This window comes from Megalobrama amblycephala, linkage group LG10 (assembly GCF_018812025.1).
Source record: "Megalobrama amblycephala isolate DHTTF-2021 linkage group LG10, ASM1881202v1, whole genome shotgun sequence".
NCBI classification, from domain to species: Eukaryota; Metazoa; Chordata; class Actinopteri; order Cypriniformes; family Xenocyprididae; genus Megalobrama; species Megalobrama amblycephala.
The window spans coordinates 19425920-19486867 of NC_063053.1; the positions used below are offsets into that span (position 1 = coordinate 19425920).

Here is a 60948-nt window from a genome sequence, read left to right on the forward strand (position 1 = left end):
TATCTATCTATCTATCTATCTATCTATCTATCTAGTATGGCTTATTCATGATTTATTTGATTCTTTAGCACTCAAAGAGTAATGCAGCATGTCTGCCGGCTCAGGGAGGCGTGATGGCTCATTAATAGTGTTGACACAGTGAATTCTTTCTCATAAAGGGAGACATGATCACAAAGGGGAGGTGGTACACAGGAGAAGAGGGAAACTCAGTGAAAGCATGTTTCCTACTGCAGGAAAAGCCTATAAGCCCATAAGACTATAAAAGTGCCAGAGCTGTACAAGACTATAAAAGTGCCAGAGCTGTATTTAACACACTGATCTGTTAGATGAGAATGATGAAGATGCAACACCTATACAAATGCAGATGCAACACCTATACAAATGCAGATGCAACACCTATACAAATGCTACACTCTCAGAAAAAAGGTACAAAAGCTGTCACTGGGACGGTAGCCCATTTATAAAGGCACTCATATGAACCATTTTGGTACTAACATGCAGGGTGCAATTTGTGAAAAAGCAAGCAGTGAAATGCTTGAAAATCCCCTCTATCCCCCCCAGCAAATCATCACACCCTGCAAAAAATGTTTCACAGTTTAGGGGTAAATAACTTACAAAAGTGTACCTTTTGAAATGGTCCAACATTTGTAACCTTTTTTTTGAGAGTGTATTTAACTCCAAAAAATAAACATTCTGTCATCATTTACTCAAACTCTAGTTGTTGATTGTTAGTGACAATATTTCTTCTGAGTTATTAAAAGCATAATATAAAAGTTACTCTTTTCAACAACATATATATATACATACATTATATATATATATATATATATATATATATATATATATATATATATATATATATATATATACACATATATATACATATATATATATATATATATACATATACATATACATATATATATATATATACATATACATATACATATACATATACATATATATACATATACATATACATATATATATATATATACATTATATATATATACATTATATATATATATATATATATATATATATATATATATATATATATATATATATATATATATATATATATATATATATATACACAAATAGGTTGAACTAATAGATTGAACTATTGCTTTAGAATGCAGCAGTTCCTTTGTTCTTCTTCTAACATGTTCTAAGCCATTGCCTTTACTGAATTATTCATCTGTACCTGTTCAGTGTCGGCGCAAACTCAGACAGCAGATTGGACGGACATGATGTGTTTCGGTTGTATGCTCATTTCTGTGGTTATTAATCTCAGGCCTTCAACTCCTCCAAACTGGAAACTGCAACCACCCGGAGCTCTGCTGGTGCCATTGCTGAAAAGATACAGCATACACAAATGGAATTCCAGGCACACATTCACCAGCGTGATCACATGTCTACTCATCTGGTTAATCATTATTTTGACTACAGCTGCTTTTTCTCATGCTTCACAAATGTTTTTTTCAGCGAACATACCTCTGTGTTACATGACTGAGGCTATGATTTGATAGTGGCTCTAGAAATCGGTTCCAGCAAACTGACACACATGCAGTGGATTAGAGCCCTGTGAGATTGACTCCGGAGAGAGAGAATTGCTGTCTGACACTGACACCTCAACACCAGCGGTCTCCACACCTTCATGCCCTGTCAACACATTTAATGCAAGCATCAGTTCAGAAGAGGATATAATGGACCTTTCAATTGCTAAATCACTTGCAGATGTGTTTTAACTCAATACCGCTTAGCTAATGTATGTGATGCTACCAACTCATCCAAGCTAAATATGAAGCAAAGGCTGAAGTCATTTATCATCATCAAATTGTTCTCTGCAGCCATTCCCTACAAAGACTGAAGACTTTAATTACTACCATACAAGAAGAAAGGACATGAGCCTTAGAGAAGACATGTTATGATGCAATTTCTGAGTAAATTATGTTAATACAAGTACAGTGAAAAGCAGAGTCAGCTGTTGATAAATGTCCAATCAGTAAATGTAATTGTGCAATCAGGAGCAAGTGATTATCCCCAGTGTATAAACAATTAATTCCTGTGAATCAAGACCTTAATATGAAATAGAAAGCTAAATTATTTCACAGGAAGCCCATCCATTTGGTCACATAAACAATTTGTGCATTTGAGTGCATTTGTAACTCAAATATAAACCAGAAATATTAGATCCTGACAGTGTTGTTTAGGGATATGAGAGGGTGAATTATCACAGTGATCTTCTTGCACTCCACCTGTCTGAACTGGAGTTCATGAAGAATGTGATTGAAACAGAAATGTTTTGCTGCATGCCTACAGATGTATGAGTCTCATTTCCTTCCCTAAAACTAATCTTTATACTGTCAGGGTGCCATGGATCCATATAATGACATCTTACAAACTACATAAATCTCACTGGACAGTTCCCCAGCTCTGATTTCATAAATTATTATCTGTACATGATATGGCAGAAGCACTAACACAGCTGGCTTCTCATTAGAGTCCTATAGTGCCTCAATCAAGAGTCTGAAGGTTCAGTACAGCACCTGTGGTTATATATAACGTCTATTATCACAAAAAGAAAAATAATTTTTGACTTGCCCTTCCTTTTCTTTCAAAAAAAGCTAAAACTAAGTTTACATTGAAAAGTGAATGGGACTAACGTTAATTCATAAATGTTAAAATACTCACCGTTTCAACTGTAGGCACATGACGTAAATAATATGTTAACATGATTTCAGTGTCAACAAATCACTTACTAACCTTTTGTGTGTATAGTTACAGCAAAATATACATCTTCTATGACTAAAAACACTATATTATGCTGCCAGGCCAGTAGTTAGTGTCAGAAAGCCTGTCCTCGGAACTAATGTTTTAGTTGTTGTTTCCTGTACGTCCCGTTATTAGCGACGCACACTGGTAGAAGATGCCTGTTAATCCATGTTTATGCTGCTATTATGCTCTGTGTAATGCGTTCATGCAATAACTGTAAGTACTGTTATGCCTTTATCTCTAATTAGTATATGTTGTGCATGTGATTGGTAATTGCTGATGTTTATATTGTTCGAGTTTACCGTTTATTTCGGACGTAATTTGCCGATCTAAATCTGCTGAGTCATCAACATCCGCTCTAGTGTTACGAGCCGATACAGCGAATGTTTGTTTATATAATTGCTTACAGCATAATATTCAGTCTAGTACTGTATTTTTGTTATCTTTATTGTGATTATTAATATAGACATATGTTTAATATATTTTTGGTACTATGTTACTGAGTAATTATCATGCAAGTTATATGAATATTATTGTAAATTTATTTCTCTTTATTTCCTTTGTAGACCATATAATATCACAGCTGCATACCTCAGATGCATATTCAAGACTGTAAATAAATGCCTCATTATCAAGAATCTCTTCTCCACTCCTGATTCTCTGACCGGAATCTGATCCATATTTGGCCGCCTCAATCAGCTAAAAAACTTAATTGTAGTGGGGCTTCGCTACATTATTATGGTCCTTCGAGCCGGAGTTGAGTGCAAGCTCAAACCAGTATGGATCCAGAAGCAAGTGACACATTAGAGACAATGGACAGACCTCGCCGCAGGACTAATCTGCCTTCTCACCTGGACGATTATGAGGTTGGCTACCGACCCGCTGATGACCCTCCTCCTAAAGCTTCTTCCCACTGTCCCAGTCAACCAAGAAGCAGCTCGAGGAAAACGTCTCGAAGTGGTGCTAGCTCTCATTCCAGGACAAGTAGGCGCTCTGTTACGTCCACTGGCGTTTATCTTCCACCTGAACTCTCTAGTGTCCAGACTGCTATTTTGGAGGAGAAGATTAAACAGAGGCAGTTAGACAGTCTCCGTCCAGCAGGTCCAGGAGGACTCACTGGCTGATGTGGAATACCAGCGGCTACAAGCACAAGCTAAAGAAGCCCAGCGTATTCAAGAGGAAGCTCTTACAGCAAAGCAGGCCTTATCCAAGCATCTAGAAAGACAGCGAAAGCTGCAACAAGCAGAGACTGAGCTTGAGGTAGCAAAGCTTGTATCCTCCATGCTTATTAAAGACTCTGGTTCAACGACTCCTGTGCCTCCTGGCTCACCCGACAGCCTTTCGCCTCCGCCTCAGCTCATACATAGTAGTCCAGCCATGAGCCCACCTCAACCATCATGCGCTATCCAGCGGCCCTCTACTCAGTCACCAGCTGTGACCTCAACCATACAGATTTGTCAAGCTGAACAGATTATTCCTGATGACTCTTGGGTGTCTCAGCCATCACTTAGACCACTGCAGTTAACAGCTGAATCTGGGAGTGCACCACCTGCAGCACTCCACCTGTTACCACAAGCAGCAACACCAGTCTCTAATGCATCTCAGACTACCCATATAACTGCACCAGCTCACACTGTGTTATCAACATCTACTGTGGTACCCCAATCTCACTCAGGAGCCACAGTCATGTCCACTGCTGCACATCCCTTGAGTACAAGCACGCCGTCTGTGCCACAGCAACCTACCACAGCAACATTGCCGCCACATACAAGGCTACATGCAGTACTGCAGACAGCACTTCCACCTGTGACAACACACTCACGTCTTCTGCAGCCTCCATTTACCAGCTATCAGGCTTCAGCCATTCCATCTACTGTCCCTAGCCATGCTCAACCACCTTCATTCTTGCCCTTTCCGCAGGATGGTCATCCAGCATACCCTGGTACAGAGCTACTGTTTGCATCAGCCTATGGCATCCCACAACCCAAGTTGCCGGTGTTCGACAGTGGTAAGGAGAGTGACTTTGCCTTGTTAAAGTTGGCACTGGACAATCTGTTGAGCAATCACAACCATCTCAGTGAACAGTACAAATATCATGTCTTGCTAAGCCATTTAAAACTCCCTAGTGCTCAGCAGCTGGCTAAAGCCTATATGTACCATCCGTGTCCTTATTCAGCTGCACTGCAGGCTCTTCAAGACAAGTATGGCCAGCCAAGACAGCTTGTTCAGTCAGAGTTGGGTGCCATCATGAGCACTCCACCAGTCAAAATGGGTGATGCTAATGCTTTTGACTCCTTTGCATTATCCGTTCAATCATTGGTGGGCATGCTAAGGACGCTTGAGGGCCAGAATGGTTATGAGCTCATGTGTGGCTCTCATGTGGATCGTCTGCTAAGTAAGCTACCATCTGCTTATCGTGATGGCTTTGTTGAATACTGCCTAAGCAGGGGTATTCTACAGATGGGTACTGATAAGACCTATACACTTCCTGATCTGGCCACCTGGTTAGAGATCAAGTCTCAAGCGAAACGAATCTCCAGCCGAGCTGCAACCTTGTTCCAGAGTGACTCATCCAAGCTCTATAGTAAAGCTACGACATTCACTCGTCCAAAGGAGAGACCAACACCTGTTCTCATGGCCAATGAGAGCATCACCATGTCCCCTAAATCTGCAGACTCAAAACCCAGCTCAAAGCCAAAGCCATATTGTCCCATTGTGACAACAGGGACCACTACCTCAACTCCTGTGACCAATTCAAGAAATTAACCACTGCTCAAATCGTCACCTGGATTAAAGAGGGAAAACGCTGTTGGAGATGTGGTCGGACACATGCAGTAGAGACCTGCAACCTCAAACGCCCATGTAAGGTCTGTAAAGAACTGCATCTTACAGTTCTACATGAGTCCATTAATGACACTTCTAGGGCTGTACTCATGGTAAGCTTGCCACCTACCAGGATTTACCTTGACAGACCTAACCGTTCTCCAAAGGTCATGTTGAAAGTGGTCAAAGTCCTCCTTCACAATGGTTGTCACACTATGGAAACCCATGCAGTACTTGATGACGGGTCAGAGAGAACACTAGTGCTTCAGCCAGTAGTGCAGCAGCTCAAGTTAACAGGTGCTCCTGAATTGCTTCCCCTACAGACGATTCAACAGTGTCACACTGAACTTGAAGGGTCATCGATATCTTTTGAGGTGTCCTCAGTATCCAAACCCATGACGAAGTTCACTATACGCAACGCATTCACTGCAAACGGTCTGTGTCTAGCGGAGCACAACTACCCAGTGACTGCCCTCCAGAATGCCTATCGACACCTGAAGGATCTACCGCTGCCTCCTGTGGACAGAGTAAAGCCATTACTCCTTATCGGGTCAGATAATCCTCACCTCCTGACACCAATCCAGCCCATACGCAAAGGCCCAATAGGGGGACCTATTGCTGTCTGCACGCAACTCGGATGGTCTCTCCAGGGCCCTATGAGTCCAATGCAACCTTCTCGAGGGAATCAACAGTGTCTTCACATCATGTCAGTTCCAACCCGTGATGATCTTATCCACCATGTAGAAAGGCTCTGGCAAGTCGATACTCTCCCCTACAACGAGAAAACGGTTACCAGGTCCAAACAGGATAGGGAGGCTTATACCCTGCTGCAAAATGCCACAATCCGGGTGAATGTGGACGGTGTTCAACGTTACGCTACACCATTGCTAAGGCGAACACCAGTGAGTTTACTCCATGCAGACAAAGAGACTGTGCTTCCTAGTTTGCGTAGCACTGAACGCAGGCTGGCACGGGATCCTGAGAGGGCTAAAGCCTACTGTACTGAGATCAAGAAGTTGGAGGTGGCAGGTTATGTGGCTAAGATAACTCCAGAGGAGGCCAGCAAAAGTGAAGAATCCTGGTACATCCCGCACCATATGGTGCATCACAATGGTAAGGACAGGATTGTCTTTAACTGTTCCTTTAAACATCAGGGACAGTCCTTAAATGATCAGCTGCTGCCTGGGCCGACATTGGGACCTTCCTTACTGGGTGTCCTCCTGAGATTCCGCCAACACACTGTTGCTATCAGCGGGGACATCAAAGGTATGTTCCACCAGGTACGCTTGCTGCCCAAAGACAAGCCAGTGCTGCGCTTCCTTTGGAGGGATATGTGCAGAGAGGTGGAACCTGATATATATGAATGGCAGGTACTTCCGTTTGGCACTACATGCAGCCCATGTTGTGCCATCTTTGCCCTCCAACACCATGCCCAAGGACACAAAGATGACATGGCTGACCTAGTTGACATAGTAGGGCATTCATTCTATGTAGATAACTGCCTTCACAGCACACCAACTGCAGATGAAGCCAAAGCAACAGTGGATGGACTGCGCCAGCTGCTCTCCGATGGAGGCTTTGAGATCAGGCAATGGGCAAGCAATGTACCATCTGTGATCCAACACCTTCCCACAGATGCTAAGTCTACTAATAGCGAGCGCTGGTTAGCACAAAGCAGCACTGACCTCCAAGAACTCACTCTTGGTCTGCGGTGGAATTGTATCACTGACACCCTGGGCTATAATTTACGCTCTACGGAGACCGCTGCACCTACAATGAGGAACATGTATAGGATCTTGGCGAGTCAGTATGATCCTTTGGGGTTCATCATCCCATTCACTACCAGGGCCAAGGTTCTTATCCAAGACCTCTGGAAGCACAAGCTTGGTTGGGACGACCCCATTGAACCTCTGCATTTGAGAGAAAAGTGGCTTGCCTGGGTAGGAGAACTCCCGACTCTCCTTCAGTTGCAGTTCCCTCGAACATACACCTCGGCCTCCATTGACAACACTTCTGTTACCCATGAGCTTCATGTCTTTAATGATGCATCAGAAAGAGCTTATGGTTCAGTGGCCTACTTGCGTACAACAGATCAAGGACAGGTCACTGTAACCTTTGTCTTGGCCAGGTCTAGAGTAGCACCAAGGAAGTGTCTGTCCATGCCTCGCTTGGAGCTAAGTGCAGCTCTGACTGGTGCCCAGATGGCAAAGGTGATCCAAACAGAGTTGACCATTCCTATTCACAAAGTTACTTTCTGGTCTGACTCCACCACTGTGTTATACTGGCTGACGTCGGAGTCCTGCCGCTACAAGGTGTTCGTGGGTACACGTGTAGCAGAAATACAGACCCTCACCGACATGGCTGAATGGAGGTATGTTGAGTCAGTCCACAATCCTGCTGACCACATCACACGAGGTCTTACACTAAATGAGTTGGCAGGCCCTCATCAGTGGAGCTCAGGGCCAGCCTTCCTGAACCAGCCAGTTGACCAGTGGCCATCCACACCCAAAACTGAAGAAGAGCCAGACTTCAGTGAGTTAAAGAAGGCTGCCTTTATTGGAACCATTTCTGTGTCTAGTAGTTCCCTTCCTGATCCATGCCAGTTCCACACATGGCAAGAGCTTGTCCAGGCCACTGTCAGATCCCTGCATGGGGCGGCTGGAACAGATACTCACTCTCCTGTCGAGGCTTCTGATTATATCGAAGCAGAGAGGCTCCTACTGGCACAGGCTCAAAGTGACTCATTCCCGCTTGAAGTCAGGGCTTTAAAGGCCAGACAGTCAGTTCCAGCTGACAGTCGTCTGGGATCTCTTGCCCCTGAGTATGATGGGGCCACCGGTCTCATTAGAGTGGGTGGAAGACTACGTCGTGCTAGTGACCTTGACCTGGAGACTATACATCCAATTGTATTAGACCCTGGCCATCCCATCACCAAGATGCTAATTAAGGAGGCAGATCAGCGACTCCTTCATCCTGGCTCAGAAAGGGTCCTAGCTGAACTGCGTCGCCAGTATTGGATACTCCGAGGCAGAGAGGCGATACGTAAACAGCAGCGCACCTGTCAAGACTGTCAACGGTGGCGGGCCAAGCCTCAAACCCCGCGATTAGCAGATCTGTCCACCCTGCAGGCTGAATTTGTATAAGCCGCCTTTCCATTCTACTGGTGTAGACTGCTTCGGCCCATTCGCAGTCAAAATTGGTCGCCGTCAAGAGAAAAGATGGGGGATTATCTACAAATGTATGACAACACGGTGTGTGCATCTAGATCTGTTAGAGCATATGGACACTGATGCATTCCTGCTCTCTCTGCGTCGATTCATAGCACGACGGGGCAAGCCTATGGAACTGCTATGCGATAATGGCACTAATTTCATTGGAGGTGATCGAGAACTACGAGAGACCTTCAATGCCATGTCACCGAGACTTCAGGAGCTGCTGGCTGGGCAGAAGATCCGGTTCCGCCATAATCCACCAAGTGCTCCTCACTTCGGGGGAACCTGGGAGCGTGAGGTAAAATCAGTCAAGACAGCGCTGCGTGTAATCCTGCGAGAGCAGTCGGTCCCAGAACCAGTGCTTCAAACTCTTCTAGTGGAAGTTGAGAGCATTTTAAATGCCAAACCACTTGGCTATGTATCTTCAGATGTCGCAGACCTGGATCCAGTGACTCCAAACTTACTTCTTATGGGTCGCCGTGATGCCTCTCTACCACAGGTCCTATATGACTCTAACAACTTGCTCGGAAGACGGAAGTGGAGACATAGTCAGGTGCTGGCTGACTGTTTCTGGACTGCCTTTATTCGACATTACCTCCCAGGCTTGCATGGTCGTCATAAGTGGAGGACGGATGTCAAGGAACTGACAGTAGGTCAAGTAGTACTTATTGTCGATCCCCAACTTCCCCGGGCACTCTGGCCTGTCGGCACAGTGACGGAAATCCTGGCTGGGGCTGATGGTAGAATTCGGATCGCCAGAGTCAGGGTTAAGGAGAAAACCTATACCCGTCCAGTTGTCCGGTTGATCCCACTTCCTCACCTTGAGGACGATGACACAGGCACTTCAGACAGACTTTCTTAGGGTATTCAATTATCTTACCAGATAATTGGGGGCGGCTGTGTCAGAAAGCCTGTCCTCGGAACTAATGTTTTAGTTGTTGTTTCCTGTACGTCCCGTTATTAGCGACGCACACTGGTAGAAGATGCCTGTTAATCCATGTTTATGCTGCTATTATGCTCTGTGTAATGCGTTCATGCAATAACTGTAAGTACTGTTATGCCTTTATCTCTAATTAGTATATGTTGTGCATGTGATTGGTAATTGCTGATGTTTATATTGTTCGAGTTTACCGTTTATTTCGCATACCTCAGAGTCATCAACATCCGCTCTAGTGTTACGAGCCGATACAGCGAATGTTTGTTTATATAATTGCTTACAGCATAATATTCAGTCTAGTACTGTATTTTTGTTATCTTTATTGTGATTATTAATATAGACATATGTTTAATATATTTTTGGTACTATGTTACTGAGTAATTAGTCAAGAATCTCTTCCTTTGTAGACCATATAATATCACAGCTGCATACCTCAGATGCATATTCAAGATCCTCATTATCAAGAATCTCTTCTCCACTCCTGATTCTCTGACCGGAATCTGATCCATATTTGGCCGCCTCAATCAGCTAAAAAACTTAATTGTAGTGGGGCTTCGCTACAGTTAGCGATGTCACTATGTAAAGAAAGACGACGCGCATGCGCACATACGCACAGAGCACTCGCGCCAAATGCGCATGCATTATGTTCTGCTATCCACCCAGTCACCGTTTTCACAGATTCGCGTTTTTGTAGTTTACATTGTAATAAATAACGGTATCGTTTTCAAAAGTTTGCCTCTTCAGGCCCTCAAAAAAGACGTGATCGTGTACATGAATGGCCAAAACGCATAAAAAGTTTTCCGTTTTAGTTGAAAATGGTGTAAACAGCCCCAAGAAATTATTTAAACAGCTTTACAGCTCAAATACGAAGAAGTGATAAGAAGTGATGCAAGTGCATTTGTAAAATTATAAGCTTCACATTTATGCTTTTAAAGATACATTTACACAACAACGATATGCATAAAACGCAGAAGTTTTTCCTTTTCGCACAGACAACACCATTGTCAAAACCAGCGGTTCCCAAACTGGGATACATGGCGACTGAAGGGGTACACGAACAAAATGCTTAGTTTTGCCATTCATTTAATTCTTCGCCACCTTAAAATGACATTAAAACCGTGCATGTATTTCTAACAGGCACAATGCCAGTATTTTCTCTATTTTGCAACGCGAAAGCCACAGCAGAACTACGACACACAGTAGGCCTAGTGTTTCGTGAACGAATCTGCTTTGAACGAATCGTTCGTGAAAGTCATTGGCTGCGTCCGAAAACCTAGGTAGCTGTCTTGCTGCCTTGCTGTCTTATAAGAGAATGACTTGTACGGCAGCGTTTGTACATGAAGGCACCTCACGAAACTGATTTCGGACAGACTTTTTCTCGATAGAAGTGATATCAAAATTGAAATTTGTTGGTCAAAATCGTACATTTATACACAAACTGAGCAGCAAACGCAACTTTCGGACGCCATCTTTATTTTTCTAGCTCAACTGTGGCTGCGTCCGAAAACCTAGGTAGCTGTCTTGCTGCCTTGCTGTCTTATAAGAGAATGACTTGTACGGCAGCGTTTGTACATGAAGGTACCTCACGAAACTGATTTCGGACAGACTTTTTCTCGATAGAAGTGATATCAAAATTGAAATTTGTTGGTCAAAATCGTACATTTATACACAAACTGAGCAGCAAACGCAACTTTCGGACGCCATCTTTATTTTTCTAGCTCAACTGTGGCTGCGTCCGAAAACCTAGGTAGCTGTCTTGCTGCCTCGCTGTCTTATAAGAGAATGACTTGTACGGCAGCGTTTGTACATGAAGGCACCTCACGAAATTGATTTCGGACAGATTTCTGAGGCAGCGTAACAGTTTAATGATCTACAGCAATATAGCGCGAGCTTTGGTAAGAACTAAACAAATATTTAATTATTACAGTAGTAATTTCTCGATATAAATGATATCAAAATTGAAATATGTTGGTCAAAATCGTACATTTATACACTGAGCAAACGCAACTTTCGGACGCCATCTTTATTTTTCTAGCTCAACTGTCACAGAATGGAAAGCACAGGATTGTGGGATATCAAAGGCAGCTAAGGATACATCCATGCTTCCTTCAAAAATCGATCTGAGGAAGGTATCTCATGAGACAGGAAGTGAAGCTAACATTGGATTCGGACGTGCCTTGATGCCTTCCTATCTTGAAATGTGTCCTCAGAAGGCAGCATTTTCCAGTTTTCGGACGCAGCCTGTCACAGAATGGAAAGCACAGGATTGTGGGATATCAAAGGCAGCTAAGGATACATCCATGCTTCCTTCAAAAATCGATCTGAGGAAGGTATCTCATGAGACAGGAAGTGAAGCTAACATTGGATTCGGACGTGCCTTGATGCCTTACTTCCTTGAAATGTGTCCTCAGAAGGCAGCATTTTCCAGTTTCCGGACGCAGCCATTGAGTCAACGATTCATTCATAAATACAGCCAGTTGCTTCATTACTAATGAATGAATGACTCACGCATTAAGACAGTGACTTACCGCTACCTACTGGCGGTTTTTTATTTAAAACATTTTTTTAATTGAACTTTTTTTATTTAAAACATTATTATTGTTGTAAATGTATTTATAAAGATGAAGGGAGGCAATGCCTCCTCAAAAATTAGGATGAGAAAATAATCCATATTACAAAAACAAAACAACGCAAATATTTCAAAATGTGACAATACAAAGTGTGCAAGTACTCATTTTTCTAAAGTAACACTCCAACAGCGACACCTGCAGGTGAAATTACAACAAGTGTCTGTGCCTCCCTTGCCGGTCATAGAAAATCAATAGACCCCCTAATGTGTGTGGTGGGTTTTGTGGGGGGTAATAGAGAATGAATTATAGAGAAGGAAATCACGTGAGAGGAGGCCTCCATCGCGCTATGACTGGATATGATCGGTTACGATTGGATATGATTGGTTTGTGCAATAAATCCCGCCTCTTGTTTACATGCGTGTACATTCCACGCATCAGTCTGAATGAACAAAATGATGGAGTCAATTAATTAAAAAGTAAACAGCTCATACTTACATATCACCGCTTTATGTCACGTCAGATTCAAACTTGAAAAGACCTGAAAACATGTTGACTGCGGGGGTTTTAGTGAGCAATCAGCTTTTTGAAATTAAAGATACATCTTCATGTCTTGACTATTAAAAAGAACAGCTGAAAATCAATACAAAAATATATTGTTTAACCCTTGTTACGGTGTTGCCTCCAGGCAACAGTCTATTTTAGTTTGTCTTTAATAAAATTAGACTTTTAAATGAACTTTTAAAAAGATAAAATGCTTAAAAAAACACTAACTTGATGAGATTAATGTTCTATTTATTAAAACCAAAAGTCAATTGCAGTATTAATGTAAAAATACAAAATATAATTGTATTTGGTTTCTTTTTTGAGTAATGTAAAGTAATGTTCATTTAACAAGGTAACAACATTATGACAACATTAAGAGTAACGGACATGAATTTACATTTGATTTATAAAAAATAAAAAATAAATATACAGTGAGGACATTGTTTGCAGCCTCATTTCAGAACATCACTGCACTGTACCTAACCTACCCAAGTCGAAATTATTATTATTACTGCTGATACTTTTTGACCACTTGAACTTATACCAGTAAAAACTCTCTTAAACCTATAGTGAAAACAATTAACTAAACAACAAACAAGCCATGCATTCAAGTATAAGGAGATTTCTGACCCCATGAACTCAAAATCAAAAAGTAGTTTTGTGGCATTTATTTTATGTATTAGCTCTGGTGCCATCTGCTTGTGTAATCTTAAAGGTTGCTCCTGCACAACTGAAACTGCAACTAAGATCTTACATTTAAATATCTGATTAAAAGCCCCAGTTGATCCTTGTGTCAGGGGTGTAGGCAGGATTTTCTATTCGGATTGGTTTCCAAAATTGTGCTTTGTGGCTGGGTGGGCACGAATGCAGGTCCATGCTAGCCCACCCGTAGTTACGTGCCTGCTTTGTACGCACAGTTGTGGGTAACTGCTCAATGCATCTGTGATGTGGTGGCAAAGATCTTCAGGAACTTTTGGGTCTCCACACACATTATGTTCCCATGGTGACGATGGCAAGCAAAAAGGTGAAAAAAAGACTTTCGGTTCACTTCATTTGCTTCAAAGAAATCACATATTAGTCTTCCATCTCCCCTACTGTTGTGGGAATTTTGCCAAGACTTAGTAGTGCTCAACTAAGAGGGCAGGGTGTTGGGAGCAGATGCTATCTCCAGCTCTAATATTAGCGTCATGTCGTGCGACAGTGATGCACAGCGCACACACACACACACACACATACACCCCTAGTAAATATTAATGATAATATTTCTTAATTTTTATTTGTTATAAATTTAAAATAACTTTTATATTTTATAATGTCATTTATTCCTGTGATGGCAAAGCTGAATTTTCAGCATCATTACTCCAGTCTTCAGAGTCACATGCTCTTTCAGAAATCATTCTAACATGCTGTTTATAGGGGCTTAAGAAACATTTCTTATTATTATCAATGTTGAAAACATTTGCGCTGCTTAATATGTCTGTCGAAACTGAATTTCTTTGAAATAGAAATCTTTTGTATTATAAATGACTTCACTGTCACAGTGTCACTTTTGATCAATTCAATCCATTTTTGCTAAATTAAGGCATTAATTTCTTTCTTAAAAAAAAATATATATATATATATATATATATATATATATATATATATATATATATATATATATATATATATATATATATATATATATATATATATATATACTGGCCGGGTAGTGTATATGGTTAATAATATATTATTCTCAAATAATATTTACAATTAATTGCATTAAATATTTCAATTATAAAATAAAAAATATATAATTTATTTAAAATAGAAATAAAATGTATTTCTTAAATTGATAAAGCAATATTTATCGTTTTTAACATGCCCGCATAGTACATAAAAAAAAATACAAGATGTACATACACTGCACTTTAATCTACCAGCACCTGCAGGTTTCTGAGGACATACGTACAGCCATTACATCTACGTCTTCAGGTAGTTAGTTGCCCAATGCATTGGCAACCACCTTAAAAGATTCAATACCTGCTCAGAAATGCAGGCAAGTCAGATCAGGGAAGATCACGGAGCAAGTTTACATTCCTCTTAACAGGTCATCCTTTGATTCCAAACAGCATTAAGAGCATATCGCTTGCTGAGGTAATTCATTTGTGGCTCCATGGTTTATTTGAGCAAGTTTTCTCCACCTGCCTACACACTAGACACTCCCCTGGAGCAACATGTACAGACTTGTGCTGGGAGCAATTTAAACATCAATTTCTATTTCCCTCCTCTGAGCTTTTCAGGCACTGTACATGCTGAGTAAATATTTTAATTGCCCATCCACCTTCAAAAGAATTCACACAGATGGCAGAAAGAAGTAAAGCAGTGATTAAGTGATTTCGTCATACTTACACATTTGTTCATGATGGCAGGAGGTTTGTAGTGTCAAACATTTTCAGTGGATTCTGATAAACAAAAAAGTTAAGGGAGAAAAAATATTAAGAGAATGATAAAAGTACTCATGCCACATTATTGCACTATATTTCAAGTTTTTTTTTTTTTTACCTATGTCAATTTCAGGTTGATTCAATGAATCAATTAGTTCACAAAACCAGTCTGATTCGTTTGTGAGTCAGTTCGTGACAAACTCACTGACAAGATGATGAAGCCACAGTGATTCTTTAGGTTCACCAGAGAGGAACAGTGAATATTGTTTATTATATTGTTTAAAATATAATGAAATTCTAATTAAAATAGAATGAAAATAGAACATAAAGTTGTTTTTTTTTGCAACAATACAGATGTGTTTACAGCAATAGCAAAATTTTAAACTTGTTGCTTAAACTTTGTTATTTAGTTTTAGAGTTTTAGCATTAACTCCTCATGGATATGCAATAAAAGTTATTTTGTTTCTGCTCAGTGGGCCTACGTGACTTTTAAAAAGTCCATTCACAATGTACAAACAAAATAAAATCCCTAACACGATGTGTATATTTGAACAATTTCAATGTTTGGTTAAGATTCCTCTGCATTTGTGAATGGCTGAGTGAAACGTGATTTTAATTAAATCCTCTGTTTATTTTGAAATGCACTGTAAATAAATGCTTTGTACGTAGATCATCGGCTTTGCATTAGTTTCTGTTCATAATATAGAAAACTAAGCCAAAAAATAAACAGAAAAATCATACCAAGACATTAGGAATAAATTTTGTAAAACATACAGAGCTGATGTACGTTAAGTTCCTGATGGATTCGGTGAAAAGAAAAAGTTCATTTGAGGTTTATCCAATGCACTACACTTGCCCACCAATCAATAATCATCTGAAGCTCCACCAAGAAGTAACATTATCCCTCATATTCCACAAAGATCTAACTTCAGAGGTCAGAAACTACAAAGTAAGGGAAAGAAGTGACAGTTTAATTTATAGCATCATCAGAAGAATGGCCTTTCATACACACAAAACGCTCAGGGTGATCCACTGAAACCTTCCAGGTGGTGCACAATATGTAGTATTTTACAATATGAAGTATGCTATTCATCACTAAAGCCATAGATTCATGTTTCTTACACATGTCGGAAAGGGATTTTTTGTAATATTAATATACAGTTCAGTTAATTCTGAATGAAGATTACTTAGAAGTCTGGGGCCAGTTGTTCTAAAGTAATCTGATTGGATTTCGGCTATCGGATTGGATCAAATCTTGAAAATCGGTAGTTCAAAAGGAAAAAAGATTAGATCACAAAATCCAATCTTGGTTTTGATCTGGATAAAATCATCAGTTTGTGTTGTTCAAAACTTTTTAGTAAGATTGGGATACCTTTGATCCAAGAAATCTGGATTATACTGATCCCATCAGAAGGGTGGATTTCAAGAACAAAAATGTAATAAAACTGGTCAAAAAATACAACATTTGTATCATGTAATATGCATACACACATATTCGTTATTTTGCTCTTGATTAATTAACTTTTAATGTAATAAATTAGAAGTAAACATATTTAGCCTTTTGGTAACCTACTGTAAAGTAAAAAAAGAGAATTTGGTGCAATAAAATAATCCTCAAACAGCTGTAAATATCGAACAAAAATATTATTTTTAATTCAAAGTGTTTTTTTAATCATTGTTTGTAAACTACATTGGCACAATCATAAGAGACGAACCAGTCAAAAGTTCTTCGCGGGCAAACGCAAAGTTTCTCGGGTGAATGCTACATGGAAGAATGCAAAAGCATTGAATTTTTTTTTTTTCCCCCCATCTCATATTCTTTCTATCACCATGTCCTTTTAGGGCCACCATAGAGCACAAGTAATCCAGATTTGGTCATCTGAAAAATGTGTATCTGGATCAGGGTGATCCAATCCAATTTTGCTTTGAAAAACCAGCACAAATGTAAAATGCATTACCTGATCCTGAATAGCAAAACATGGGATTTCCAACTCCAGATAATTCTGATCCAGATTAAACTTTTTGAACAACTGGCCCCTGAATTTTAAAAGTTTAACCGTTAAATGATCCTTGGGGTCAATCTTGTAAAACAGGGGAAATGAATGGGAAAGGTGGGGAAATATATATATATTTTTTTATTTGTCAATAAATAGATAAATAAATAAAATCATGCATTAATCGGAAAATATCCACAGAGAAATAAAGGCTGGAATTTGAGCATAAATGCAATGTGGAACGAACATGAGCGATCACTCACACACATACACTACTGTGTGACTACAACAGAGATAATTTTTATAGAAAATGGCAAATAAAATCAACAAATACAGCATAAATCCAAAAGTTTCCACACATAAACGAAGGCCTGGTACTAGGGAACAAATGCAATGTGGAACGAATATGTTCACTCACACACACACACTGATTTTTGGTGTTGGTTTGATTTACAATTTTATTATTAGTAATTTCTTATTCTATTTTTCTTTCTTTTTTTTACATTTTACATTTGAAATGAATTATGTGTACAACCAAGTCTTGTCTTTTACTGGCAATTTATATAGAATTTCAGCAAATTTATGAGGCATTATTGCAAAAACATACTTAAAAAGACCTCAAACTGTTGCAATCAATTACCTAATCAAACACACGTTTCAAAAGAAACACAATGAGCTTTTTATTAAAGTCATGTGATACATTGTTGAAATCAACTTCAGATAGCAAAGTAAAGGCAAGTAAAGCAGAGAGAAAGGAATTCAATTTCATGATAAAACACTTAGAAGAGGATATTAATAAAATACTGGATATATCAGTTAGTACCTCAGAAATCCCAGGTCGACAAAACGCCATAAATATAATACGATTTCCTTCAGGCTTTTGGAAGGAAACATAAAGGAATGGGAAAACCTGCCATATGGATGAAAACCTCTGGCAGCAAACTCAAGGACTAAGAACAATTGGATTTGGCTGGCATGATATCATCAGGAAAATTAGTAATAAAGTGTCAAAGTTGTGCACACCATGCACAGGGTACTATGGAATGGTTGTTTTCCTGATCGCCTGCTTTGATGTGTCACAAACACTGTATCCATTCTTTAATGGGGCCATTGAGGAGAAAGAGAAAAACGCACTGGAAAACAGAATATAAAATTATGATACTTGCGGGTTTTACTGGTTGGTTTCACACGTCCCCATTTTTCCTTTGTCTTTAAATATGACAGGACCTCACAGATGATTGCGGCCTTTGCAGCTAGAAGTTCATGAACTGAAGTCAATATCAAGCAGTTCTCTTCCGCCATCTACAGTTCATTCACCAGTAATACATTGATTCTAAAGCAAGCATCCTTATCCGAATCAGCGCTAAACAAGAGAGAAATTGTTTTTTGATATCAACCACTTAATAAATTTTAATGTTGCTACTGTGAAAATCGAAATGTAGGCTACTAATAGGGTTTCTAGGGTGAATTCATGGAAGGGATTGTAAAAATTCTGATCTCAAGAGGGCGCTGTGTGATCAGAAACGTTGCGCCTTAGAATTTATTTTCATAGCATATTCTCAATTTACGACAACTAACTCGATCAATTGAAATAAATTTTATAATAAAATAAACTCTTCTGGCTTCAATTATAGCTTTTTAATTTTAAATAAAATTAATGTCAAATTCAAAAGTAGATGTAAATATTGCACAAATTATGATTACACACTAAAAGCTCTAATACAATCTAAATAATCTGGAGTGCTTTATGTTCAGCGTTTTCATAATTCATTCATTCATTCATTCATTCATTCATTCAAGAAAAACACTTTCTACACATTTAAAGAAAAATGCCTCAGAGTTTCTTCATTAGCCCACAGGCTTAGGAAAAATTAACTGAATATATAGTTTTTAAATAACAAATTTAAGCAGAGGAACTTTTTGCAATGATTAATTTCTGCACAAAATAAAATATTAGGTTAATCTATTTATATATAGTCTTTTTTGGTTCCTCCCACTTTCACTTTAAGACCTTTCCGGACTTTTATTTTGACATGTGTCCTCAGCCGATGACATTTACTGTGCCTTAAACTCTCTCCCTTCACAGTTTATTATGCATTGATTGTATAACAAGTTCACATGCTAGATAGTAGTACACAACTAAACGACTTAAACCGAGATCTTGATGGATTTCACGTTAAACGAATAAATAATTTGAAAGAGTCGGGTCGTTGTGAAGGTTTGTTATTGGTCTTTTTTAAAGTATGAGTTGAGCTGAGGGCAAACAACAATAATAAAATGCTAGCAGTTAGCATTTAGCACACAAGCCTGTACTATTGAATAAAACACTCTTTAAATGTTTTTTTTTTTTAAGAATATAATCAAATATAACCACATTTTTTCTTCAAATTAATCCATTGGTCGCGTTGTTATTGTATTACTGTTACTATTATAGTATTCAGTTATTGTGTATGTCTTTTGTTATGTGAAGTTACTGTATTTGCTCAACACAGATGTTTTTACCATTTTATAGAGGTAATTACGACAAAAATACACTTTATGATTTTATATATATATATATATATATATATATATATATATATAGCCGTTATCAATTACTGTAGAGTTTCTGTAGATTATTATAATATTCTTACTGTGGTGTCTTAGATGAAACATATCCAAAATTACAGTCTTAGATCATCCTTATCCACAGTTACTTAACAATGCCAGTAGAAGGTAACAAGGACCAGGCCCTGCCTCCCCTGTCCAGCCCTGTCAGTGCCCTTACTCCTGGAGTCCAAGAAGACAATGGCCTTTCCATCCCAGGAAGCAGTAAGGAAGAGCCGGCAGCTACATGTCCAGAGAATGTTGGGTCACAGAATCCTAGAAAATCGCAGCCCTTACTCCACATCAACCGTCAGGAGATCCGAACTGTGGACCACAACTCTCAGGCTGCCGAGCTGCAGGGTTTGGGAGTGGATGTGTATGACCAAGATGTTCTCGAGCAAGGTGTGTTGCAGCAGGTGGACAGGGCCATTCAGGAGGCCAACCAGGCTGCGGCCAAAGCAGAGGCCGAGAAAGAATATGAGTCCGTACTGGATGATGTCAGGTGAATTTATGCTTCCTTTATTGATCTTGAAACATTGTACATTATGTAAATCAGTCAAAGAATGAGAAATCAGTGTGAATGCTGGAATGTGATGTCATCTTTTGTAATTGGTTTGTAATGTGTTTCAGGTCATGTACAAGTGCTTTGAAGCACATCAACAAAATTTTAGAGCAGCTAGCCCCTCATGCTGCCTCTAGCAAGGACATCAGTCGGAAAATTGAGTCTGTCAAACGGCAAAAAGATAACAAGGTGAGCATATGCTGGATTGTTCATTTTTTGCTTGGTTTAGCTTATATCACTTAAGATTTTATGTATCTGAGATTTCAGTTTTAAAGCTTAATCCATTTTATTTTATATAATTTTACTTTATATTCATAACAAAAACAAGCTTGTAATATTTCAGTAGTGCATTGCTCTTTTTTTGAAACCCTTACAACACAATACTTCAGAAGTCTGTTATCTTTTACAGGAGAAACAGTTAAAAAAGATTAGAGCCAAGCAGAAGAGACTGCAGGCTGTTCTTGATGGAGAGGATATCCAGAAGCTTGAGGCCGAATTATTGATTGAGGATGACGAAGGTAAGTTTGAAGCACAGTCCTTTGCAGAAGCTTTACATACATTATTAGCCTTAGCAATGATATGTATTAGAACATCATATACTCTTGATCTTGCTGAACAATCACTTTGCATATATGTCATAAATTATACATGTTCAAAACGTCTGTATATTGGATGTTTGTTTTAATATGCTATTATGGGACCAATAGTGGTACTTAGTAGTGGTTCTGCTCAGAAACCTTTTAAGGGGCAACGTTGGTGCCTTTTTCTAAAGATATTTTGTCTTTTCACCTTATTTGCACTATATATTGTTTTTTAAACATAAAACTGCACAGCATTTCGTCAATTTTGACTCGATCAGTTGAAATGAATTCTAATATTGACAGTTATGGCTTTTAAATATTACATAAAATTAATGTAAAATTCAAAAGTGGATGTAAATAATAATGTATAGTAACACAATAAATTTTCTAATGCAATTTAAATATTGGGGAGTGCTTTATGTTTGGTGTTTTCAGAGGTTATTTATTTGTTCATGCATTCATGAAAAACACCTTTTAAACAAAATGTTACTGAATGGCTGTATCATGGAAAGTGTGGCTCAGATGAGTTAATTTCTCTCATTATGTTCCTTTAAATGTTTGCTTTAATATGCTTTTATTACAATAGTGGTACTAATCTATGCTCTGTTTGTCTCTGTTAGAACCAGGCCCATCCACTCTGGGCAGCATGCTTATGCCAGCTCAGGAGTCCAAATGGGAAGAGCTCATCCGCACAGGTCACATGACCCCCTTCGGTTCACAGATCCCTCAGAAGCAAGAGAAGAAAGAGCCTCGGAAGGTTATGCTCAGTGAGAGCTCCGGATTTGACAAGTACCTCACTGACCAAGCCATGTTAGCGGATAGCAGAAAGAGACCCATGAAGAAGAAGATCACCAAGAAGCACTCAGGAGAGACAACGCATGGCAAAAAGCAAAAGAACGGATCAATCTCCAGCAAGGATAAGAAGCTCCAAAAGCGGATGCGTAAACTCCAGAGGACCGCCTTGAGGGCTCACCCCAAAGCCAGGCCCAAGGTGGAGAAGGAGCTGTCCCGAGCCAGGAGGAGGAAAGGCGATGGGGAACAGACGTCAGATAGCGAGGGTTCGGAGTATGTCCCGAGTGATGAGCTGATGGATCCTGAGGAGCCAGATAGAGATGATGACGATGATGAGTTCTGGGTGGATAAAGATGAAGAATATGAACTTAAACCGTATAAGAAGAAGAACCAGGCCAAAACCAGGAAACCCAAAAAGGAGGACGAGAGCGACGAGTACATTCCTAGCAGCTCGGAGGATGAAGACTCTCAGAAAGGCGGAAAAGTCAAGAAATGTAAAGATGATGGAGATATCGAGTGTTACAGGCAAAGGATTAGGTAAGTTTAGTCTGAATCCATCATTTCCTAAACTGTCACAATCATTACAGTCAAAGGCCATTCATATGTTTAGTTACTTTGCCTAGCATGTATGCTAGAACAGATAGCTTAATCCACTGATGAGATTGGCTGCTGTTCCTTGACTAAGCAAATTCTATGCCTATTCATATTTTCTCATTATGGTATGCATGTATTTATTCCAGTGTTAACGTGCAAATAGATGGAAGCAAACCTAACAAGATTTATGCATTTGTATTTATAGTAAGCAAATTGAGTTGGCATGCACTCTCTCTCCATAGTTTCCCTGCTCCGGTTGGTTTAAATGTGAATGGTGGAGCGCAGCAATGCTGAGTGGTGGAGGATAGGGGGGAAAAAAACATAATTAACTGAACCAATGCTTAGTCTTGACTTAATTACAAGTGCAGTCTCGGAAGCCCCAGATAAAGGGAACAGTTTCATTGCGGAGTGACAGGACCAACCCCAAATGAAGATGGATTTTTTTCCCCCTACACTCCTCTCTCTTGCACCTTTCTTGGGGAGCTCAAACTCCTAATTGTCTGTATCAATCTTAATTTGCTTTTCTGACGACACTGCCACTAACTGCTGTAGCTTTCCCTGAAGCCAGAAGTGGGTCAATTAAATCTGGCCTGCTGGAGTGAGGGGCAGAGGAAGGGAAAGGTCTCTCGCTCGCTCTCTCTCTTTTTCTCTTCTGTTTCTGTCTTTGTCTGTCTGTAGTTCTTTGGCTAAGGAAATTAAAAACCGAGGCCGGGGACTTTTGGTACCTGACTGTTCCTTGCAGATTTTCCCATAGGAGGCATCTTTAACAGAGTCAAATTTTAAATGTCAACAGTAGACTTGTTTTAGTTTGAGAAGATTGTTAATCAAATACGTTATGTGAAGTCTTCAGCGTGGGAAATGTCTCTGTGGGGTCTGCCTTTCAGCGTGACACTGTGTCCACACCGGTTTGTGGCCCGTTTCTATTTTTGACATGATTCTGCATGGCTACTCAAGCCATTCTGAACTGTTACTGAACCTTGTGCTTAGTGGTGGACCGATATGGATTTTTTGATGGCCTTTTTCCGATATCTTACAGAGAATATAAAGCCGATATACAGTACTGTGCAAAAGTCTTAGGCCACCACCAGCTTTGTTGTTTTAGCAATGTTTTAATGACCATACATTTTTTTTTTTTTTGGTCTTTATAATGATACAAGCAGAAAATACAGGAAATATGATAAAAAATAAATAAATAAATAAATAAAAAAATCAGAACAAAATGCCTTTTTTTTTTTTTTTTTTTACGTGCTTGTAGACTTTTACTGTATATATATATATATATCTATTTTATTTTATGAAAATCTTTTTCCGCCTCATAGTACAAAAAATACTGCATATTAATTATATATTAGAATTACGTAGATAGGATTTTTTTTTTTTTTGCAAAATTCAGTATTTAGTGTGACCTTCTGGACTGAAGAAAATCTGACAAACTTCTCATCATATTTTGAAAGTTTTCTTGGCCTTCCAGTCCTTTTCCATTCCTTTTTGGTTTAAAAGAGCCAGGTTTCTGCTGTTGCTCAAGTGTATACTTTCCACTTTAGCCTATCTTTAGCCTATAGAAGTCGGATTTTTTTCTAATACTGCATACAATTTCCTGTATTTTCTGGTTATATTCTAATAAAGAGACTGAGAAATAATTATATATGGTCATTATACCATTGCTAAAACAACATCTAATGGTGGCCTAAGACTTTTCCACAGTACTGTATATGTCACTCTTATATCACATCAATTTCTCATTTCATTTATTTTAACTATATGAAAAAAATGAATCTGTAAAATACGCATATTTATACTTTAGATGGCCGATGCTGATATCTTAGATAGCAGGGTGGCTGAAGGCTGATATAAAACCGATATATATCACGCTTTTATTACATTAACTTAAAGACAGTAAATAACATTAATTACATTAATACATTAATTTAAAGACAGTAAATAACACATGCTGCAATGATTTATATTTATTTTACATGATATTTACTAAATTAATATGGAAACTAATCAAAAAATTTAAGTTGAGAAAAACCCTGTAAAATAAACAGATTTATTCTTAGAGAAAGCAACTTCTTGATTCTGTAGTCCTAGTTGATATGTTGGTGAATGTTCTGTAATGATGTGCAGCTTCAAGACACTTCAAGCTGATGCCGGTTGTGAAGAGAGCATTAAAAATGTAGTGGGAATGTTGTGGTTTTGTCTTCTTGCAGGAAATGGAAAAGGCAAAGACTTCGGGAAAAACAGGCAAAGAGAGAAGCAGGAGAAGAGGAGTCAGAGGAGAGTGAAGTGGAGTTTGATGAAGGATTTAAAATGCCTGGTTTCCTCTGGAAGAAACTCTTCAAGTATGGCTCACACAAATCACACATGCTCTCATAGTGAAAGAAAACAATCAATAAGTTGTGTTTTCTTACACATGCACATACAATGGCTGCATAATGCATTCTGAGGTAGGAAGGCATCAAGGGATGTCAGATTTCAAAGTTAGCTTCAGTTCCTGTCTCCTGAGATACCTTCATCTGATCGATTTTTTTTTTTTTTTTTTTTTTTTAAGGCAGCATAGATGTATCATTTGCTGCCTTTGATAGCCCACAATCCTGTGCTTTACAATCTGTGACACTTAAGCTAAAAATTAAAGATGGCATCTGAAAGTTGCGGTTGGTGGTCAGTTTGTGTATAAAAGTACATTTCTGACCAAAGTTTTCCACTTTTGAAATCAGTTCAGTTTCGAAGAAATCCGTTTGGTGAGGTGCCTTACTGCACAAACGCTGCCTGCAAAAGCATTGTCTAATAAAGCGTCGAGGCAACAAGTCAGCTGCCTAAATTTTTGGACACAGCCAATGTGCAAATATTAAATCTGTACAAAAATTACTCACAATTTTAACTTTATGAGTCCCGAAAGCTTAGTTGTGAAGTGCTTTAGGATTAGAAAGAAGTACTTGGCTGTTGTGTTCTGGATGTGTTTTACAGCACATCAATTGGGCAACACTTATGGCCCATTTATCCAGAATCAATAGTGATAATGGCTCTATGATTAATTCATCAGCCACTGTGTTTGTGTTTGTGCTGTGGCTGCGTTTTGTGTGACAAAGCGTTTGCTTTTGTTGTCCAGGTATCAGCAGACAGGTGTCAGGTGGATGTGGGAACTGCACTGCCAGCAAGCAGGAGGCATTCTGGGAGACGAGATGGGCCTGGGCAAGACAATACAGATAATTGCCTTCCTGGCAGGCCTGAGCTACAGCAAGCTAAAAACACGTGGCTCCAAATACAGGCAAGGGACCCTATGTGCTTGTAGACTTTTACTGTATATATATCTATTTTATTTTATGAAAATCTTTTTCCACCTCAGAGTACAAAAAAATACTGCATATTAATTATATATTAGAATTACGTTGATAGGATTTTTTATCTTTTCTCTCTTTATAAATTGTCTCTCTTTCTTCATTCTGTCTTTGTGCTTTGAGTCTCTTCCTTTCCAAAACACGCTGATCATCATCAGCCTCCCAGTCCCACATGCACCCATACATGTGTACAAACACCCATAAACACAAGAACACATAAACACAGACGTCAGCTGTCTCCCCCACCCCTCCCAGACTCAAAGTCTCGATTGCGATGAATATTTCAGCAGCTGGATTTCTGGTGGAGAGAGGTTTGGCGTGAATTATTAAAGACGTTTCAATTATGATATTCCTCTAATTCTCTTAGTGGCGGCATCAAAGGAGAAACAAGGACGTGACATGAAAGAGAGACTGCTCGTTGGGAGGGGAGGGTGGAAAATTAAACATGAAACATGTAATTAAACACATTTAAGGTAGTGCCTTTTTACTTTTTTTTGCTTTTATTGCTGTACACTCTCGGGGTGGAGGCCCTCCTGGCTGGTCAATAAGCTGTCTGGCGTCGCCCATCCGCAAATTGATTGTTTGCAAACTCAATTATGGCTCGCTATCAATGGCTTTCACAATCCGGAATATCATATCAAGCTGTAATGCTCCTAAAGCCATTTAGTGCATTTTTTCAGTTCATTTCTTTAGTGAACACTCACATGGAGAGAAAAACCAGAGCAGCTGTGGATTAAGCTCATGGGGTTCATCACATTGAAGTTTAATGTGTGAAACTGCAAGTAAAACATTTTAGGTGGATTTCTCCAAAAAGTAATATGGACATTCAGTCAGTAATGGTATTGACACAAAACTTGCAATAAGGATGACATCACTGAAAATAATGTAACTTGTTCAGTAAGTGAGGCTGATGATGATTCACTAACCACTTTGATGTATTCAATTCGGTGAAGGATTGGGCTACTCTATGTTTCCAATTCACTAAAAAGAAATGACTCATAAGATTCATTTGTTCATGAATCATATCACACTTATATGTTGTTTTTGCATGTAGCCTGCAATGACTATTATTATTATTATTATTATGACAAGGCCATTATTTTGTCTTTTTTTTATTGCAGCACATTCAATAAAAACTGTAAACTTACATTCACTACTATATATATATATATATATATATATATATATATATATATATATATATATATATATAAAATTATTTTTTGTTAATTTTTTTTATTTATTTTTTTTGTGTGATGGGAAAGCTGAATTTTCAGCAGCCATTTCTCCAGTCTCACATGATCCTTCCAAAATCATTCTAATTTTATAAATAAAATTAAAAAAAAAAAAAATGTAAAAGGAACAGCATTTATTTGAATAAATTAAACAAATGTTTTATGATATTATAACTCTTTACTGTCACTTTTTTTTATCAATTTAATGCATCCTTACTGAATAAAAGTATTAATTTCTAACCAAAAACGTCTTACTGACCCAAAGTTTAAATATATATATGTATATATATAATGATGTTTAATAGGCAGATGACTAATCGCATATTAAAATCCAAGTACATACTAGAACTAGTAATGCAACTTTCATAGTTTCTGCAGTGTTGTGACCACATTTCCTTCTCATATAGGTATGCTGGACTGGGGCCCACAGTCATTGTGTGTCCGGCAACAGTCATGCATCAGTGGGTGAAGGAGTTCCACACATGGTGGCCTCCTTTCCGTGTTGCTGTCCTCCACGACACGGGCTCCTTCACCAGCAAAAAGGTGAGACATGCTCTGCTGGAGTTGAGGACGTCCATTCTTGAGACTTGCATAATGTAAACTGTTTTTTTACTCTCATCGTATGTAATCTCAACGCTCTAACTTTTCCATACAAAGAAGCAACATGACAACAAGATTAAGATGAACTGTGTCGCTTCGGCCTGTAACGTTTATGCCAGCGTGAGATTTTTCCCTTGTCAGCAAATATCCTAGTGTGTGGAGTCGAATTGGCTCCAAGGAAATGTTAAATTAATTAAAGCTAAGGTAGCAGGAGCTGCTGTGGGGCGGCTGTGAAGTGTTTACTGTGAGTGGTCTTCACTGCCCCCCTCCCCGTCCTGCCTGACACAGTGATTAATGGGGGTTGTTGTCTGGCAGTCCGTGCTTTGCCCTCTAGGTGGAGAGTTGGTCTCAAGAGCTTGTGGGAGAGATACAGAGGAACGTTTATGCAGCGTTGGCACCTAATGATACAGCCTTCACGCTAACACTAACACTCCTGTAGAGCAGATGTACCTGATTAATTGGCTACAAAGTAAAAAAAAAAAAAGTGTGGAGGGGGGGCTGGGAACAGAGGTTAGTCGCTTTGCACGTCTATAATTGGAACACACTTGAGACCGTTCATGTGAGACGTCAAAGCAGACGTATAGACTAGTCGTTCTGATGAAGACGCTATCGCCAGGGGCCTGATACCAGCAACCTATTGCAATTTCCTCAATTTAATTAACAGCCAAAAAAGACATTGTTGTGCAAGCAAGTTTACTTTCTGGTTTTATTTATTCCTTATTTTCAGGAGAAGCTTATCCCGGAAATAGTTGCCAGTCACGGCATCCTCATCACTTCCTACTCATACATACGCATTATGCAAGATTACATCCAGAAGTACGACTGGCATTACATCATCCTGGATGAGGGCCACAAGATTAGGAACCCCAGCGCTGGGGTGACTATGGCATGCAAGCAGGTGACCGTGGATTTCTTTTTAGAGATTTTTCCTTCATTTTACAATCAAGCGGTCAAATAAACACTCACGGGTCTCACAAAGCAAGCTAGTAGACCTTTTAGAAATGATCTTAGTTTAGTCTGCATCAAGTTATCAATGAGCTATTGATCGCTATATTAAAAAAAAATCATTTGGAAATTTCACAACTCTTTGATTTGGTATTGAATAAACTGAAGCTAATGGAGCTTTAAAACCAAATCCATCTTAAACGGGGCTTTATTGTCAAATAGTATCTGAGTGCTTGCACAGGTAAGATTCTAAAACTATTTTGATTACTTGATCAACTTACATCTCGTAAATTTTGAAGGATTGTCACTGATTTCTTTTTGTTTTGTTTTTCGTACACAGTTCCGGACACCCCATCGTTTTATCCTCTCGGGCTCACCAATGCAGAACAACCTAAAAGAGCTGTGGTCGCTCTTTGACTTTGTGTTTCCAGGGAAGCTGGGGACTCTGCCCGTCTTCATGGAGCAGTTCTCTGTGCCCATTACCATGGGAGGATACTCCAATGCGTCTCCAGTTCAGGTGAACCACTCATCACCCAGAGCTTATTGATCAGTGCAGTTAAAATTCTCTTATTATTCGTATATAAACCTATAATTTACATCAAATATTACAGCGTAATGAATGCAGAACACATTGTATATTACACAGAGATGGAAGTGCCTGTATTAATTCAAAGGCATATAAAAAAAACTTCTAACAGCGTACTGATGGCTGCATGGTGAATGGAATCTAGATGTACCATTATTAGGAAACCTTTTTAATAGCACACTTACTTTATGGATTTCATTTCCGAACTGCTTTAAAAGGCTATTGATGTTTCCTTTGCCAATAATAAAAACCTTTACTAATTATTAATGTTATTAAATGGTTGTAGATAGCTAACCCCTGACTCATGGTGCTCTCTCCTTTCCCAGCTCTCTGCATAGTCCTGCTGACCAGCCTCATACTTTCATAAATTTTGTTTTAGTGGATATTCATTTGAGAAATGAGAGAGGACTTTACAGCCTTGCAATTAGAATTTACATAGTACTTTATGCAGTACGTATTTCTTTGCACCAAAAATATATGAAAAATTAACTAACGTCTGTCCTGCTCTATTTCAGATTAAGCTGTAATCTCATATATTTATATATATATATATATATATATATAAGGAAACATTATGACATTATAGAGATGTTTAAGAGCCTATTAAACAACATATATCTAATTCTTTTACAATTACGCATGCAGCTTTTATGACCGATTTATTTTTAAAAGTACAAATATTCTGTCACATTGCAGGATTTAAAATGAATTAGGGAAGAAAGAAGTCTTTAAAAATTGTGAAAAACTTATAATGAAATTATTGAAGAAATTAATGAAAATTAACAGGTCCTGAAACTGGAAACGTGAAGTCTTGAGCTCTTTTGCTACGAGCTAAAGAAGCATATGCTTTATCACTACTTATTCATACATCTAACCTCTGCTTCTCTGACTTACTCTTGCTCTCTCTCTCTCTCTCTCTCTCTCTCTCTCTTTTGTCCTCTCAAATGGGCCCTAATCTGGGCTCGATGTATGCCCTGCAGTGTTGTGGTTCCACTGCAGGCTTTCTTTTGATCTGCGAACCCCTTTAAATTACAGCTAAATGGCATTTGGCCTAACGCTGGATCAGGAGAACATTATTGATAAAAGAGTGTAGCCCCCCTCTGGAGTCCAGCAGCACTCTTATGAATCTTTAATGTGTCAATCTGCTGATAGGAGGAGAGAAAGAGAACAAGCGGCTGTTGACATGCCTCAGGACACACTAATTTGTTTGGCTTTCATAAAGTGTATTGAAGTTGATGCTTGTTAATTAGCCAAAAACATAAACACACAAATATATTTTAGTTGGCGTGTGTGCTTGCAAAAAGTACACTACTGTAAGTTTGGGGGTCTGTAAATTTATTTATTATTTTTTGAAAGAAGTCTCTTATGCTCACCAAAGATGCATATATTTATATTTCAAAATAATATTGTGAAATTGTGAAGAAAAAAAAAATAATTAATTGATTCCTGTGATGACAGCTTCATTTACAGCAGTTATTACTCTGATTTTCATAGACATTACTATGATCCTTCAGATATCATTCTAATATACTGATTTGGTGTTGGTTATTAGTATCAGTATTGAGCACAGTTGTGCTGCTTAATATTTTTGTGGAGACCTTTTTTTCAGGATTCTTTGACGAATAGAGAGTTTAATAAAACAGCATTTATTTAAAAAATAGAAAAACTGTTACATTATAAATGTTTTTACTGACACAAGCCTTTTAAGTCTATATATAGCATCAACTTTGTTTTCATGTTGCAGGGGGAATTTGTTGTTATTGATTTGTCACAAATGGATTTATTTGTTTTATTTATAATTCTCAGGTCCAGACAGCCTATAAATGCGCCTGTGTTCTTCGTGACACAATTAACCCTTACCTGCTGAGAAGAATGAAGGCTGATGTGAAAGCAAACCTCTCTTTACCTGACAAAAACGAACAGGTGACCATGTAATACCTAAAACGAGTGAATCTGTACTCCACTTGTTAATTATGTATTCCTTGCATGACAACAGCACTTGTATTTCAGGCACAGTTAGTTTGTAGTTCATTGAAACATTGAATCTTCCTAGTGTAGAATAATAATCAAATATTTACTACAAGCCAAACATCAACTCAATTACAGCCCATAATGTTTTATTGTCCAAACAGGTCTTGTTCTGCAGATTAACGGAAGATCAGCGGCAGGTTTACCAGACTTTTTTGGACTCCAAAGAGGTTTATCAAATTCTGAATGGAGACATGCATGTAAGGGTTACATGTGTAAAACACCAGTGTGTTTGCATAAAATTGATGATCTTCTGTTCCCCACTATGTAAAAATCCTTATTCGTTATTCAGTCTGCCTGAGAGTGGTGGCATCCTCTATCATTATATGTTCACATACATGTTCAAAAGAGTGTAAAGAAAAACTTTTAGAGAGTTTCTGATATGTGTATAGTGGGAAGTTTGAACACTCCAATCCCAGTAGTGGAATTCAAAAGTCTACAAAATCTAATTTAAACGTAAAAATAAATAGGATTTGGAATGTGTGTGTGTGTGTGTGTATATATATATATATATATATATATATATATATATATATATATTATTTCTCGGTCACTAAAAATTATCATCAAGCCTTGTGTAGTTCACACAGCTCAAGCGCAGCTCTCATAAAAGCAAATGTGGGTTAAACTGTACTAATACAAACTTGCTAAATTTTCTTTTACTACGTTTCACACAAATTGTTATGCTGACACTAATGTGAAATGGGGAAAAAAAGTCAGAAAAATGTAAAACTGAACTTTTGAACTATTCATAATATTTGTACCGATATGTTTGCTTTACTGTGAATTACCTTATGATAAGGATCCAGAATCTGTGTAATTGGCAAATTTGTCAGCCTTATACACCTATGAAGATGCTTGTTCCATTACAAAACAGCCCTTGTGATCTATTGACTCTTTATGTGCAAAGTGACATAGTAAGGAAAAGCTCCTTTATACAAACTATTCATCACAATGTTCCAAATGTGTTTTGTGCAGACAAAAGCTGTGGGTTGCAGAGCAGTTTACAAACCCCTCTTATGTGGTCACAAACTCCATTAAGCCACATATATAATGCAAAGACTGCTGCATTTACTTCAAGGAAGAGATGTTACTTTGCTCTGGTCAATTACCTTCATTAAATTAACCAAGTTTATTAATATTAAGATTTGTGTTTCCTATTTCTTACATGGAAAGAGAGAATTGTTTTTCTCCCTCCATTAAATGTATTAACATCCATCCGGTGTATTAATCTCAACTCCCCACCCTGTGGTTCTAGGTCTTCTCAGGCCTCATAGCTCTGAGGAAGATCTGCAACCACCCGGATCTGTTCACAGGCGGGCCGCGTTTGCTCCGAGGCATCCCTGATGAGCAGCTGACCGAGGAGGAGCACTTCGGTTACTGGAAACGCTCTGGGAAAATGATTGTGGTGGAGTCACTGCTGCGCCTGTGGTTCAAACAGGGACACCGCGTTTTGCTGTTCACCCAATCCAGGCAGGTCAGTAAGAAAGGAGCGATGAAAAGAAGGATAGGCAAAATGCCCAAGATCAGCCAAATTCACATAAGTAGATCCATCAGGCCGTCGCTGAAGTAAAGAAGTGCGAATAAACCCACAGTATTGATGGATAAGCTGCACTCTCACTATCTCCAGCAGCAGCACTAAAGGACCAATAAAGTTATTATGTCATTTTGCCCTCTAATAGAATTCATTAGGAGATCTTATTGCATTGTAGGGTGTCTGTCAGGACCCAGCTGTCTTTGTTCAATAGAAATGAGATTTGGCTTCAGAGAGAACCTAAAACCCACACAGTTGGTACTTCTGTACATGTAATATTAATCTCACTTAATCCTATTAGCACTAATCCTGTTCTTAATGCTCTGTCTGAAACCCTTTCTCCCACACACACAGATGCTGGAGATCTTGGAGGTGTTTGTGAGGGAGAATGGCTTCTCCTATCTCAAAATGGATGGCACCACTACCATTGCATCCAGACAGCCTCTCATCGCTCAGTACAACCAGGTAAATATGAGATAGCAGGGTGTGTTTTACGGTATCGGTGCTTTTGAACCAACTTATTAATCCATTCAGTTGTTTTCTTCCCCTTTTTACAGAACAAGGACATCTTCGTCTTCCTCCTGACAACAAGAGTTGGCGGTTTGGGAGTCAATCTGACTGGAGCAAATAGGGTTGTAATCTACGACCCAGACTGGAACCCCAGCACAGACACTCAGGTCGGCCAAAGCCTTATATCTCACGTCCAGAATGCATGTTCTTTCTGTACCTGATGCAAAATTTTCAGCTTGTAGCATGCGGTAATGATCTGAACTGTTGACCTCTTTCTGTAGGCTCGTGAGCGTGCCTGGAGGATTGGGCAGAAACAGCAGGTGACGGTTTACAGGCTGCTGACAGCTGGAACCATTGAGGAGAAGATTTACCACAGGTTAGTTTCTTGGGATTGGGCATTGAAATGGAGCTGGTAATGGTGAGGAGGACTATTACAATCCATAATGTCCTACTTCTGTCTGCAGGAGCTCAATAGACAGTAATTGAAATGCATTATTTTTTTAATTAGATATCAACACAAATTCGCTAATTGGTCGCTGAAGGCTGTCGTAGACTACTGGGTTATTTGTAGGGAGGCAATGGGAATTTCGAAACGCCGTGAAGAGCGGGATTGTTCGCATATTAATTTTGCAATTTCAAACTAACCTGCATTTGTTAAGCAGATAAACTGTCCAGCAGGGTGAAATTGTGGCATGTCAGTGTTTAGGCTATAAAGGAAATTATTCAGGAAATGTGGGGCTAGAGTGTATCATAATGACGATTAAAAAAAACTACAGTATTCCTTGTCTCTTTCCATAGACAAATCTTCAAACAGTTTCTCACCAACCGAGTGCTGAAAGATCCTAAGCAGAGACGGTTTTTCAAGTCTAATGACATTTATGAACTTTTCACGCTGAGCAGTCCTGACGGCTCCCAGGGAACAGAAACCAGTGCAATATTTGCAGGTAATTCATGGATGTGTTAACAGTTTGAGTATATTTTCTTTGCAAGAACAGCTCTGTTCATTTGGCTGATGTCACAAAGGGAATATGTGTTGAAATCAGGCAATGTAAATATCATTTTAAAACACTTTTTGTTACACTTTCAGGAAAAAAAATGCTAAAATTGTACACTATACCTCTAAAAGGTGTATATTATTTCTTTGGAGTAATGCCATGAACCCTTAAAGTACTACAATGTGCCTTTTAGGGGTAAATAAGATACCTGTTTGAGGGTATTGCCCCAGTGACAAGCAGTTGTACCCCTATATTTTTTGTAGATACAGTACATAACTCTTCTGAGTTGTTGTATTTTTTTATTATTTCATAGGCACAGGGTCAGATGTGCAGGTTCCAAAGAGACACAAGACCTCTCGTCCTTTTCAGGTGACCTCAAGACCATCACAGTCTCATTCATCTGCATTTTGCGACCAAGACCAAGATTCCACATCTCTATCAGGAAACAGAAACGCTACCTCAGTCAACGGTCTCTCAAACAACAGTGCTTCTGGGTCACCGAACAATAACCTTGAACCTCATTCCAATGCTGACGGTTTGACAGACAGCACTAGTAAAGATCTTTCTTCTACGAACAGCCCTCAAAAGCACAGAGAGAAGAAAAAGCACTGTGAAATGGCAGAAAAGGACACGTTACCCTCAGACGGGCGCAAGCATAAAAAGCGCAAGCACTCTGAGGACGCCAGGTTTGAGGGCTGCCGTATTTCTCACCTGGTGAAGAAAAAGAGGTACAAGAAAGAGTTAAAGGAGGAGGAGGAAAAAAATGAGAAAAAGAGTGATGATTATGTTCTAGCCAAACTCTTTAAAAAATCAGGGATACACAGTGTCATGAAGCATGACTCCATCATGGAGTCATCGAACCCTGACTATGTACTTGTGGAAGCTGAGGCCAGTAGGGTTGCGAAAGATGCGCTGAGAGCTCTGAAGGTCTCCAGGCAAAACTGCAGGCTGCCTTTCTCAAGAGGGTCTATGACAACAACCCCACCTCCAGTCAAGTACGTCTACTTTAATTTTATTAAAGGGATAGTTCACCCAAAAATGAAAATTCTGTCATCATTTACTCACCCTCAGATTGTTCCAAACCTGTAAGAGTTTCTTTCTTCTGTTAAACACAAAGGAAGACATTTTGAGGAATGTTAGTAACCAAACAGCTGATGTAGCCTTTGACTTCCATAGTAGGAAAAAAAAATATGGCTACCATCAACTGTCTAGTTAACAACATTCTTCAAAATATCTTCTTTTGTGTTTAACAGAAAAAAGAAATTCATACAGGTTTTGAACGACATGAGGTTGAGTGAATGATGACAGAATTTTCATTTTTCAACTATCCCTTTAAAAGTGAACGGAAAATGAACAATAACATGTGTCTATAATATTATAAAATGTCAATGTAAAATAAGGCTGTTTCAACATTGATTTTTTTCTTAGGAGAAGGTTTGGACAGAAGAAAAACTCACTTCTTTCTCAGCCATCTGGGACAACGGCAAAAGCAGGAGAGAAATGCAAGGTACGTCTATATCTGTACAATATCCTGTGAACCCCCAATAGAATAATAAAAGTTGTTAAGCATTCATGTTCTGTTTTTTTTAATATAGGATGCAGATATTATAAAGAAGTCAGTGGTAAAGAAGCCAGGATCCGCTGCTCACTTCAGCGGTGAAGGAGCAGAGGAGGAATCTGCTTCTCTTTCCTCATCCTCTCTCCTCGCTAGAATGAGGGCCAGGAATCACCTCAATCAACCCCAGAGACAGGAGGATGAGGAAGAGAGGGAGACTCAGTCTGCCGCCGTTCATGCGACTCCTACAGAACACGACGAGCTTCTGGTTGACCTGAGGAACTTTGTGGCCTTCCAAGCTCAGGTGGATGGCCAGGCGAGCACCAAGGAGATCCTGGAGTACTTCACCCCGAGACTCACTTCCACACAAACACCAGTGTTCAGAGAACTGCTGAGAAATATTTGTGAGTTCCACAGACTTCCTGGTCAGGAAGGGATGTGGAAGCTTAAAGCTGACTACAGGTAAATGGAGCGGAGCATATTAAAAGCTATTAACTGAGAAGCTCCAAACGGAATGTTTACCTCACACTTGGGAACACAGGTGATTCGATGCATCAATTATTTTTAGATTACGAAATGTGTAAATGCAATTCATTTCAATAAACTTTCTAGAGCTTTCCAGGTTGCCTGTAAAAAGTGCAAAATAATTGTATTGGACATATTATTGTAAAACACTGCTATTGTATAAAAAAAATTGTTTGCTGCTCTTGTTTGTTTTTGTAAAATTCCTGGAAATTACTTGAACTTGGAAATTTCCTGAAAAATGTGTTATTCGGGTAGCCATTGATGAGACCAGTACTTTGTTTACTGTGTTATGTTATAATACTATTACAGTACTATAATATTGTTGTGATACTATTGTAAATACTCCATTATTGGTACTCAGTGCTACCAATTTTTTGGCAATAATGGAAAATATACATTTATATAGGGCTTCCACCCTAAAGGTGCTTGGTGCCAAATCGTTTACATGACGTTTTAGAAAGTGAAGGTGATTTTGAAAGTTATAATCAACATTATTTAATATCTTGAGAGTATCTTCCTCTACCTCCCACTTAATGTTTGTTCATTGAGAACAAATGAGATTTAATGTAATTGCAGTGTGTAAAGCCAGTGATGGAGTTTAGGGAATACTGTTATACATTTGAACAAATTAATGTATTCATTAAAAGTTACTCAATAAACATCATCCTTTACATCAACTCCTTAGTACGTTTTATTAATATGATCTAGGAAATTTAATACATCACTAAATGAAGCCACCTCACGGGGGCTTATTGGAGCTCATTTTGAAAAGAACTATGATTTTTCTGTTGTTGCACATTAATCACAACGCCATGGGCTCTCGGGGACAGCGTTTTATTTCTTGTAAGTTAATGTGTCAGAAATGAGTGTTCGTCTTATATTGTTTGTCAGCGCGATTTAGCAACCCAGCAATGAAAAACAAACCTTTTCAAAAATACTTCTGCAATTGTAAAACGTTTTTTTTAAAATAGAGCTTCAACCATTCTCTTCAAGCGAGAGCGAATGAATCATTAAAAGAACTGTATACTCCCTATGTGAAACCATAAAAAAGAAAACAAAATACAGAGTTTATGAAATTATTCAGTGTTCTGTTCGAATTTACGACCTCATTAAAACTTTTTATTCGTTTATGTAGTCGTTAATGGGCTCAGAATAATAGTAATTATTCGTTTGTAGTCTATTAACCGACAGTTGTCTTTTTTTTAAATGGTGGATGTTTGTGCGCGAGCAGTCCTGTCGCTGACCGTGGTCCTGAAAGTTTTTCTTTTTTTCTTTTTTTCTTTTCTTTTCTTTTCTTTTCTTTTCTTTTCTTTTCTTATGAGCCCTCATACACACACAATTATTCTGTTAGTTAAAAATTAAAAACAGCAATTGTTCACTCGCACGTGCACTCTAAAGACAGCGCTTTATGACACTCATTTCAGCTGACACACTCTCCCATTCAGCCTCTCAGGATCGTAGAAATCACTTGATCTATAGGTTTGCTCAATCTAAATATATCTCCGTTCAGTACTATAATAATACAAATGTCAGGAAGTTATACAAAGCTCGTCCCCCAGTTTCCGATGCATTTTGACGATATCATAACACCAACTTTATTTTCAGCGGTGCATAAATTAATTACACGCATTTAATAACTAAAATATCATTATATTCCCCTCTTAATATCATAAACGTTCTACGCCAGGGAAGCACTTAATAGTGCAGGGGGCCATAACAGGCTATTATCCTTGTGTAATGCTATTAGAGAACCAATTATGCACCATTACACTTGCTTTTTTGCCGTTTATGTGATTTCATCCAATACCGTCCTGCACTTCAAAATTTCAGCTGCTACTCGGAGCCTCATTTCCAGCAGCAGAGGAGCGGCGGTGTCTGCGCGCGGCGTCCCGCGTGCGTTTTAAAAGTAATTGAAAGGGTCCCGCTGCATATCATTTACGCGAGAGTGGGAAATAAATCCTCGGACCCCTTGCTGTGAACAAAATCAAAATTTGGACCTGCGAGCGCGCAGCCAGTGGATTCTCGTATAAAGTGGACCCCTAACCCATATAATGAGCAATTACTGGTCTGACAGCCAATTTTAAATTCAAAAACAGTCATCTAGATTTTTAATATAAAAAGCAACTGTGTTAAAAAAAAAAAAAAAAAAAGTGCATCGTGCTTGTGCCCGCGTGTGTTTGTGATTTGGGAATATGCATGCATCGAGCTAAAGTTACACTTTCGGAGTAGCCTAATGCCTTGGAGGATTTTGACGTTTACCACCACGTGCGCGGAGAACCTATCCAAATGACTTGAAAACGAAAATCTGATTAATTGCAATTACGTGTGAGATTATAAAGGCGAGTGTTGTCATGCTCTAAACAGTCACAAAGACATCTGGTCACTCCCTCCTTATGTGCGCGAGAGCGGATAAACTGGAGCGCTCAGTGATTGACGGTGGGAGTGCGATTGCTCTGCTGAGGTTGAGCAGGAGACGCGAGAATCGCGATCGCATAAAGACCATCTATTGGTACAGATGTTTTTTGTTTGTTTTTTTTTTACTTTATGTACTTCAAATCGGTTGCAGAGAAGTAGAAGTATTGTTTAAAGTTATTTTAAAAAGACGCAGATGATTGCAGTAATAGTTGGAGAACATCACTGTTGACGTGTGGCCATTTTTTTTCTTTGCAGAGTGAAATATTCTCTCCACTCGCAAAGCACCGGGAAACATGTTTTACTTTCACTGTCCTCCACAGTTAGAAGGAGAGTGCTGCAGGACCAATACATGTAAGTAGGTTATGCTTAATTTCTATGCTTAAGAATGGAGTTTTATCTAAAAGTAATCTTACATATTGGCCTATACTATTAAAATCAGAAACAAAAATATTCTTTTCGTCGTCTGTAATTTATATCTTCATATTATGCATTTATATACTTAATAATAACAACCCCTGTTTGTGTATGTTTTATAGCTTTATTATGGTGTTTAATGTTTTGCCACATGGTAACGTGATCGAGAGCTTGACAGCCGCCCAGCTGAGACTTTTTGTTGCAGTCTGTCTGAGAACAGATGCTAGATGTCATGCCTTTCAACTGGCATTTTGTTGGTCATGGTTTCTCATTGTGTAAAGTGATCATTCAGGTCTAGCAGATTACAATAAATCAACTGTTCCTTGTGAATTAGCCTAGTCGAGCACGATAAAGTGAGAGCCAACTGAGGGGAATCATCAATCTCCCTTCTCATTTAGGGCTTTAAGAAAATGTATATTTTTATCCTAAATGTTGTATTTTCAAAGTGTCGCGTAATTGTTTTTAATAGTGAACACAAATGGGTTTGGGAATCACGCCTCTGGAGACTTTGATGACGGTTTTCTGCGCAGAAAACAACGCAGAAACAGGACAACCTTCACTTTACAACAGGTTAGTGAGGAGCAAAATTTCCCGATCCAGTTCTGATTCTTATTTGCATTATAATGTTGTTTTGTAAAGTTTTTTTTTTTTTTTTTTACTAGGCATTCATTCATACATTAATATGACAAATGTCTACATCATCTTCTGGAAGTATTTTTTAATACTAAAGCAAAAAAGAAGAGCATTTTCTTATTTATGTTTATCATTAATGGGTTCCACGACATTGGAAAAAAATGTAAGATGTAAGAAGAAGAGCATATAGGCCTACACTGTAAAATGATTTCATTTGAACAACATGTTTGTTTTTATCCATTTAAAATGTCGCAATAATTCCTGTCATTTTAATCAGTAAAATGCAAAGTTTTAGCCACTTTGGTACACTTTAATTTGACTTAAAATGTTAAGGCAATACAATTTTAGTGAGCTTGACAGTGCACTTATACATGAAAAGCAGCGAACGCAAAGAAAAGCAGATATTTCTTTCTGAATTATAAAGCATACATTCAAGAAATATATGTTTCACAGTTGGAGGCTTTGGAGGCGGTTTTTGCTCAGACCCACTATCCAGACGTGTTTACGAGAGAAGAGCTGGCTATGAAAATCAACTTAACAGAGGCTCGTGTTCAGGTGAGACGCTTTCCACAACCGTCCTGATCCAGAGATATAACGAATACATGACGTGAAGCGCGCGCAGAGCACGTTTGGCCAAAGAAAGTAGCCTAAATGAAGCCACTCTGTCATTTCCGTGATGCGCTTTAATAACATCAACATAATGTGGAATATTAGATTAGGTTGATTAATCGGTCATTCATAATTAACTAGTGGTAATGTTCTACACTAATTTGCCCTCGTCTCTAAGGTATAAAAATTGCTTAGATGCACTGCCATTTCCGCGTTTCAGCAAATGGAGAGAGGGTGCAATGCGTTTTGAACAAGACAAACGTCCCGAAAACGCTGTTTCTGGGTTATAAACAGCTCGTGCACCTGAAACCTCCGATTTCATATTCTGCGGCCTTGCAAAACATCCGCGGCAATATCAAGTTGGCCACATGTAATTGCATTCAATGTGTCTGTATGTAATTTCCTGCATTCCAGATTTGCTTTTGGGTTTCCTTCTGAGCTCAGATCTAATTGTAGGAAATATAATAGTTTCCCTTTTGTTCCCCAGGGTCATCTTACTATCGCTTAAAACCAATGACTGCGACGCGATAATGGAATTCGCTGCTGTAAATTAGGGATTGTAAACAAATTATTTCTCTCTAATCGGATTACCCGATTCCTATTATTAAATCTGAACATGAATCGGTCGCAGCATGCAGGGATATTAAACTTACATTATTATTAGGAAATAAATTTTCTGTTTTGTTGTAGTATAGAGGGCGCCCACCGTTTTTAAAGTGTCAATTGGCTTGTGCTGCATTAAGAACAAACTGCAAATTGAGATTAATGGTGCAATTATAGAGCATTCAGTGCTGGGGGATCATGACTTCTAGCTGGAAGGTGCAAGGGTGAGATAATGTTGCCACAATTACATTGTGAATATTGTTGTCCTGCCAGTAAACTGTTGTGTCATATTATGTGGAGAGAGCGGCTATATGTGTGTGGCGTTTTGTTTGTTCGCATCATTGTACCTTTGCACAATGCTGGCCAGGCCGTGGAGATATGGCTGCATTATGCAACCTTTCCCATTCAAATATGATTAATGCGTTAGAGAGCACAGACTTAATCGAATCTGATGTTGTCAAACAATCACTAAATAGAGAAATAAACGACTTCATCATGGTTCTCTCTCAGAAGCAGGGAGACTGTCAGTAGGAAGTCATTAAAAAATGATAATGAAAAATTGCTCAATTAAATGTTGTTATAGGCAATGACCTTCATTCAATTAACATACAAGAACTTCGCTGCATATGCTCAGCAGTTGTGTTCGTGAAGTTTGACATAAGTCACTGGCTTGTTAGATTCTGCAGCACATTTCGGAAATGTGCATGCATTGTGTGCAAATAATCATTTTAAAATATATGCAGCTAACCAATAATATGATTGTGTTTCAAGAGAGGCGATTAAAGGGATAGCTTACCCCAAAAATAAAAATGTCGTTATTATTTATCCATCCTTATGCTGTGTGTACTTTTTTTGCTTATTTGGAAAACAAAAGAAGATGTCCAGCATCTCCTTTTCCACAGAAGGTTTGAAATTAAATGAAAGAGAGTAAAAATGACGACAGAGAAAAAAAGCAAAACATTTTAGTCATTGTTTTTTTCTTTCTCTGTAGGTGTGGTTTCAAAACCGAAGAGCAAAGTGGAGAAAAACAGAGAGAGGAACTTCGGACCAGGAAGGAGGAAAAGAACAAATGAGTGAAGGCGCCCCTCCTGCAAGAAACCTCAACCAGTCTCCTGTTGACCATGGCAGAAATAAGAAAGAACCAATGGAACTACAGCAGAAGTGAGTAGATCGTCTAATCGAATGCGATGTTTACATTCAATATTTGTTTGCTTTACAAAAGAGATGTAATGCCAAATTCTTTCCTTTATGCACAGTATTAACAGAATGGTGGGTTCAGGTGGACCTTTTTTCCCATCTTGTCTGCCTGGGACTCTGCTGAACACAGCCACTTATGCACAAGCCTTGTCACAAGTGGCAACTTTAAAAGGTAAGATCCAGAATCTACTGGATGCCATCATGAATACATGCACAAATGCTTCAGATAGTTTTATTTCTAGGTGCTATTTACACTAAGTGCAAATAGCATATTTTCTTAGCGATAGATGCTATTTGCAATAAGTAAAAATAGCAATATATTCTATTTACATTAAGTGACAATAGCAGCATTTTCTTAGCGATATGCTATATACACTAGGTGAAAATAGAGATAGATTCTATTTAGACCATGTAAAAATATCGGTTCTTTGCAATAAAAGCAAATATTAATTAGATGCTGTCTATACTTTATATTGGCAGATACTAATTGCACCTCAGTATTTTTGTACATTAACAGGATGCAATAATATCATAGAGTGCAAATGATTATATTTTTTTAAATTATTAAATGGATGCTGCCTTATTGGGATAATAAAAACCCTCCCTGCACCTTCCCCTAACCCTACCCAATAAACACTTTTAATATTATCAAACACTCGTTCAAAGTTTATTTTCCCCACTTAGTTCATTATTTTCATTTTTATTGAAAATAAATGTGAGCTCGGCAAAAGGAGGATTCAAACCCACGTTGATCGCATTAAAAGCCAGGTCTGTGAGCTTTACTTGCTACTGCTGCGCCACTGAAGACATTGAATACTGTGTGTCTTTTTTAAAAATTGAGTGTCCCAACCCGACATTGGTGGGCGGAGCTAGTGTAAATAGTGTTTGCCAACAAGGGACACTATTTGCACTTAGTGTAAATAGACACTCCGTTGTTTTTATTACCTTTTTGTTACTGCAACTGATGTGGGTGAAAATGCAACATAGTTATTATGTTGTTGACTCTAAATATAGACGATAGATAGATAGATAGATAGATAGATAGATAGATAGATAGATAGATAGATAGATAGATAGATAGATAGAGATAGGCCTGGATAGATAGATTTAGTCAGAACTGCAATCTACCATCTGTGTTTTCACATTATATTGTTATTTATATACTACGCAGTGTGAAATAAAACATATTTATAATGATAAAGGACATTAACCTACATTATGACACACAATTCCGGTCTACCTCATTAGGAAGTCCATTGTGTTCCTGCTGTGTGCCTGACCCAATGGGCCTCTCCTTCCTGCCACCATATGGGTGCCAGAGTAACCGGACAGCCAGTGTCGCAGCCCTGCGGATGAAAGCCAGAGAACATTCGGAGGCCGTTCTTCAGTCAGCTAACCTGCTGGGAGCAGGGTCAACAACCGGGCCCGGAGCAGGTCCAGGGGTCGGTCTGGGACAAAGCACTGTTTCTGCAGGAGGAAGCGATTCCAGTCCTAACTCCGGTACCTCTAAGATCACATCACTACGGAGAACTCCAGACAAGCATCTGCACTGCCAAAAGGAGGGTCCGGATAAGAAATGAAGGAATCTTGGTTGTTGTTGGTGTTTTTTTTGTTTTTTTCCTAATTGGAGGACACACTTTGGATGAAGGATTTATAATCAAACATTGAATGCCTGCTGCCTCTTTTTTGAGAGCACTGACATACCCTGGACAGGACGGTGTTAAGTGCAATCCCTTATTGTGTATTTTGTGTGTATGTATATGTCAAACTAAATATTCAATTGTAATTTTTCCTCTCCTCGTTCACTTTTACACATGATTCTTGACATTGGTTTGCTCTGTTTGGGTCTACGTGGGCACCTGGCGCTGCAATTTGCGTGGCGGAATGACTTTTGAACATGCTGTGTGACAAAAGAAAACTCCCTGGTTGTCAATGTGAACATTTAATTTTTCGCAATCCACTTTGATGTTTGACTTGTGTATTGTAAAGTCAGGTGATGACAGACATTCTGCATTGTGTCGAGATATATGCCATGCTGAAATGTAAATGTACTAATGTGAAATAATATATGTAAGATAATATCAAGGACAGAAGTGTATATTAAGTGGTTTGTCATGTTTTATGATATGATCCGGGTAACTCTTATTCATGCTGATGTGATGACAACTGACACCTCTCTTGTCATCACATCTGTACGTCCGTGATCGACTGCAAGAGTCCACACACTGGTCCTGCTTTGACATGTTCTGTAAAACAATTAAACATGTAGGCAATCATGTACATCTCCTGTTGCATATTGCTCACCATCTGGCTATGATCAATTATTAATTAGTTCTCAAGCGGTAGGGCTGCGAAAATGGAAGCAACGGTTGGTCTTATTATTTATTTACCTTAAAGTACATCATGACTTTCTCATATCACATAGCTATTTTACATGCGTCCCATGATGACAATGATGTGATAGGTGCTAATTATGACATTATGCATTGGACATACTACAAGGCTCAGTTGTCATTACTTTTTTTAGAGGCTTAGTCATGCTGCAAAATGCAAAAAAACAAACAAAACCTCTCTGTTTTAGAACATCAATGCAATTATATGATAGTGAATTAGGAATAGTCATTTAGGAGCATATGAATCATCAAATTGGTAGTAAAAGGAAATGTGAGTACCTGTTTTCAATGAAACATATAGCAGTGATATTGAAAAAAGCTACTTTGATTAAGAACACTTAACAGTGGTACCTTTAAAAAGGAGCTGGACTGATTAAATTCTTGTCCTTGAGGATTTTCAGGAAATTACTTTGATAGTCAATAACACAATTGAGTAAACTGCACACACATTAGCATTAATAATTGATGTTGAATTATGTATTATCACAAAGTAGTGATTTAATTATTCATGATGTGACACCCTGGTGACAAAGCAGAGCCAGATAATGTCAAAAGTCTTGCCTGATGAAACAGTGCAGCTTGGCATTTGTGTTTTTGGTGACACAATAACATAGCCTATGCTTTGCTCAAAATGTTTGACAATAACTGAAAATGAGAATATTTTAATGTATACAAATAAGGTGAAGTATGAACAAGCCACAATATTATTAATTAGCTAGGATGACAGCATTTCCATATAATATGCAAAATTACTAACTTGACATTAAAGGGATAGCTCACCCCAAAATTTTGAAAATTCAAAATATCTTATTTCGTGTTCTGCAGAAGAAAGAAATGCATGGTTTGGAAAAACTTGAAGGTGAGTAACCCTTTAAGTGACAAAACATAGCTCATAATACAAAAATGGAAGAATTTACTGAATATACAACAAAATATACTGAAAATAATATGTAAGTTCTCCATACTTAGATCGAACAAAAGTTAAAATTGGTTGTGCCATTTTTAATGATTTAACAATTTCATTTTAATAGGTTAATAGATTTATAAGCTAAGGTACATCTTGAATATTATTATAGATCAAATTTACATAGCACATATGATTAAATAAAGATTACATATCATAATAAGTCTACATTTAAATACTAAATCAGAAGCCCGGTCTAAATATTTAGTTAAGCCAAACAGTATTTTGGTTAGGCCTACGCAACGTGGCGAACAAAATGGCTAAGATCACGTGACACCTGTAAAGTCTTACGTTATGATCGTTTCTAGTAATTTACACACTGTATATTTTGCTATTTTATTTTTTAACGTGTTTTTCTTAGTTTTTTTTTTTTCTTAGTCCCTCAAACAAAAAGTTTACCTGGTCCAGAGCATAACACACTGGCCTATGCAATGGGTCTCAAACAGGTAAACATAAAGTGCTGCTGAATTCTGTCTTCACAGCGCCCTCTAGATCGATCACTGTCGACATCTCCCATCATGCAGCATGACTTGAGGGCTGACGGACAAGTTTTCACCAATCTGCATATTAGTTTTAATGACTACATTTAGACTTAATATTTTACGTAAATATTTACCTAAAATATTGAGTCTAAATGTATTTAAGATTTAGTAATATGTATGCTATGCTATCTTTTAAAATGCTCTGAAAACCGTTCAATCTTTTTACCTACATACAGAAATTTACTTGATGAGTACAGTCTTTCTTAGCGGTGTTGATATATTTCCTATTGTATTCTATGTTGAAGGGCTTGGCCCTATTTTTAATATCCAGAAGCCATTTGTTTACATGACTGCCATAGCTACTCGTTATTGGTGATATTAGGTCATGCTCATTCTAGATAGATTTTGATTGCACGTTCAGGATGAGTCATTAATATTTCTACTCTATTTTCCCGAGAGAGAAAGATTGTACATTTTAAATGACATGAATCTTCAACTCTTAGGCTATTTTTTAGTGGTCAGTTGAGCAATTAATTATTTTTATATTACATTTGGGCATTTGTGGAAGAAGTAGAGGAGTGTGTTCATCTAATCCTGTCGATTGAATTGCAAATTATGTCATATTAAATCTATTAAAGTGATTAAATGTTGTTTATTTTTATTAGTTAAGTAGTCCATGGAAAATTTAGAAATTGGTTTTAATCTCCATCATGAATAACAAACCTTGCAATGATTATATGAAAATGTGAACTTGTGAAAACCAGGCAAGATGTTGGTCACAGCGATCACAGTTTTCTTGTATCTAAACCTAAAACATGTTTGCTGCTCATATATGACCTGTCATCCTCTGCATGCTTCTCTCAGCCAATAGAAATACTATTGCAAGTGCACATTGCATCGGCTGATAAAGATGTCTCCACTTTGAGAAAACCCAACTCAGGGGAAAAATCAATTTAGACACTGTTGCTGTTGTTAATCTTTTTTCTTTTCCAAAATGAATTCTCGCACAGCAAGCAAACAGAAAAACAAATGGCCTGTGATGGTTTTTAAGTAATTTAGAGTTATTGTAGTAATATTTTTAGAAGATTGTTCGTAACATTCATTGCACGTGGATTATTGATTATTCAGTGCAGTAATTCATTCTATTATGAGAAGCATTGTTACATCAAATTAACTGGAGAGAGGCCAAGCAAGCCTAAAAAACCCTAAACTAAACTAAATAATGACACAAATCATTTGTTTCAAATTCTGTTTGAATGAAGTTAATGAGTTCTTTTGTTGCATTAATGATACATTGTTGTGAAGTCATATCCAAACTCTGGTGCTCCAGTTGTTTTGAGATATGGGCCTCCTGCATAGGTCAAGATATGGTCAACATTTGTGCAGTTATCACAGCTGCCTGCACTTATGTAAAAAAGAGATCAATAAGTCTGAGAAAGATAGACAGAAATATTGTTAATGGATCTGATGACGCTCAATGATTTTCTTACATGGTGCTGAATATTTATTATGCCCCCTGGAATTACTGCAGTATAGTTTCACAAAACATAAAAGAAAAGAGTTCTTTTAAAATAATTATCAGCCAGATTTCTTAAGAAGTAGTAGACAAATAGATATGTTTAGAGATTTTTTGTAATCTATAATTGATTTACTAGAGAATATAGTTTGTACATACAAAGTGCAATGCATCCTATGTCCAGTAGAGTGGTCTATTGTGCAGATACTGAAATCACTCAAACCCACAAATGTATTAGTCTGTAGCAATGAGGTAAAGAAAGCAATGAAGCTCATTCTTGAGTTTGTTACATCAGATAATACCTGCATTTTTTAATGCATTAACTTTATAATGGGTTCTGTGTGAGAAAACAGCAGCTAGCCAACATATTTTGATTTCAAATCTTTCTTTAATGATGATGTAATGAGCTTTTGAAAGACTGTAAAAATAGTACATTGCAGTAGTTGTTTATAAGGCAATCATTTCATCGTCATACATCATCAACCATGGCAAGGTAAAGATAGACCACCCCTTTTTAATATGCAATCTGCTAAAGCACATCAAGAGAAAAGTTGGCACTTTATGGCACAAGTACTTATTTTTAAACTGCAAAACTTTCATAGTGTACAGTTTTCATGCATATTGTGGGCCATTTGGAAAATCTGATTAAAAAAAAACAGCTTGAATTTTCTTTTGACGAAATGATCAGTGGAGATTCTGTCTGGGTCTGAGGATGAGGCTGTAGCATTTAGCACTAAAATGCTAGTCACTTTTGAAATGTACTTCCCTTGAATGTACTGTGTGCTCTGTGGGCATGGTCTTTGTTGTATTATAAACAAGTACACTGCAAAATTATTTTCAACTTAACATAATTGGAATGCTTCACAGTTCTTCCCTTGACTTTTTCTGAGAATAAAGAGCCCCAGCCCTCCCTGATTACGGTTACCTCAGCTACAAAACACAACAGCAATCCTTAAATACAAATCGAAAACAGTTTTAAGAACTCATTTAACTTATTTAAAGTCACAGTTAAATAGCTTAGATATACAGTGTGTAACTTTAGATTTGTGTACAAACAGTATTTACTCGTCATGTGCTCTCCATTGCAAAGTCCTCTAATTCACTCATAGTTATAATATCTGTGTGTCTTTCATTGGTGTTAATGCTGTTTTCCGCATTTTGCGGATAAACATTCTGTCTCCACAGTTCACTTCCTGCCTCAGTCTTATCCTGTTCGTCTGTTAACGCAGCCGGTGTTGACATTTCGGACGATGACCTCAAGGGTGGTAATGAAGACGCAGCCATTGGCAGAAACCCACGATACAGCATGTAGGGAGTGTTTAACATCTCCACCGATGCTGGCTGCGTTAGAGCACCCTGAGACCTCTGACGGACATTCAACTGTACGTATTTACCAGTTTCTGGGTCATAAAATGTCTTTGTCTTAATCGTTAATGGTACGTCCACCATAAAGTACTGCCCTGAGTTTGGGTCTTGCAAAAGCTTTCTCTGTGTCATGGGGAGAGGCTGGGCAACTATACTGTGTGTTGGGTGAGTGTAATTTGGCTGGATGTCATACTGGGAAAGAGGAGGTGTGGCTTGTACCGCTAGATGTGTTGACAGCATTTCCGAAGGTGAAGAGGGCATGCCGGTGAGATCTCTGTTTGATTCGGACTCTAGCTGGTCTTGGTTTTCAGGCGGCATCTTGGGGGTCTCTGCTTTTTTCATACGCCTCGTTGCAAGTCTTTGTGCTCGTCGAAGAGCTTTTTCAGATTTGGGGGGCACTGTTGGAGGTTTACCCATTGGCCTCATATCACTACAGGCTGATTCTGGCCTTTCATAGCAGGCTGACTCTGGTCGTTCATAGCAGGCAGATGCAGGTCTTTGGTAGGTGTTTCTGTAGGTTTCATTCTTGGGCATGAAGGCCAAACTTATGTCAGCCACATCCGTGAGGCTCGCTGCACAGTTCACCATATCCTCTGACATTGTGCTGATGACAGAATGAGTTTCTTCTTCATCAAAAAGTTGGCTTCTTCTCTGAAAGCTCTTTGATTGTTTTGTCGTGTATTCTGCTGAGTTGTTGTGGAGCGTCTCTTTTACTTTATGTGGCTGATGTACAGCAATAGCTGGTTCATGTAAGACTGGAGGGTTAGCAGTCTGTTTGGGCTGAATTTCATCTTCTTTCTCTGAACCGCTCAAGTGTTCCTTTGGTGAGCCAATCCTAAATTCATCGGAGAATGACCTGTGAAAGCGTGGCTTGACGGTTTTGGTCACAGAAGACGTTCTCATGGTATTATCCTTCACTTTGAACATGATGGGTTTCCCCATTGCTGGGGAAGAAGAGTTGGATCGCGGTCCTGTCGCTTGAACTTTACCATAGTCTGTTAGACTCTGCAAAAACAAGCTGTCTTCCTTTTTCTCTTCTTCTGATTTTTTAACTGAGTCTTTGTTTTGAGACATTCTGAGACTTGGAGGAGGTGGTTCACTTGTTTCCTTTGGTTTTAGTTCAGTGTCAAGAGCATTCACTGTGTAATATTGTAGTTCTTCCATTTCTTCTCCAGGTGATGCCATATTTATTTGGTTGTCTGCCAGTTGTACAGTGCTAGATGAAGGCAAGTTTGCAAGGGATTCTTGTCTTCCAGAATGAGAAATATTGCCCTTTTCAGTTGTTTTGTCATGAGTCAGTTGTCTTGATCTGCTTATTGTATTTTCGGCTTGCAATGGTACAGTATTTGCACCTTGGGGATTCTTGAGTTGATACAATTTATTCCTTTCTCCTCTATTTGGATACTCCATTAAAGCTGGTTTAGTGTTTAATTCCTTATGATTTGTTAGAGCCCTCGGTTGGGTGCCCATTGATGCGGCTCCATCTTGTGAACCTGAAGATGCCAGTGATACAGGCTTTGGTTGAGCTGTACTTGTGCTGGGATTCAAGTGATTGTGTTTTTGAGATAAGGTCTCTTTATCTGCTTGTTTTTTCAATTGCGAAGGTGTTCGCTTGAGATCTTTACCTTTCTCACTTGAAATAATCTCTCTCTTAGACTCTCCGCCTGTATCTGACACATTTACATGTGAATCTTTATGAATTCTTAAAACTGACTGATCATAACTGTTGTAGAAGTCGAGTTTGGGGAATATATCAAGATCTTTTGTATCATCTTCAGCAGAGATAACTTTCAATCTAGCATAGTCTGCGATAGCTGATATTTCTGGTCTAGTGCCCTTCTTGTTCTTTTGTGTAGCCTCTGATTTGGATAATATACCTTCTTTACTTGTGTTCTGTTGACTTAACTGAGAATTCTCTTGTTCATAACTTGCGCTTCCTTTTGTTTCGAGGACAAAACTTCTCCCTGGCTGATACTGGTTTGTATTAGCCTTTTTTGTCTCCATAGTTTCAACATTTCTTTCTTTCTTTCCTCTTAGACTGCTTCTGTTTTCATTAACTTCCAAATCACCATCATTTTGTCCACTCAGACTTAATACAGGGTCTTCTTTCTTTCTTTTGTCACTGTTCAGTGTAGGTTGCTTATTATCATAGACATCTATCTCTTGTTTATGAACTGTTCCTTGCCTTGGATTAATTTTGGTCTTTTCTGATTCACTTGGACCATTTTTCTTATGTGGTATGATTTCTTTTACAACATCATATGTATGTTTGGGTGTCGTTTCACCAGTCCCTTTCATTTTATCCACAGTTTTGGGTTCATTTTGGGCTGTAAGGGTCTTCACTGGTAACTTCTTTTGCTCTGTAAAGTCTTTTTCACCCGCACGGTCAGTCAACACAGCTCCTTTCGTTCCTTTCAGATTTTCCCTCTTTATCACTTCATGTTGGTTTTTGTGGCCTGCCATGAATTCTTTGTTTGATGATACTTCCTCTGCAGACACTTTTATGCTCTCTAAGTGATTTTTTGGGACTTCAGAAGAGGCCTGGTTTTGTTTTACAACAGTACACACTTCCTCACCAATACTACTAACTTTATCCTTATAATTATTAACATCTGTGGCAGCGCCATCTTTTGAAACCATCTTCATCCTGTTTGTAATTTCATTACCCGTGTTAAATTCAACTTGTAACTTCTCTTGTGCCTTCCTCTCCCCCATATCCCCCTTTCCATTCTTTTGCAAAGTTTGGGCATCTTTGTTCGAAACAGACTCTTGTTTCATAGCTATTATAGAATCCTCTTGTTTTGTCTCATGTGTAGTTTTCTGAACTTTTAAGTTGAATGTTTCTCTTCCATTTATTTCCTTTTGCGGCATAAATGTATCACTATGATTAAACATTTTGTCTTCACTCTCCACCATTTGAGGCTTGTTTTTAGGCATTGTCCATCCGGGAATTGTACTTTCAGCGAGTTTTTTGTTGACTGTATCCTTTGCCATGGATGCATTAGAAATGGTTGCCTTTACAACTTCAGCCTTTGTTTCTCTTGTTGATTCACTCATTATTGCAGGTTGTTGAGCGGTCAGGGATACATTTTCAGTTTTTTTTGGAGACTTTCTAGAATTAGATACATCATCAATAATGTTTCCTATCAACCTCAGACTTTGTGTTTTCTCAGTGTTTCTCACTTGCTCTTCAACTTTCTTTTCCTTTGACTGAATATCATTTCTCCTACTGTACCTTGATGGGTCAATATTATGAGTATCTCGATCTAGTTGTTCAACATTTTCTTTTTCTTTTGGTATTAGGGTGGCATCTTTTGTAGAATGAACAAGCTTTGGTGTATCGTTTTCTGTACTCTGTTGCTCTTTAGCCATGTTGTTGGAACAAGGGATATCATAATGTTGCACTTGCTTGATTTTGCTCTCATTCTCTTTTAAAGGTTGATTTTTAACAGATGCTTGCTGAATGGGTGCTTGTCTCGTGTCATCTGGATGTGTTTGTGTGTTATCTAAGCTTTTCTCTTTGGATGCCAGAGTTTCGTTGATTCCATGCTTTATTGGTTTGTATGAGATGTGAGTTTCAGTCTCCTCCATTTCTTTTCTTTCTCTCTCATCCTGCATATGATTTGATGTGAGATGACCGTGATCTCTGGCTGGAAGCCCATATTTAACTAAGAGGTCCTCATATGATGTACTGACTCTTCCTATGACACTTGACTTATCTGTAGTTGCAGGCGGTTCACATTTTTCAATCTTGTCTTCTTTTTCTTCAGTGTTTGAAGACATTTCAGTCTGTCTGTGAACGTCATCATGCTCATTTTCTGCTTTGTCATTTTTAATACTAAAGCTTTCATCCTTCACACATCTCTCAGTTTCAACAGAACTCTCATCTTGTTTTACTGGATTTTGTTGCTCATCAATATGACACTTTCTTGACACACAAATACTGTAGATCATAGGTTCATCATCTGAAGCTTCTTCTGTTTTTCTTGACACACAGATACTGTAAATCATGGGTTCCTCTGCAGGCTCCTCTTTGCTAGGTGTAAGATTGGTGATGTTTGATATATCTGCTGTGGTTTCTACATTCGGTGTTGAAATAGGCTCTGTATTGTTCTTTTGAGTTGTATCTCGTCTACTATTACTTTATGCTGTGAGAAAACATTTGGTTCTAGTTTGTCTTCGGCTGCTTTTTTGGGTTCGGAATTGCTCGGATTCACTTCTTGAGACTCTTTTGTGGACTTGTGATTGTTTTTCTCATGTGATAATTCTAATGGTCTGGGAAATCCTTGTTCTTTTTGTTTTGGGCTTGCACTTTCTGCTCTTTTCTCTCTATGTTGACTGTTACTTACTGCTTCTGAATTGTTTTTTATTCTTGATGTACTCTGATGGCTTCTTGGGAGTTCATTCTTGTCAAATGAGAGCAGAGTCTTTGTATTTTCATCATCTTGATGGAGTTCTTTTTGCTGACAGCTTTCTTTTTCTTTAGCTGATGCTATTTTTGTTAGTGATTGCTTATTTGTTTCTGGTTTGGACTGACTCTCCACCATTTGGTTTGCAGAGGTAGTTTCCAAAGCCTTTACCTGCGAAGTATTGTTTTGTTGCTTAGCCAAGTCATTTTTCTTTGTTGTATTGTTTTTGATTATTAATGCTTGTCCATCTTCATTATTAAAAGGTTTTATTGTTTCTGGCTCCTGGGTTCTTTGTGAGGCCGGATTATTTGTTGGTACAGAGTTGATTCTGACCATATTTTCCGCCGATGATGCCTCTGAATCTGAACTGTCCTCAGGATTATGTTTGTAGGCTCTATTTATAAGCTTTTCTGCATCTGCACTCAATGTATTGGTTTGAAGATTTGAGGTGAGCTCTGATTTGGCAGGTTCCATTAGTCGTTTAGCAGGTGGAATTCCATTTTTAAACTTCATGTCACTTGATGAGGATGTCAGTTGACTAGCTGTAATCTCAGAGCTATTTTTGATTGGTTCATTTTTAGACTGCTCCACTGTAGCAGTAATCTTACTTTTATGATGTACATTAGGTTCCTCAACTCCAAGTGTGTTTCTGTCTAATCCCAAGAGAGAATTTTTATTCAGACTGCTGTTAGTTTTTGTAGTCTCCGTGCTTGTAACTTGTAAGTCTTTTTTGGTTTGATCAGCAGGTTTAGTCATAGCTTTTTCAGAATAAGTACACTGACGTCCATACAGATTTTCTTTCTGATCATGCTGAATTGTTTGTTTTTCATTATGGAGTGCAGGTGGATTATGGGAAGTGGAGTTTTCTGTCTTGACTGCAGCTGTCAAATGACCTGACATCAACTCACTTGGTGACATTTCATGACTCTGCTTTGCAGATTCCTTGTTAGTGTTTATATCCTCTGATGAGCTTGACATACTTATTTGTTTGTCTTCTGAGATTCTGGATGGCTGGTCATTTTTCTGGACATTATTTTTTATATCTGCCACTATTGCACCTCCGTCCAGAGTAAACGTTTCTTTCTTCATCTCTTTATCATCAGCTGGATGTTTGTCATTCTGCCTTTCTAGAGCCAAAGCTTTATATTTTACATTCTCAATTTTCTTATCCGAGACTGCTTTCTGATTATCTTCAAAATGAAGAGGTTGTTTTTCCATTGATGGTGGTGATCCATTCTTGGGATGATCGTTGTGTGTTTTAATTTGTTCTTTGTACTGGGTTACACTGGAATAAGTGATATCTTGAAACAAGTGATTCAGCTTGTCTGCTGTGATTTCCTTCTTAACAGAGTGACCTTCTTGACCATCGTTATTGGTGGTCACATTTGTTTTTGTTGCATTTCTTGCAAGAATGCCTTGTTTGGCAAGTCCTTTTTCTTTAATTGCTGATATTTCCTTTTGAGCATGTGCTTTCAATTTCGACGTCAGTATTTCTTGTTTGCTTTGGCCTCTTTCCTTGTAAGAAAACACTCTTGTTGTGACCTTGTCAGTATCTTTACTCATTATTCTGTCTTTTCTGTCAGTGCTAATATTTGTTTCATTTATATTGTGGAAATCCTTTCTTATATAGCCAGGTGATGGACTTGTGACATCCTGCACTTTGTAGCCTTGCTGTTCTTGCTCTTTTACAGGCTCTGAAATGGTAGGTTTATCAACTCTATCATATTTAATTTGATTTTGTGAGTGTTCTGATTTAGCCAAAACAAATGTATTATCCTTTAGTCTCCTTGCTTGCTCATTATCTCTAATGGCAAGAATATCATTGATGCTAAACCTGTCTTCTTGTTTAGTTATATTATTTTGATCTGAGTTGTCAATTGGTATGACTGAATCTTTATCCTGCAAACCAGGATTTGTTACACAGTTGTTGGTGGAAAACTCATTGTGGTTTATGTGTAGGGAACTTGACGATGTATTGTACATTTTATAACTCCTGGCAGCAGTTTGTTCCATCATCTCTGACTGTTTCTGTGTCCATATGCTTTCCTTATTCTGCCTATCTTCACTTGTTGATGCCATGTGCCACTGTTTGTTACGCTCATACTTATATGGCTGATATGAGTACAATCCTTCATTCTTTTGACCTTTATGGTCTTGTAAAGGTGCTTGAGCTCTGTGATCAAATGTATTTTGCTTTGCCATACTATTAGAAGAAGCAGTTTGCTCTGGTACATCTTTAAAAAGATCATTGTTGAAATTGAAACTTTGTAAACCACAATAGTCTTCCTTTAGAGGAGATGTTTTGTTCTGAAGACTGTTTCTTGGTATTCCATATGATTCAGTAGGCTTTGAAAATGTGTTTAATTGTTTGTCATGTATAGATTTATCACTGTAAGCTGTTTTCCTGGGTGATATCGTGTGTTCTCTGACCTCTTTCTCTTCCTCCTTTGCAAGTCGACCAAGTTTTATGTCTTCATTGACTTTCTGCATGTACGTTTCCTTTCGGACAGAATAACTGTCGTCGGCAGAGTATTGCTTGGCGGTTGCCTTCCTCTGTTTGTCCATCTCAATCAGCGCTGCTATTTCTCCTCTAAATGGCCGTGATTCAGATCTGCCATTTGTTTCCTTGACAGAACCAATATGGTCCCAAGGACATCTTTCTTTAACGGCCTCCTTTTGGCTATATTCAATAAATGTTTTTCGTCCAAAATCCTTTCTTTGTTTTAGTTCATTCTGACTCATGTTATCACTCTGGCCGTATCGCTCTGATGTCTGAGCAAGCATAGAATGTGTCGGTGGGTAAGCCTTTGGAAACACATTTGCTATTTCTGGCCTAGCAGGACTAAAAGTACCGTTTAGGTCTTTTAATTGACCTTCTGAAGTCAGAGAGATTTTATTCTGTGCTGAAAGACTGTGTGTTGAGAGCTCTGCGTTAGCCAGTGGATCTGTGCTGTGAGAGTGACCTTCTGAACTTCCACAGAACGATTTGTAATTAGCGACTCCGTCCTGAATTTGAGGTGAAGTTAATGTCAAATTATCATATGATCCAAAGCGATCGGTATAATCTTTAGGGTTGATAGGGGCTGCACTGGGCTCTCGGATTAGGTTACATGAGGCCCGTGCATCCGTTCCAGTCAAATTCTCCTGAGCCGTTTCTTGGGATACAAGAATATCCGAAAATCTTGATTCACGGCCCTCCAGCTTTGAGGCCTGCTTATTTCGATCTGTTATTTCTAGCCCTTTGAATCTAGTTGGACTGTATGTACTCTTGACTCTTTTTCGGTTGTCTTTGAGGTTGAACAGCAAACTTGAAGCTTTGGATTTGTAGCTGTCACGCAGATGTTTGACATCAGTCTGAAGTTTAGGGTCAGTTTCACCCTGAGAGGAATAATCAGAAACAGAAGGAGTGTGTGCAAACTGCAGGATCTCAGACGTCTCTGTTTCTTGTCTTGTGTGAATAACCGGTGTGAGGAGCTGAGTGATGTTGAACGGCGTCACACTGCTAGGCAGGGTGCTCTCGACCACTACCTCGTGTGTAACTTTGTTATTGCTAAACAAATTCGAATCCGGCCTACATGTTTTCTCATTAGTAGGTGAGACCGTGGAGGGTCGATTGCCTGGAAGTTTGTTCCTTACAAAATTATTGTTTTTCTTCCAAGGTGGATAGTTGGAAGCCATCTCAGATTCACACCTCTTCTCAATTGCTAATGCTTTCTGGATGACCGTGGACCTGGAGCGCTGGGGTGCCACAACGTCCTGAATTTGTCTCTGATTGAAGTGTCGACTTTCGCAGGGAGAGTTCGGAATTCTGTTGTTGTCTTTCAGCTCTTTGTACATGGGAGAATCGTACCACCTTGGGAATTCGCTAGCTGACAGAAACCCTGATACATTCGTACTTCCGAAGGGGAACCTGTTGTACTCTTCCCACAGCTGGAAGGGACTGAATTCGCTATGGAAAAAACAGTTTGTGGAGTTCAGTGCCTTGAACTTTCTTATCGAAGATTTCATCAGGACTGTTGTGTCCATTTGGGCCACCGCGGCAGCCACGTCAGATGTGTAAAAATGGTTTCTGTAAGACTGAAAGGGGCCTGACTTAAAATTCTGATGATATCCTGAGAACTCTGAGAGTTCTCTCTGGATGCTTAGCAGAGCTGATCTGTCCCATGATTCACTGCCAAAGTCTCTATACCTATCCCTTGCCAGAATAATGTCACATGTCCCACTGTCATGGTAACTCTCTCCTGAACTAAAGGCTTTGATTAGAGATGACACTCTGGATGAGCTCCTGTTCTGCTGCCATGTCACCTCCTTGGAGCCATTGTTCATATAAGACAAGCCTCCCTCCCTAAAAGCCTGTTCCTGATGGGTGACATCCGTGTAGGAATGCTGGAATGTTGAGGCCATCTCGGACTGTGCTTCTGCCTCCCCATATTGCTGAACATTGTATGAAAATGTCTCCTTGGAGATTGTCTTTTGCTGGGTTTCCTCTGCAAAAGCCTTATGTCGTTCGGTCGGAGACGAGGAGAATTCCGAGTCATTGTAAATGGCCTCCTCTCCAATGCACAGGCTCCTGAAGGCACGATCGGTGAGGTTGCTCACCTCCCTGTCCGTGTCATCCATAAAGCTGCCGCTGCTGGATGTGTCACTGAAGCCATCTGAGTATTTGTGGTGGCCCTGCATGCTTCCCCGCTGGCCTGTGTGGCGCTTTTCCAGGGAGCTCATTTCACGCGCTTAACTCTCATGGACAGGGCACAGTTGTCCCTGTCAGTCTTGGAGATGGCTGACGCAGGGTGTCTTGCATTTAAGTAGTTCACCTTCTAAAAGGTGATCAAAATGCCTTCCTTTCCTGCAAGAGTAGTAGCAGAGATGTCATAAACTTGCAGTTCACTGAGGTATTCAACACAGTTCTCGCAAATCACACTGCTGTTGCTGAGAGATTCAGATGTTTAGTGCACAACTGACATTTCATAAAGTTATATCCAAACTGTTCTGTTGAGCTGCACCTTGCATACTGCACATTCATATCACATGAAGTATATTTAGAGAGGGAAACTGCTTCCCATTCTTACACAAGATCGCTTATTAACCTTCTCTGACACTTACTTACATGCACGTGGCCTTCATATGGTAATATTGGTAGAATTATAAAGCATTTGGTTCAAGCATTACTTCCAACATTAGATCATTTAACTTTTTGAATACTTTGAAGCAAGTAGGACTGTTAATTTTACACATTTTGACTTTACATATTACAATAGAATGCATAAAATATGTTTATTACAGTTGTGACAATTGAAAAATAAAGATTAAATACGGATTCTTTAAATATTCTTATGCAGAACAAGATTCAGTACAACAAATGTAATGACAATTATTTCTAGATGCTTTGTTAATTCTGGGGTATAGCTATAAATACACCCCCTACATTACTGTGGTTACACATTTAAACACACGAGTAAAAATAAATTCCCCTGATGCTTTAAAACATGCAAGACATTTTAGTGACTATACCTTTTGAATACCCTTTGCTTTGTGTTGATCTATTATATTGGTCTAGTATAGATACACATATATTATACTTTATTAATCATTTTGAAGTGTTGTTTGTGTTGTCTGAATGATTAAAAACAGTGTAATGGTTCTCAGTCTAATATTTAGATGAAAATAATATAATTTATTTATTATTGTTTTTAACAGAAGCGAAATATGGTATTTGTTTGAAGCTGATTTGTATAGTCCACATAACTCTTTTATTCTTGTTTTCACAGAGCAGTTGAAACACTAGTGAAGCTACTTTCATACAGCACTGTAACCACCATAGACAAATTATGACAAACCCTAAATAATTAGATTAGTGCTCATCTAAGAAGACAGAAAATTTTATATCTGGCACCCCAACATTTTTAATATTTGGTTAAATTTTTGCTTTTTATAAGTAGTATGCAAACATAATAATAAATAGTAGTTATGGTTATCGAAAGGTTAATTATTATTATTATAGGGTTATTTTATTAAAGATAAATAAATTAATCAATTCACTTAAAAGTATCATAGTTTCATTGCAATATATCAGGTTGGATGCTAAATCACTTGAATCAAATTTGTTTAGCAATGCAGTATCCTTTACTGCTTTAAACATAGTGTTTTTATTTTTGGAGTATGGTACTCATAACCACAAATTACACATTTCACATACACTATATTGTTCAATTACATATTTCTATAAACCATATAATAATAAGCAACACATTTTCAGTTTGATATTTTTAAAACAGCTTGCATAAACTATATCCATGTAACATTCTGAACTCAAGTGAGCTTTTTTCTTACCTTTTGCTCTTATCTGGTCTCATTTTTTAGTAGAGAAAATATTTCTCGTGCTTCAGAAAGAAGCCATTCCTTATCCGTAGCATACTATATGTGGCAAACAGCAGCAAAAAGATCTCTCAATACTTTTGCTGGGTTCTCCTTAAAGTTGACAAAGAGCAGATGTAAAGGCCACTTTGTGTAAGGGCCCCGGCGGGGCTAAAGCAACGAGGGTTCAGAAGCAGAAACACGCTGAAATAGCAGTGGCATCAGGCAGAGACGCTCGAGCTGGAAACATGGGTTGATGGCTTGAGACAGCACAAGTATTGGAATAACCATGTGGTGTCAAGTGTCAAGCAGATGAAAGAAAAAAACCCAAGCCTGTAATTCTGTTGTACCGTGCCAGGCCTTAATAGTCAAAATTACACTTGAGCACAATTGGAGTTCATAATGCCAACAGAAAGAAAAAGCCTGTTTGTTGTGGCATAACATGTATCCACTTGTGGAGTTGTTGTGGTGGATAGCATGTATCTAACCAGATGAACATGTGCCTACGGTGTAAAAATAGCTTGTTGCTTCACTAACAAGTGTCACCCACTTCTTTTGGCTGAATCGTGCCTTAGACTTGTCAACAGATGATATCTGATCCCTCCTTGGGATTTTAAGAGTTAAAACTGTCCATTTAGCCTTTTTCTATCCTGTATTTTTATACCAATTTTTAATACTTAATATAAAACAAGTCCGGTAATTGTCAGTTATTAAGGTCCAAGAATGTTGTATAAATGGCACAGTCTCTGTTGCCAATTATCTTAATAAAAGGGGGTCACAATAGGAGGGGGATTTTTTGAGCCGACTCCTCCCCCCTCAATCAATCCATTTTCAAATGTTCCCCTGATGTCAAGCTGTCTCACGCCAGTCTTAACTTTGTAGCCTGGCACTGCTATAATAGGACATGGGTGCAGTGAACTCTTTCCCAGGAGTCTTGGCTGCGGCAGAGGGCCTGGTGTGTAAAGGTGATGGACACTCACATATGGAGCAGCAGGACCGCCCTCTCTCCTCTTTAGAGCTCTGTTGCTAAGCTCTTGTCAGAGCTGTAGCACCCTCGCTCACCACTTCCTCTCCATTCACGGCTGTAGTTTACAGTACTGTCTGATATCCTCAGCTGAACAAGATGACATGTTATGATCAAAACAACATGAGTTTAACAGCTGAGAACGTGAGAGATAGTAAGAGTATTACAATTTGGAAATGAGTTTTTGCAAATAGTCATATTTGCTTGGATTTGTTTTTGATAATAAAAAAGCATTTTATTTTACAGTGCAATCTTTTTTTTCTTGTAAAAAAATTCTAAAAGATTTACATAAACAAAATCTTTTTTTTTTCAGTTTTC

The 60948-nt window shown here is 38.4% G+C and overlaps 4 protein-coding genes across 6 annotated transcripts; 3 read left to right on the plus strand and 1 right to left on the minus strand.

Moving 5' to 3' along the window:
• Window positions 1-8993: 8993 nt before the first annotated feature.
• On the plus strand, window positions 8994-10190 carry LOC125277035. The gene is made up of 2 exons (XM_048205223.1): window positions 8994-9858; window positions 10158-10190. Exon 1 carries the CDS (start codon window positions 9013-9015, stop codon window positions 9673-9675), a length of 663 nt encoding a protein of 220 aa, XP_048061180.1. The 5' UTR covers window positions 8994-9012; the 3' UTR covers window positions 9676-9858; window positions 10158-10190.
• Window positions 10191-19346: 9156 nt separating this feature from the next.
• ercc6 (excision repair cross-complementation group 6) lies at window positions 19347-36929 on the plus strand. Of its 2 annotated transcripts, XM_048205227.1 has the most exons (20): window positions 19347-19504; window positions 19979-20374; window positions 20503-20623; window positions 20844-20952; window positions 21636-22344; window positions 24612-24743; window positions 25511-25669; window positions 27382-27517; window positions 28302-28472; window positions 28860-29036; window positions 30912-31028; window positions 31238-31333; window positions 32392-32610; window positions 33022-33132; window positions 33225-33344; window positions 33459-33553; window positions 33976-34121; window positions 34486-35167; window positions 35601-35679; window positions 35768-36929. In XM_048205227.1, the coding sequence occupies exons 2-20, from the start codon at window positions 19989-19991 to the stop codon at window positions 36191-36193; spliced, it is 4191 nt and encodes a 1396-aa protein (XP_048061184.1). In that variant the 5' UTR covers window positions 19347-19504; window positions 19979-19988; the 3' UTR covers window positions 36194-36929. The 2 variants fall into 2 exon arrangements, with proteins under 2 accessions (XP_048061184.1, XP_048061185.1); XM_048205228.1 differs by lacking the exon at window positions 31238-31333.
• A 152-nt stretch (window positions 36930-37081) lies between these two features.
• Window positions 37082-44399, plus strand: drgx (dorsal root ganglia homeobox). 2 transcript variants are annotated; one of them, XM_048205230.1, is made up of 7 exons: window positions 37082-38761; window positions 38923-39018; window positions 39551-39651; window positions 40168-40269; window positions 41918-42087; window positions 42183-42295; window positions 43372-44399. In XM_048205230.1, exons 2-7 carry the CDS (start codon window positions 38961-38963, stop codon window positions 43701-43703), a joined length of 876 nt encoding a protein of 291 aa, XP_048061187.1. In that variant the 5' UTR covers window positions 37082-38761; window positions 38923-38960; the 3' UTR covers window positions 43704-44399. The 2 variants fall into 2 exon arrangements, with proteins under 2 accessions (XP_048061187.1, XP_048061186.1); XM_048205229.1 differs by having other exon boundaries at window positions 37082-39018.
• A 3447-nt stretch (window positions 44400-47846) lies between these two features.
• LOC125277040 lies at window positions 47847-60116 on the minus strand. Its single transcript, XM_048205231.1, is given in 3 exon segments — window positions 47847-52926; window positions 52929-58098; window positions 59583-60116. Coding segments are annotated over 2 exon segments (9426 nt in total). The 5' UTR covers window positions 57975-58098; window positions 59583-60116; the 3' UTR covers window positions 47847-48546.
• Window positions 60117-60948: the final 832 nt, after the last annotated feature.

Coding starts and splice junctions, on each gene's coding strand:
- drgx (XM_048205229.1), top strand. CDS start 38,961: ATGTTTTACTTTCACTGTCCTCCACAGTTAGAAGGAGAGTGCTGCAGG. Junction 39,019..39,550: donor GTGCTGCAGGACCAATACAT/GTAAGTAGGTTA, acceptor TGTTTTTAATAG/TGAACACAAATGGGTTTGGG. Junction 42,296..43,371: donor ACAAGTGGCAACTTTAAAAG/GTAAGATCCAGA, acceptor CTACCTCATTAG/GAAGTCCATTGTGTTCCTGC.
- ercc6 (XM_048205227.1), top strand. CDS start 19,989: ATGCCAGTAGAAGGTAACAAGGACCAGGCCCTGCCTCCCCTGTCCAGC. Junction 20,375..20,502: donor TCCGTACTGGATGATGTCAG/GTGAATTTATGC, acceptor AATGTGTTTCAG/GTCATGTACAAGTGCTTTGA. Junction 33,554..33,975: donor GAGGAGAAGATTTACCACAG/GTTAGTTTCTTG, acceptor CTCTTTCCATAG/ACAAATCTTCAAACAGTTTC.
- LOC125277035 (XM_048205223.1), top strand. CDS start 9,013: ATGTCACCGAGACTTCAGGAGCTGCTGGCTGGGCAGAAGATCCGGTTC.